General features: G+C 36.6%; 4 protein-coding genes across 8 annotated transcripts; 1 reads left to right on the plus strand and 3 right to left on the minus strand.

Annotated features, from left to right (window-relative positions):
• Positions 1 to 11,812: 11,812 nt before the first annotated feature.
• Positions 11,813 to 13,588, plus strand: LOC104249526 (cytochrome P450 89A2-like). Its single transcript, XM_009805962.2, has one exon. It carries the CDS (start codon positions 11,840 to 11,842, stop codon positions 13,406 to 13,408), a length of 1,569 nt encoding a protein of 522 aa, XP_009804264.1. The 5' UTR covers positions 11,813 to 11,839; the 3' UTR covers positions 13,409 to 13,588.
• Positions 13,589 to 15,783: 2,195 nt separating this feature from the next.
• LOC104249527 (ABC transporter B family member 6) lies at positions 15,784 to 27,454 on the minus strand. Of its 2 annotated transcripts, XR_716780.2 has the most exons (12): positions 26,851 to 27,454; positions 22,333 to 22,387; positions 22,071 to 22,246; positions 21,789 to 21,989; positions 20,849 to 21,108; positions 20,452 to 20,762; positions 20,140 to 20,360; positions 19,711 to 20,051; positions 18,716 to 19,509; positions 18,079 to 18,320; positions 16,385 to 17,689; positions 15,784 to 16,291 (listed from the first exon to the last, which is right to left on the minus strand). XR_716780.2 is itself a non-coding variant. In XM_009805963.2 (11 exons), exons 1-11 carry the CDS (start codon positions 27,223 to 27,225, stop codon positions 16,460 to 16,462), a joined length of 4,206 nt encoding a protein of 1,401 aa, XP_009804265.1. In that variant the 5' UTR covers positions 27,226 to 27,454; the 3' UTR covers positions 16,318 to 16,459. The 2 variants fall into 2 exon arrangements, 1 of the variants encoding a protein (XP_009804265.1); XM_009805963.2 differs by lacking the exon at positions 15,784 to 16,291 and having other exon boundaries at positions 16,318 to 17,689.
• Positions 27,455 to 31,756: 4,302 nt separating this feature from the next.
• LOC104249528 (beta-glucuronosyltransferase GlcAT14B-like) lies at positions 31,757 to 36,439 on the minus strand. Of its 2 annotated transcripts, none has more exons than XM_070171554.1 (4): positions 35,862 to 36,439; positions 33,826 to 33,901; positions 33,621 to 33,736; positions 31,757 to 32,674 (listed from the first exon to the last, which is right to left on the minus strand). In XM_070171554.1, the coding sequence occupies exons 1-4, from the start codon at positions 36,340 to 36,342 to the stop codon at positions 32,454 to 32,456; spliced, it is 894 nt and encodes a 297-aa protein (XP_070027655.1). In that variant the 5' UTR covers positions 36,343 to 36,439; the 3' UTR covers positions 31,757 to 32,453. The 2 variants fall into 2 exon arrangements, with proteins under 2 accessions (XP_070027655.1, XP_009804267.1); XM_009805965.2 differs by having other exon boundaries at positions 31,757 to 32,699; positions 35,862 to 36,433.
• A 989-nt stretch (positions 36,440 to 37,428) lies between these two features.
• LOC104249529 (histidine biosynthesis bifunctional protein hisIE, chloroplastic) lies at positions 37,429 to 41,836 on the minus strand. Of its 3 annotated transcripts, none has more exons than XR_716781.2 (7): positions 41,739 to 41,831; positions 41,284 to 41,464; positions 40,293 to 40,538; positions 40,104 to 40,199; positions 39,825 to 39,976; positions 39,411 to 39,688; positions 37,429 to 37,812 (listed from the first exon to the last, which is right to left on the minus strand). XR_716781.2 is itself a non-coding variant. In XM_009805966.2 (7 exons), the coding sequence occupies exons 2-6, from the start codon at positions 41,431 to 41,433 to the stop codon at positions 39,490 to 39,492; spliced, it is 843 nt and encodes a 280-aa protein (XP_009804268.1). In that variant the 5' UTR covers positions 41,434 to 41,464; positions 41,739 to 41,836; the 3' UTR covers positions 37,429 to 37,812; positions 39,482 to 39,489. The 3 variants fall into 3 exon arrangements, 2 of the variants coding, with proteins under 2 accessions (XP_009804268.1, XP_009804270.1); XM_009805966.2 differs by having other exon boundaries at positions 39,482 to 39,688; positions 41,739 to 41,836; XM_009805968.2 differs by lacking the exon at positions 41,739 to 41,831 and adding an exon at positions 41,672 to 41,732 and having other exon boundaries at positions 39,482 to 39,688.
• Positions 41,837 to 60,948: the final 19,112 nt, after the last annotated feature.

The raw sequence follows: 60,948 nt of genomic DNA on the forward strand, positions 1-60,948 counted from the left end.
AATCCCCACAGAGTTTCTCCTTTTGTACAATCTCCCACAAAGTCTCCCCAATATACAAAAAAAAAATGGAATCTCCCCAGCACATCCCAGCGAGTCCTTTTGTAAAACTTCCCCAGCAAGCTTACCCCAACAAATCCTAGAAATCCCGCTTTGAAATAAATCCCCAGCATGCCCCATTGTACAAAATTCCACACAAAGAATCCACTTTGTAAATATTCCCCACAGAGCTTCCTTTGTGTACAAATTCCCAAAAAATACCTCCAATAAAATCCCCGTTGAGGACCTCCAAGCAAAACGGGACACAAAAAAAAAGAGCCTTACGAAGCAAGTCATCACAGAATCCGGAAATACCAGCCTGAGCAGTCTAAAGGTTTCGCCACTCGAATCAAATCATCGGCGGGACTTCGCAACAGAAATAGAGACGCAACAAAGCAATTGGGAAAGATCAAGGTCACCGAACCGACCGTCATTTCCGAACTAACAATTGTTCTTTGTCTGAAAAGTTGAAACAGGTATAATCCAAGACAACCATGCAAGAAGCAGGTGTCGCCCAAAGAAGAAGGTACACGGGTACAAGAAACGTTTTTGGCAATAAAGAATTCACTCAAAAGGTAAGTTCCCGCAAAACTCCCTTTTATCTTCTATTAAAACAAGAAAACTCAAAAATAGATCATGTAGTATTCTCGAACTTTATCCCCAGCCGATCAGCATTAGGGTTTTAAACCCTAAACTGAACTTTTTCCTTTCAGCCAGCATTAGAGTTTTAAACTCTAAACTGAGCTTTTTCATGCAATCAGCATTAGGGTTTTAAACCCTAAACTGAATTTTCCTTTTAGTCAGCATTAGGGTTTTAAACCCTAAACTGAACTTTTTCCTTTCAGCCAGCATTAGAGTTTTAAACTCTAAACTGAGCTTTTTCATGCAATCAGCATTAGGGTTTTAAACCCTAAACTGAGCTTTTCCATGCAATCAGCATTAGGGTTTTAAACCCTAAACTGAATTTTTCCTTTAGTCAGCATTAGGGTTTTAAACCCTAAACTGAACTTTTTCCTTTCAGCCAGCATTAGAGTTTTAAACTCTAAACTGAGTTTTTCCATGCAATCAGCATTAGGGTTTTAAACCCTAAACTGAATTTTCCTTTTAATCAGCATTAGGGTTTTAAACCCTAAACTGAATTTTCCCTTTAGTCAGCATTAGGGTTTTAAACCCTAAACTGAACTTTTTCCTTTCAGCCAGCATTAGAGTTTTAAACTCTAAACTGAGCTTTTCCATGCAATCAGCATTAGGGTTTTAAACCCTAAACTGAATTTTCCTTTTAGTCAACATTAGGGTTTTAAACCCTAAACTGAACTTTTTCCTTTCAGCCAGCATTAGAGTTTTAAACTCTAAACTGAGCTTTTCCATGCAATCAGCATTAGGGTTTTAAACCCTAAACTGAATTTTCCTTTTAATCAGCATTAGGGTTTTAAACCCTAAACTGAATTTTCCTTTTAGTCAGCATTAGGGTTTTAAACCCTAAACTGAACTTTTTCCTTTCAGCCAGCATTAGAGTTTTAAACTCTAAACTGAGCTTTTTCATGCAATCAGCATTAGGGTTTTAAACCCTAAACTGAATTTTCCTTTTAGTCAGCATTAGGGTTTTAAACCCTAAACTGAACTTTTTCCTTTCAGCCAGCATTAGAGTTTTAAACTCTAAACTGAGCTTTTTCATGCAATCAGCATTAGGGTTTTAAACCCTAAACTGAATTTTCCCTTTAGTCAGCATTAGGGTTTTAAACCCTAAACTGAACTTTTTCCTTTCAGCCAGCATTAGAGTTTTAAACTCTAAACTGAGCTTTTCCATGCAATCAGCATTAGGGTTTTAAACCCTAAACTGAATTTTCCTTTTAATCAGCATTAGGGTTTTAAACCCTAAACTGAATTTTCCCTTTAGTCAGCATTAGGGTTTTAAACCCTAAACTGAACTTTTTCCTTTCAGCCAGCATTAGAGTTTTAAACTCTAAACTGAGCTTTTCCATGCAATCAGCATTAGGGTTTTAAACCCTAAACTGAATTTTCCTTTTAATCAGCATTAGGGTTTTAAACCCTAAACTGAATTTTCCCTTTAGTCAGCATTAGGGTTTTAAATCCTAAACTGAACTTTTTCCTTTCAGCCATCATTAGAGTTTTAAACCCTAAACTGAACTTTTTCCTTTCAGCCAGCATTAGAGTTTTAAACTCTAAACTGAGCTTTTTCATGCAATCAGCATTAGGGTTTTAAACCCTAAACTGAATTTTCCCTTTAGTCAGCATTAGGGTTTTAAACCCTAAACTGAACTTTTTCCTTTCAGCCAGCATTAGAGTTTTAAACTCTAAACTGAGCTTTTCCATGCAATCAGCATTAGGGTTTTAAACCCTAAACTGAATTTTCCTTTTAATCAGCATTAGGGTTTTAAACCCTAAACTGAATTTTCCTTTTAGTCAGCATTAGGGTTTTAAACCCTAAACTGAACTTTTTCCTTTCAGCCAGCATTAGAGTTTTTAAACTCTAAACTGAGCTTTTTCATGCAATCAGCATTAGGGTTTTAAACCCTAAACTGAATTTTCCCTTTAGTCAGCATTAGGGTTTTAAACCCTAAACTGAACTTTTTCCTTTCAGCCAGCATTAGAGTTTTAAACTCTAAACTGAGCTTTTCCATGCAATCAGCATTAGGGTTTTAAACCCTAAACTGAATTTTCCTTTTAATCAGCATTAGGGTTTTAAACCCTAAACTGAATTTTCCTTTTAGTCAGCATTAGGGTTTTAAACCCTAAACTGAACTTTTTCCTTTCAGCCAGCATTAGAGTTTTAAACTCTAAACTGAGTTTTTCCATGCAATCAGCATTAGGGTTTTAAACCCTAAACTGAATTTTCCTTTTAATCAGCATTAGGGTTTTAAACCCTAAACTGAATTTTCCCTTTAGTCAGCATTAGGGTTTTAAACCCTAAACTGAACTTTTTCCTTTCAGCCAGCATTAGAGTTTTAAACTCTAAACTGAGCTTTTCCATGCAATCAGCATTAGGGTTTTAAACCCTAAACTGAATTTTCCTTTTAATCAGCATTAGGGTTTTAAACCCTAAACTGAATTTTCCCTTTAGTCAGCATTAGGGTTTTAAACCCTAAACTGAACTTTTTCCTTTCAGCCAGCATTAGAGTTTTAAACTCTAAACTGAGCTTTTCCATGCAATCAGCATTAGGGTTTTAAACCCTAAACTGAATTTTCCTTTTAATCAGCATTAGGGTTTTAAACCCTAAACTGAATTTTCCCTTTAGTCAGCATTAGGGTCTTAAACCCTAAACTGAACTTTTTCCTTTCAGCCAGCATTAGGGTTTTAAACCCTAAACCGAGCTTTTTCATGCAATCAGCATTAGGGTTTTAAACCCTAAACTGAACTTTTCCCCAGTTGGTCAGCATTAGGGTTTTAAACCCTAAACTGAACCTTTCCCCAGCTAGTCGGTATTAGGGCTCCAACCCTGAACTGAACATGCATATCCTCTTTCATCAATTTTATGAACTTCCTGGCGAATAATTAACGAAATTTTCCTAGTGAAACTGGGGCAGAAAATTTTGTTCGTTTGTTTTCTCCCGCAGGTCTAACCTCGACCCACATGGATCGAAATGACCCCGCGAGTTGAGTCCTAGCTGGGAATCAACGAAGAAAAAGAAGAAAAAGGGATGTCCCAAGATTCGGAGTAAATGGAAGGCGGATTGACTCCAGCATTTGATTAAGGTCTTGAACCCTGCCAATCGCGTCTCACTCAGTATCCCAGAGATTAAACAGGTCACCACAACTCGCAAGCATCAAGATTCAGATCGGAGTCTACAAGCAGAATCAGCCAAGACCCAAGATCGAGTCGTAAAAGAATCATAGATAGGAATCTTGTAACTAGCAGTTGACATACATATAAGTAGTTAGCTCAGTTTCCATTTTCCGTTTGGTTGTAATAAGGCGGTCAGTGACGCAGCAGTAACAACAGCAACAGCAGTAGCAGCAAGCATTGCAGTCCCATGGTAGTCCCAGCTACCAAAACTTCTCAAACTACATTGACCTGATTCCTGTTTAGCCCAGGATATGTAGGAAATCTTTGAAGCAAGATTCGGTCAGATCTTTCAAAAACATGCTTCATACGGAGTGGTCCATAGGCAAAAATCGCTCATATACGCTCACTTTATCTTTGCACGAAAACTCTTCGTGTTTCCGAACAAAGAGGGGCAGCTGTGAGCACGTGATTTTTGTTTTTGCGCGACAGTCGCTCCAAAAGAATAAAAATTGGTCCTGCTGTACAATTTTTGGATTTTTTGTGCGGCACTTTGTTGATTTATTTGTGACTTTGGCCCATTTTTATTTATTTACTTTATTAAAACAAAATTCAAAAAAAATGTGTACGTGTCATGCATAATCTGAACCGTAACATGGTTTAAATAGAAAGGCATAAACAGGCATCTTTGTCCGTGATTTTGTTTAGTTTGATTTTACTTGTTTTGAAATATTTTAGTGTGTGTGCGAATAATTGTATTGAGTGTGTATTTAATTTTGATTTTTTTTGCTTAGTTTTGTTTTTAAAATAAATAAGGAAAAAGAAATAAAAAATAAAAAAAAATAAAAAAAGAAAAGGTCCCTTTCTTCTTCCGGACTTGGGCCAATTTTAACAAAATTGGCCCAAACAAACAGCCCAAAACCCAGGCCTGCCCGGTCCAGACCACCTGATACCCAGGACGTCCAAACGACGACGTTTTAGTCCAGTGTGATCTGGGCCGTTGATCTCAGATTGATCAACGGCCAAGATCAATTCCCCGTAACCCCACCAACAAACCCGACCCGTTTACACCCGGACCGAACCCAAACCCTCAACACTTGAAACGACACCGTTTCACTTAAGACCATCAGATCCAAACCGTAGATCTAGATTGATCTAACGGTTGAGATCAACCCACCCACTAACTATATAAGCCCAGATCCTTACCCTGCCCCCCCATCCGACACCCCAGCCTCCGTCTTCAACCTCATCCTCATCAAACCCTAGAGCCGCCCCCGTATCCCCCACCATGAAAACCGGCGGCATGAACGCCGGTGACCTTCCCCTTAACACCCTAGAACCCCCTTGCCATCCTGAACATGGATCTGTTAACCATGTAGTTCGAATCATCCCCTAGGTCCTCGAATCTTCATTTGAAGATTCGAGTCAAAACTCGGTTTACACCAACCAACCCCAGCTTCACACCAGACACTCCCAGACCCCCTCGTGACCAAACCATACTTGGTTTGGTCCGAATCTAACCAGGGAAGCATGAATCCCGGATCTGAGTTTTGGAACTTTGTAGTTCCTCGTCACTAGTTCATACCCGTTCAAGCCAAAGGAATTAAGGTCTAAGGGACCTTAATCGAAGTGTTTCTCTGAGAAACACTTCGATTAAAGTCCGTTCAGCCTTAAGAAAGTCTGTCCAAGTCCGAGTCAAGGTTTCTGATTTTTTTTCAAGATTTGAGGTGAGTCTGCTTTCTTCCCTTTATTTGTTTTGGCCCATGTGAGTGATTAAATGTCTGTTCATGTTTTGTTTCAATTTGTGCCTTTGAATTTTTACCAACTTCTGTTTGTCCACCTTGCCTGAACCACTATGTTTGTTTGAACCCCTCCTATTCTGATAAGACATGTGTATTGGTTGTATTCCAAATTTGTACTGACTAGTTGACTCCTCGAGGGCATTTCTGTTTAGTCAGTATAATTCGAACCATGTATCAATACTGTTTAAATGTCTGATTTTTGGCTACGATTGTGTATGTTAATGCTAATATAGTCGAGTCGACATGTGTCGTCAATTAGTTTCAGTTATCCGAGCAATAACAAGTCGACCTACTTCTGCTAAGCATTGTTTGGATCAATTAAGAACTCAGTTTGTTTACTTATAGTTGTCAATTTGAATCAGTAATGTAAAAGGAATGTTTTGTTTAAAGTTCTGAAATGGAGGGCATGTGCACTTAGCACAGCATGTGCATTGGTGCACCTCATGTGCCTTGTGCACAGCCTGTTTTCCTGCATAAAAGGGCTTTCAATTTTAAAATGGTTTGACAGCATATGCTGTCAGATATATTCTACTGCCCATACTTGCTTTTAGTTAATAAAATGGAAAAGTTGAATCTGCCAGGGAATGTGAATGGGGTCTAATACTTAATTAGCTAAAGTTGGGATGGAAAATGGGAGGCACATGGGAGGGGTATTGGTGATAATCTATCAGGCTGTAAAAGGGGTAATATGAAGGCTTATAAAAGGGAGGACATACAGAGATAAAAGGGGATCAGAAAAAAATACAGCAAGAAGGGGAAACACACTGTGAGGAGTTTTGAAAGAGAGAGCTTGAAAGACATACAAAGAGATACTAAGAGGGAACATCAGAGAGTTCAAATTTTTTGGAAACAGAAAACTGGAAAAGAATTTTTGTCTGATAACTCAGACAGACAAAACCAGAAGTTGCTTCCTTTCCTTTTGTTTCTGACTTCACTAAATCTGGACCTGTTCTGTGCAAACACTGATTTCTCACAACTGAGTCTGCTTGTTTGTTGTTTGTTCTACTCGAAAGTTTGGTTTAGTTGGGGTTGATCTCACTCCAATTGTTTTGTGAGTTGTGGTTGCTACTCTTCTGTTTCTTGGTGCTGTTGCTATACTGCCCTGCTGCTACTGTTAGTGTTGTTACTGCTGATGCATTTGTTCATTGTTACTCTACTGATTGCCCTCTTCTTCAATTGCAAATATTCCCAGGTACACAACCTTTGAACCATGTATTGTTGAAAGTTTGAAGTTGAAGCAGAAATAAAGAAATGAACATCAGTTTATGTTATAGCATTGGTGTAAAAAGATAGTTCGAATGTTAGTTGGGCCTGTATTTTTACTGCAAACTGCAAATATTCTGTATAAACTAGCATACATTCTGTTTAAGATGAACTGTTAGATAGCATGGCTCAACAGTAATGACAGTATGACATAGACAGCATGTTTGATTTAGTATACATTCAGTTCAGTATAACACTTGTTTGGTTTAGTTATGACTGTATAACATAGAGTCATGGTAAGCACTTGTATGTATTTTGCCTAGACCACTGAATTGACAAATCTATGGTACTAGGTCCGGGATAAATGTATCCCAAACAAACCCTCATGCAGTCACATTAAGAGTTTGGCTATGAAGGCCAGCTTTCCTGTCAGATTATGTGCTCCAATATAAGTTCGATATCGGGTTTCGGTATAGATTCTTTGTTTCGAAATAATGTGATGATTGTTGAGAGAAACTAATAGTCATTTTGAGTTCATTTAGTAGTAATTTTCCTAATAAACAGCCGATTTCGTTTATCAATTTCAAATAGGTTAGAGTGTTAAAATGGAACTTGGTGGTCGTTAAACATAACTCAATATATGTTGTTAGTTTGTTGCAATCTCACTTAGCAAATTATTAAGCGTATTCACTCGATGAAGACAAAGCATGAGGTAACCCTCACCTTATGAACAATCAATCAGGTAATCAAACAAGTTTAGGTTCGGCAAACATAATAAGGATTCAGTCTGTATTTGTTCAAACAAGCAAAGTTCGGCATCGTCCTTCTCTTTAAAGATAAACGTAGTAGAAATGTAGCCACTGTAGGGTACCCTTCTAAAATAATGAGACGAGCCTCGCCGAATAAAAATGCAAATTGCGGGGCCCTCAATAATTGATCATGATAAATACTTAGAATTTGGGACGGACTGTTTAGTGAATTCCACTGCCTTCCCCAAAGATAATAACGCGTTTAGATTCTTTAGGCGCGACTTTAAGTAAATTATATTCTTAAAAATCGGGTGCACATTGATGTGACCCAAATCCAAGTCTCAACGGAGTCAAAATGTGTTAACAACTACGGGTGCATTGATTGTGACGTGGTTCGAGATGCATTTTCACGACGTTGTAATTCTATAAAATAAATGATAATAATAAAAGCGGTTTAAACTTAATAAAAGCACATAAGTCACAACCTGTATTTAAATCAGATATTTAGCCATTATAACAATTTAAGCGACCGTGCTAGAACCACGGGATTCGAGGGTGCCTAACACCTTCCCTCGGGTCAACAGAATTCCTTACTTAGAATTTCTGGTTCGCAGACTTCATTTGGAAAAGTCGAAAATTTCCTCGATTTGGGATTCAAGATAAACCGGTGACTTGGGACACCAAAAGCCAAACCTTTCCCAAGTGGCGACTCTGAATTAAATAAATAATCCCATTTCGAATATTGTCACTTAAATTGGAAAAACTCCACCCGCGCATTTAACCCTTCGGGGCCGGGCGCGCAAAAAGGAGGTGTGACAATGTTATGTACCTCTAAAATCTAATGTTTTACCTATATAAGCAGTGTAATTTTCCGACAAAGGGTGGTCAGTTGACCACCCTAACCCAAGTGTGCCTTCGCCCCTGTCTAACAGGATGCAAGGTAAGATTGCGTACAATAGGCCCTTATGATCCGGTCCTTCCCCGAATTTTGCGCATAGCAAAAATTTAGTGCATCGGGCTACTTTTTTTTTTCTTAATGGTAAAATCCCAATTATTGGGAAGATGAAGGGACCGGGTGGAAGTTTTTTGTTTTTATGGAACAAAATATTAAAGAGAAATATGAGGAAGAATGAGATATAGAAAGTGAAAATAATGACGAACCAACTTTCCATTAAGTAATGTGCCTTGCTCAGATTGTCTTCAATATTCTGCACTACAATTATGTACATGCAGTCAGATGCAAGAAGAGAGAGAGAGAGATGTGTTCCTTAGTGTGGGAAATGGGGATGAAAGGACGATAATTAATAGCTTGAACAATGGTTGGGTACAGTGATGAGTAATCTTTTATTATTAACCAATAATTGTAGCGCTTTAGTGAAATATTTCGGTGTTATTCCTTATTAGTCGGGTGAGTATGGAGTCCCTTTTGTTAGGGAGCGTTTTAGTGAAATGTTTCGGTGCTATTCCTTATTAGTCGGGCGAGTATGGAATCCCTTTTGTTAGGGAGCGTTTTAGTGAAATGTTTTGGTGTTATTCCTTATTAGTCGGGTGAGTATGGAGTCTCCTTTGTTGGGGAGCGCTTTAGTAAAATGTTTCGGTGCTATTCCTTATTAGTCGGGGCGAATATGGAATCTCCTTTGTTGGGAAGCGCTTTAGTGAAATGTTTCGGTGCTATTCCTTATTAGTCCGGCGAGTATGGAATCTCTTTTGTTGGGGAGCGCTTTAGTGAAATGTTCCGGTGTTATTCCTTATTAGTCGGGCGAGCATGAAGTCTCTTTTTTTGGAGGATGCTTTACCCTCAATGGAAGAATTTCCGATGAGATTACATTTAATCGGGGCTCAATGTGAGTACGAACATGAAGTGAAAAACAAAAATAATTAATAGCTTGAAGAAACGACCATCAAGGGGTGTGGTAATGAGATGTCTTTTTCAAGTTGGAAGAGTGCTACCTCTTTAAATGAATATATATCCTACATAAGACACGCAAATATGAATTAATCAAGTTAGTCGATTTATTAAGAAAAAAAACCTTGAAGTTAGGAAGAGTAGATTTTGTGTGAATACCCAGTGAGTAGTGACCAAATGTATCACATGACACTCCTTAGAAATATTTATTCTGAATAATATGTTGAGGTATCTAGGGTGAAATTCAAAAATAGCTAAATTTACAAGTGATAACCGAAAAATAGCCACAATTTTAAAAGTAATCGAAATTTAGCCACTTTTTATGTAAAGATAAATCTGAAAGAAAATACTGTTCAAAATCTGAAAAATATTCCAGCTAGGGGTGTACATAGGTCGAGTTGGTTTCAATTTTACAATTATCAAACCAAACCAATTGTGTCGGATTATTAAATCTAAAGACCAAACCAATAAAACTTGAGTTTTTCAATCTCGGGTTTTCGGGTTTTTTTCCCGATAAAATCTTCGTAGAACAAAATATATAACTTGTGCTCAAAATATTTCTTTAATTCTAGTAAGATACAACTATATAAAGTATTTTTCAAGTAAATAATATAAAATATGAGATGTTTCATGGCATTATCCTAAAATATTCAACAATAAAGACAATAAAATTATGTGACATAAATATTGCTAATTAAAAATCCATAATAAAAATAATCATAATCTAAAAGTACTAAGTCATGCTAAAGTAAGTAGACTAATATGGGAGTATTAATTACATAACTAAACGCTAAAGAAAAGATAAAAATAGGTTATGCATTTTTATCTAAATTATTGCAAAATAAAAAATAGATATTTAATACATTCCCGTTCGTAGTATTGACTATTGAATTGAATGTCTTTTGTTAGCATTAGTATTGATTTGATTTTGGTTTGGGCTTTTGCTAGCGTTATTTAATTTACTAATATTAATGGCTATAAAACTTATTGGCGAGGAGCGCGACCGGCGCTCAACCGAGTAAACCCAATTGAGCAAACCTGCTAGATTTCATTCTACCCAAAGTCATCCTTGAATAAAGAGGAGATATACTCCATTATTTCAAACTTTGAAAATAATTAATTAACAACTTCGTTCACAATATTGAAGATATTACAAGTTTTATACCTTATTTCCAAACATCAAAATTTCCAATTTAAACCCAATACCTGACACTACCCAAAACCTGTCTACGGAGCCTCTAAATACAACTGAAGAATAATATGAAAATGCCGGCAACAAGGCTCCGGCTATACCTTACACAAATACCAAAATAAGACTCCGGGAAGAAAAGCGGCATGAGCCACGCAGGGCCCCGAGAGGAAAGGGGCTCACCAATACAGCTGAATTGTCGAAAGTTCTAAGTCCAACCTTAAAATAATACCTTAAAAGATAAATTTATGAAATTTTTTAAGAAATATTTATAAATTACATCACAATAAATATATTTATATATTAAATATATCTAAAATTTCTACATATATAATGTCGGGTTGGTTTGGTTTCGGTTTGACTTTCTTTAGTTAAAACCAAACCAAACCAAACCAATTATGGTCGGGTTTTTTTCTCCAACATCAAACCAAATCAAAGCAAACCGTAGTCGGGTTTTTTTTCTCGGTTTGACTCGGATTATCGGGTTGGTGCGGTTTGTCGGTTTCCTTTGTACACCCCTAATTCCAGCCTAATATACTGGAGTTCCAGTCAAGCATAATACGCTGGAGTTCAGGCACAGGTGCACCGATCTCCAGTATATTATGTTGAAACTTTCCGTGTTGCAGCAAAATAGTGGTTATTTTTCAATAACTTTGCAAACGCTGGCTATTTTTCAATTATCGGTCCAAAAACTAGCTAGTCCGTGCTATTTTTACGGTATCTTGTTGTACTTTAATCACTAACTGAAAGTGCAATTAAAAAAAGAGATAATGACAGCTGTAGTCTTGGATCGATTGAAATACTGTCACACTTCATTTAATCGCACTCCATGCTGAATCGTTTCACTTTCTTTATACTTTAATAGTGAAATAATTTACAAGGAATTCAGGCATCGTATAAGGGACTGGATTTCGTAACATGCTCTTTATCTTTTGATCTCCCCCATACCTTCGTATCAAAGCAGGGAATGATTGACTTTCGGATTAAAATAATAGCGTATAATAGCATAATCCTTCCCATTTCTTCTTTTATAATCTTATCTACATGACATGCATGCTTACCTATAAGTGCGGAGAAGATACTCAAGGGACCAAACGAAAGGGCACTGAAAGGTCTTCAATTAAAACTTGGCTCTGCCACTGCAACTATATATAGATGTTGCAAATCAAAATGTAGGTAGAATCAACATAGAAAGGGCACAACTAGACTAAATGGATAGCTGGTTGGTCATTATCATCACTCTATGTATCTCTTTCTGCCTCATATTTCTCTTTAATATTTTCTTCTCCAATTCCAAAAGCAAGAAGAAACTCCCACCTGGACCCTTTACTTTTCCAATAATTGGAAGCTTACCATTGCTGAGAAATAAAACCTTAGCTGATATTGAACTTATGCTTCAGAAATTAAAGTCAAAATATGGTCCTATAATTACCCTCAGAATAGGTACTTCGTTTTCCATATTCATTAGCAGTCATTCTTTAGCCTACCAAGCTTTAATTCAACAAGGTGCTCTTTGCTCCGACCGTCCAATTGCTTTACCGACTAATCATGTTTTAAGCAGCCATGACCGAACCATAAACACCGCCTCATGTGGCCCCACGTGGCGGCTCCTCCGTCGAAACCTCAGATTGGAAATGCTCCATCCCTCTCTTGTTAAGTCCCAGTCCAAAACCCGAGCTTGGGCGCTAAGTGTCCTCATTCATAGGCTACTTGAAAAATCTAATTGTGCTGCGGAAGTGATGGTACTTGATCATATTAAGCATGCCATCTATTCTCTTCTTGTTTTCATGTCCTTCGGGGACAAGCTGGACGAGGCTCAAATCAAGCAGATCACAGATTTACAACATCGAGCACTTTTAGCTACGATCCAATTTAAAATACTTAACATTTTTCCAAGAATTGGAAAAATAATTTTTAGAAATCGTTGGAAAGAGCTAACTGCATTACGAAAAGAGGTAGATAGCATGCTCATACCTCTAATACAAGCTCGAGTAAAATACATAGAAGAAAAAGCTAAGGATGGAGTTCATAAAAAAGAAGAGCAGAAGGTAGCTTATGTGGATACATTGCTAAATTTAGAATTGCCAGAGGAAAAGAGGAAGCTCACTTATGAAGAGATGGTCAGTCTCTGCGGTGAGTTCCTTGGTGCAGCCAGCGATACAATGTCCACCTCCTTGCAATGGATTATGGCCTATTTGGTCAAGTACCCTTCCATTCAAGAAAAGCTATATAAAGAAATATGTAAAATTGTAGGAGCACTAGAATCAACGGGAGAAAATAACAATAAGTTGATAAAAGAGGAGAATTTACAGAAAATGTCATATTTAAAAGCAGTGATATTAGAAGGTCTTAGGAGGCACCCGCCATCTCACTTTTTGCTGCCACATAGGGTGGGAGAGGAAATGGAACTGAGCGGCTACGTCATACCAAAGAATTCTATAATCTATTTCATGGTCAGAGAAATGGGTTTAGACCCAAAGGTGTGGGAAGATCCAATGAAATTTAAGCCGGAGAGATTCTTGAATACTGATAGAAATGGCGAACCGCTTGATATTACAAGAAGTAGAGAGATCAAGATGATGCCATTCGGTGTGGGGAGGAGAATATGTCCGGGCTATGATTTTGCTCTGCTCCACTTGGAGTACTTTGTGGCTAATCTAATTTGGCATTTCGAATGGAAGCCTGTGGAGGGACACGACGTTGATTTAACTGAGGAGTTAGATTTCACCTTTACCATGAAGAATCCACTACGAGCTTGCATTAGTCCCAGGCTGAACTGATTGTTTGCTATATAAGTAATTATATATGTTTATCTTTTCTTTTGAAACTTGATTGGCAACATTATAACAAAGTCAGTAATAGTTGAATGTCTTGTTGTATCACCTATGTATATTTTCCTATAAATCACACTGTACCAAAGTCATATATATTGACTTTAACTATATAGAAATTCCTATCTGTCATTTTGTGGCTAGCAGTGTAAAAAATCCCTATTAATTTTGTGCAAAAGTAGTTCAGAATTGACAATATCTGTTATTTGAGTAAGCATCATGCTGATACAAGGAGAATTTAGTTTTTATAAATTTCATGCCATTCCGGAAAAACAGAACAATTAACCAAATCAAAGCAAAGATAGCCATTTTGTCATTGAACCACAAGTTGCAGTATAGTTATTTCATTGTTCAATCCAAAGATTTGCACTTATCTAGGACAGATGCGAGCTCTCAGTGGATTCTTCATCGTAACAGTGAAATCTAATTTTTCATTTAGATCGACGTCGTCTCCATCCAGAAGTTTCCATTCGAAATGCCAACTCAAATTAGCTACAAATTACTGCACATATTCTCCTCCCAACACCAAATGGCATCATCAAACTACTCTTCACTATCTCCATCCACCAAAAATCTCTTTGGCTTAAATTTCATTGGATTATTGGGTCTAAACCCATTTCTCCCACCAAGAAATTAATTGTAGTATTTTTGGGTATTTTATAGCCGTTAAATTCAACTTCTTCCGTCACTCTATGTGGCAAAAGAAATTGGACTTAGCTCTTTCCATAGATTTCTAAATATTATTTTGCCTAATCTTGGGAAAATCTCAAGTATTTTGAATCGACGATAACCAATAAGTGTTCGATGTTGTACATGTTTAATTTCTCTAATTTGACCCTCATCAATTTTTACCCCGAAGCACATCAGGACAACAAGACAGAAGATGGCATACCTAAAATGAACAAGTAACATAAATTCAGTGGCAGAATCAGAATGAGCTAGAAGGAGCATTTGAATGAGGATATCTGTAGAAATATAATAAAATTAAGTAATTAAAATTATATTTTCTCTAGCTAACAAATTTATAACCTCTTATATAAGATCGAGAGGGGTCACAAGATTAAGTAACATGGTATAATAGCAGGGTTCAAATCTTATCGCCATCCTAACTAATTAAAATTGTGTTAGCTCTCTGTAACACCATAAACTTTTAGATGATATGATCGCACAATTAAACAATTACCTAGTACCCAGGGCCGGTTGTTGGAATCGACGAAGAAGCTGCCATGTGGAGCCATAGTCCATTGCTTGCAGTTCAATAATGGCTGCTAATGAATATTAAAGAGAAATATGAGATACAGAAAGTGAAAATAATGAACAACCAACTTTCCATTATTAGAGTAAGTAATGTGCGTTGCTCAAATGTCTTCAATAGTCTGCACCATATATATTGTACGACTATTATGTACATGGAGAGAAAAATATTTGTTGGGTATTGTGGGAATGGAAAAAGTAAGACTAGGATGTACATGGAGGGGATTGGATTTCCTAACATGCTCTTTATCGTTTTACTTTAAGTTTAATTTACATACAAAAATAGTATAAATAATTTTATACTATCAATGTGATTTTATCGAGTATAAAATACATATTTTCTGTGAGAACTAGTTATTTGTAATTAGCCTTTCTAGTGATTTAAATAGTGTAAAAAAGGCAGCATGGTGCACAAAGATCTCGCATTCACACAGGGTTCGAAAAAGAGTTGCACCCCAAGAAGTATGATATAAACAACCCACCCTAATGCAAGCATTAGTGACCAATTTCCCGACTTGAACCACCATTGAATAGAATTTGAACTCTCTGCTTTGGATTTCTTATACAAACTTACTGTGTAATCTTTCCACCATCTGTATGGTTTTACCAAATATGAGAACACAAATCGCTTACATCATTTATGTAGTTGCCAATCTGAGCTTGCTATCAACAATTACCTGTTTATTCGTCTTTTAAATAACTTGCTATCTAGAAGTTAAACCCTTTATCAAGTGTAACAAGTTCACCAACCTTACTAACAAAAATTACATGCAACCCTGATAATATAAAAATTACATGCAACGTCAGTATATAAAAGTTAAAACTCATTCACTTTTCCTCTCAGTGATTTTCTTTAACACCTCATGCAACAATAACAACAAACCCAATAAAATCCTACAAGTGAAATATGAGGAGGGTAATGTATACGCAGATCTTATCCTTGCCTTGTGAAGGTAGAAAGGTTGTTTCAGATAAACCCTCGACAAAAGGAAGCAATAAAACAAACAATAAAATCAGCAAGGCAAGATGATAAGATAATCAAAGACAAAAGAAACTCTCAAACACCTATGTGCATCAACAGTAACTAATCCAGCCATATACTCCGAAGTACTTGAGAACCAAATTGGTAAGCATTTATACAGGCAGAAAATGAAGCAGAAATCATAAATCATCTCTACTCTATATATACAAAATGTTACATTATATTCCTTTGCATTTCTTTCCCGGCTTTCTATAGCTTCCATGTAAGAAAAATATACAGCAGAAAAGAGGGTAGTTTCGATAGGGAAAAATGAAGACTACAGCACACAGAACACAACCCCAAAAGAAAAGAATACAGAAGATTGATGTAACCTCCACCTGATCAAAGCTATGGCTACTCATTCCACTCTATAATTAACAAATCAATATACCAACATCGGGAGACGGAGCATAATCCTGATCTACCGAACCCTGCCTCCAAAAAGAATATGGTTCTAGTCCTGACATCCTACCCTCCTGGGCTAAGAAAATGCTACAAACGCCCATCGTCAATACCAATTTGAATAATGCATCAGTCTAATTACCTCCGAAATTTCACTGCACAAAGGTGATAATGGCAAACAACGTTATTAGAAATCCTCGTCATTCTTTCTTGGTTTGATCTTTCCAAGTTGAAGCAGAGCATCTTACACAAGGATTTGGAGATTGGACTCTGCTACTACTCCCAGCTTCATGGAAGATGGATAGTATCTTCAGTCGCATCATTTAAACAAGTCTATGCTGTCGCAATCCCTTCCCAAAGTGAGGTTGCATCAGGCGGACATACAAACCATTTTTTGCCATCAACGTATCATGGGTACCTTCCTCAACAATCTTCCCTCCATTAAGTACAACTATGTTGTCAACATGCCTCATCATGGCAGCTCGGTGGGCAATTAAAATGGTTGTCTTGTTCCCCATGATCAGAGTATCAAGAGCCTCCTGTATCACTCGACTAGACTCAGATTCAATGGAGGAGCTGGCTTCATCCAACAATAGAATAGGTGCATTCTTCAAAACAACACGAGCTATTGCAATTCTTTGCTTCTGTCCAGGAGTCAGATCTACCCCCCTCATCCCAACATGTGTGTCATAACCATGAGGCAAACTGCTTATGAAATGATGAGCATTTGCTATTCTAGCTGCTTCTTTCATCTCAGCTTCACTAGCATTGTGCCTTGCGTAGATTATATTTTCCCTAATGGTGGTTGAGAAGATAATTGGTTCCTGCTGAACAAGACCTAAATGGTTCCTCAACCATCTCAAGTTGTATGACTTTAAATCGCGGCCATCAAGTAAAACCTGACCAGCTACAGGGTCATAAAACCTCTCTATCAGAGATATAATCGTGCTCTTTCCCGAGCCAGAAACACCTACCACGGCTACAGTTTGCCCTCCGTTGACTTTGAGAGTGAAATTGCTCAATACCAGGACTTCTGGACGAGATGGATATGAGAAGTCAACGTTTTTCAACTCAATGCTTCCGTAGACATTTGGAGGTTTTAAGGCTGAATTGTCATCTGGATCAATCTTTGGTGCTCTATCGATTATCTCGAACACTGATTTCAGAGATTTTCTTCTTTTGAGAATATATGGAGCCAAGCCAAAAGGCTCAACAAGTGCGAAAGTTGCAAAGGAGAACACCATGTACTCCTTGAGTGCTGTAGTTACATTCACGTGGTTATTCTTTACCGAGAGTGCAGTATACCATAATAGAAGAGCATTGCAACCAAAAAGAAGAAACTGCGAAAAGCCAAAACCAAAACCAATTGCCACACCATGGAGGAAGCTTTTCTTAAATATCTTCTGCAGTTGAAACCTGTAGAGCTCCATTACCTTATTACCAGCACAGAATGCTACAACTGTATAGATATTTCTAACTGCATCCTCGAGGACTAACGATGCCTTCCTATGCATCTCCTGAATACCCTTTGACAACCCAGCAAGCCACAATTTCTGCATATTAAGTTCAGATCCATATGAGAGGCCGGATAAGCAAGGACTATGAGTATTGATTAGTGCTTAAACACTAGAACACGAAAAGATGATAAATCGAAAAATTGAATGCCATTAACTAGATTCTGCTTTTTCAACTAGCTTTTTGCAGGATCGGAATTTTATAATACCATTTTTATTGTTTTTATGGAGATAGGAAAGAAGATGACAAAGGGACAGTCTGGTTTCTCCAAAATAGATTAGTCGCATCCCTCGCGAGTAGTGTCACAGATCCAGGGAAGTCAATCAGGATGTTTTAAGATAAGATTGCTATAAAAATATGAAATATGATGTTTTCTGCTTTGTACGAGTAAGTGACTAAGTTGTGACACTCTACATCCGAAACAAACCTGCGCAACAGCAGACACAGTAAGAACAGGAAGAGTAGCTAATGCCACAAGTGCCAACCGCCACTGAAGTAGCATCCCAATAAGAACAGCCACAATAACAGCTGCAGTATCTTGTATGAATATGGACAGCCGATTGCTGAAAGCAGCACGGACAAATGTAGCATCATTTGCCAAGCGCATAGATAGATTATCAGCACTATTCTCCTCCTCATCAAACCACCCAACTTCATTGCGAAGCATTGCTGTTGAAGAATGAGAACAGCAGAAAAAAGCATCAGCATTCATGAGACCACTAATTATGATCACTATCAGAACATGTACTTGCACTTAATTTTTATCAAGTAATAAAACTTATAGAACATGTATTTAAGTGGCAAAGGGTGGTGGATTTGTGTCTTAGGTCACAGGTTCAAGCCCCCACACCATGCAAAGCAAAGCCTGGTATTTAAGTGGAGAAGGGTAGAGGGGCGGGCCCATTATCCACAGAGTTTCGAAGGCTGCGATTGGTCCAAAGGATCGGCCCCAGATGGATTTCTCGGTCATCAAAAAAAAAAATTATAGAACATGTATTTACACTGTGCAAAAGAAACAAAACAGACTAGGAAAGGAACAGTTACTAATTGAAATCACTCCTTACCAGAAAACATCATTCTACGAACTCGCTCAGTCATTTTCTCTCCCATTATACCAAAATAGAAGTGCTGCAGAAAATTGGCAAAAACAGTCACTACACCCATACAGGCTATGATGAGGCACCACCTGTCAACATCTCGACGCAAGTGATGCCTTTCGTCTGTTCTGTAATACGCTGTTACAATCAGTGAAATGACGTAGGCCAGAAGGGGATTAAAGGAACCAAATATTGCAGCACCCGTGCTCCCTAGTAGAGCATAAAGCCATTCTGCAAGGCTAAGCTCAACAAGTCTCCAGAAGGATGGCGGTTCTCGACTCTCTGTATCCTTTGCTTCTTTGGATGTAATAGGAAAGTCATCAAATTCACTGTTTGGACGACTAAAGGTTTGTGAGTGAGAACGCTCATTTTTGGGATCAGATGTCAACAGTGGTGACACAGGTGATTCGGGATCAGAATTGTTGGACATTTTCCTATTTGCAGATTGAACATCAATCTTAGGAAGCTCGGGCAGTCTCATTTCAAAGCTATCCTGCCTTCTTATTGATGGTTCTTTGTCAGCAGAATCCAAGGCCATACCATTCTCAACCATTTGCTCCGGTGGCGGGCTACGGTTGTGGGGAGATTCTTGAGAGCTAAATGTAACATCTGCTGCCCAAAAAGCATGGGCACCAGAAACCCTTTGAAGAGATGGTGATTTCATCATCTTGGGTGAAGAAGGTTCTTGGAAGCTATGACTAGCTGAAGAATCTTTTTCAACTTGGAACACTGCAGTCTCCTTGTGGTTTCTCATTGGCATCCTGAATGATAGTAGCAAAGGCATGTAAGTAAGTATGTGCAATAATCTAAAACCAGAAAACAAACTACCAAGAAATATTATTGAGGAAAAAAAGGGGGGCTTGTATATTATCAAAAGAACCTTCAATGCAATGCCCTATAGGCATAACAAACATTTATAACAAAATAATCATCTAACTGCTCAGTCGACTCATGTATTGCACCTGCGAGGGAGTTTTGCTGCTTCTTCGCATTTAAGGAGCTCCGCATAGAGGCCACCTAATGCTATCAGTTCATCATGCGTTCCCATTTCTACTAATTGGCCTTCCTCCATCACGGCAATGTAATCAGCATTCCTGATAAGACTAAGTCGCCTTGCTATTATTATAGTTGATCTGCCCAACATGAGGAGATCCAGCGCTCCTTGAACAGATCTTTCAGCTTCAAAATCAAGTCCACCAGTTACCTCATCAAGAAGAAGGATAGAAGGATTTGAAAGAACAGCCCTAGCAACAGAGAGTTTAATTTTTTGCTCTTCTGTCAAAGCTAGACCAGCCCTGCCCACCTAAAAGAATTATGAAGCAGGACAAAAAAATATCATCAGAAGGCCAAAAAGTTGAACATATGAAAATACAGTGACAACTGAGAAATACCTGGGTTTCATAGCCTCTCTCCAGTGAGCTAATAAACGTATGAGCATGTGCTATTTTAGCAGCTTCTTCAATTTGATCTAAAGAAGCATCTCGTCCATAAGCAATGTTATCTCTGATGCTTAGACTTAGCAAGGCAGGTTCCTGGGTGACTAAGCCGATTCGGCTTCTGAGCCAATCCAGCTTCAGATTTTTAATATTTTCCCCATCTAACAGAACTTCGCCTGCAAGTAATTATCAGTAAAGATCATCGAAATTTTTGGCCTGCCTCAAGGAATTGCAACTTGCAGAAAAGAACTTAAATGGTAATATTACCTAATGTAGGATCGTAAAATCGCTCCATAAGTGGTATAATACTACTTTTTCCGGAACCATTTCTGCCAACAAGGGCTACAGTCTTTTTAGCAGGTACAGTGAGATAAAATCCACTCAAGATAGGAATTTCAGGGCGAGAGAGGTAGCTGAAATATACATTTCGGAATTCAATGTTTCCTTGTACAGAAGCAAGGGTGCTTCCTTCATTATTAGCAATGGAGGACGAACGGCTTATCATCTCAAAAAGCCTATAAGCTGCAATTCTCCCTTGCTCAAAAGAGTAGAAGTTTGTCGCTGCTTGATTCAGCCCACTGTATGAATAGAAGCATTGGTGAATTGCATAACTTTAGTACAACAAATGAGGGAGGAGGGTAAGATGTGTGAAAGAGATACTCACAGGCCACTTAAAATTACAGCAAAAAGAGCTGTAATAATTTCACCGCCATGAGCTTTTCCATGTGTGACCAGGAATCTTCCAACCCATAGTTGCAAGGCACAGGAACAAATAGCAAGCCCGTATGTGAAGCCAAGTCCAAGTCCTTGCACAAGACTTATTAATATACCATACCTCAGTGTAGCTTGTAGCGAGGTTGCATATGAATACTTGGCCAAAGTTTCATTTGTGAATGCATACAGTGTCCTAATATACGAAACTGCCTGCATTGCGCGAAAGGAAAGTTGAAGGAAACTCTCCATAGACAATTAAATTCACAAATGTAGTATTTTGTAGAATTCAAAAGAAAGCAAATTTTGGAAGGAAAAATGTAAAATTGTATTGAGAATATCTGCACATTGTGTATCCATACTAGAAAAAATAACTTCCTAGGGACACGTGTCTTGTTCTGACTGGAATCAGCTCAACAAACTATACAACTACATGAAATACACACGCACATCCATCACGTGACCGAAGCTTCTGGAGTGAGTGGGTGAAGACAACTGTTCTCCACTGTGCATCTAACGGCTCAGATTCATCCGTGCCTAAGCCACAGAAAGGCCGAGATGCACCATGTGTGTGATGCACGAATCGAGACGTGCCCTCAATTGAGCTCAACAAACAGCTCATTACAGACCTTAAACTAGTAAAACTCCAACGAGCATATTTCTACATCCCATCTTGATGATATGGTATCTCTATACTCAATCACTAAAGCCTCATAATATTTATCTTTGAGGTAACTAAATATTAAACAAAACTAAAGAAGAATTAATAGTAAAACCAAACTTTGGAAAGACCAACAACTACATCCATTTCCAACTCAATCACCATTTTATTTTTGGTTTTATTCCATTGAGACCCTATTTAATAAAAAAGGCTCCTTTGGAGAAAACGAAACCTGTTCAGCTATACTTGCTGCTTCAGCATATGCATCCTGAATGTTCTCTGCAAGTCTATGAAGAAATATGTTTGAGATTCCTCCAGCTGCAACAATGAAAGGGCCAGTAGCTAAAGTTATGAGCGCAATTTGCCAGCAGTTGACAAATCCAATAACCAGACCACTGAAAAAAGTAGCCATGTTATGAATATAGTTCCCAACCTGTCATAGCACAGTTAAGATAAGGATGAGGAGAAGTCATTGTCGAAGCAAAGCAAAAAAAGTAAAAGAAAGCTGACGTACCTTTTCACTAAGAGCGGATTGGATGAGTAGCACATCACTCAAAACTTGGCTAACAATGTCCCCATTGTTTCCATAGGTATCAAAGAAACTCATATCTTGATTCAGTAACACTTGAACATATCTTGATCTGATCACTGCAGTCTGCCGTTCCCCAGTAAGAATCCAACATGATACCTCTATCACATAGATTAATTAGAACAAATGATGGACACAAGAGAAACTTTAGATAGACAATAATATATCTAGAGAAATTTTAGCTTACCAATCCAACCAGCAACAAAAACACCTCCAGCAATATAAAGGATAGTCAAGGCAAGCTGTGAAAAATATGACCTTTGTTAGATAACTTGAACTGTTAAAAACTATTTGGTTAAACATTGCAAACAAGTATAACAAAGACCGAGAAAAAAAATTAAAGTAACTATCATCGTCCAGTGTGGCTTGCAAATACGACAAATTTTCACTCTCTCTTCTACCATCCATTTTTGGGGGCTTTTGGGTAGAAGAGTATTAGAGACACTTGTCTCTCCATCTTCTTTCTCATTTTCCATTTGATGGTCGGGTACCAAAAACCAAGGAACCAAGCCCTATATGACAAGTCAGCGAGAACCAACTACACCAAAGAAACATACCAGTTTTGCAACACTAGGACTAACATTTCAGGACCTTTAAAAATTTTGGGCAACAAATTCTGTTAAATTACATGCAATAGAAACTAATGGACAGAATTGGTTCAAAGAAAAATCTCGAAAAGATTGCCTTGGAACTTGTGGACACGCATTGATTGCTAAAACATTAAAACGTAAACCATTAATGCAAAACATCATCATATTAGTCAATCTTTAAAACTGTTGATGTTTTCCTTATATTGTTGGTCCCTCTCCTAAATTATTTGTCACTATTATTACTACATGGATAATCGAATTGTCTTTTCTTAGAGAACAGTTTATTCACACTAATTTTACCTATTTTTAACAACAAAAATAGTGATATCTAGCACTTTTTATAGTTTCCAAATATGTAAATTTTAAAAAAATCAAAAAACTTGAGCAATTCATATAAAAAATCAGATCCTTTTTAGTAAGTCAAAAAAAAAATTGATTAATAAACACCAAGTTAAGGTCAAAGAATATGTACAAGATGTGTATGTTACTTTGCTCAAGAATTAGATGATTTGACCCTTGTACTTCGAACCATGCCGTTCTTTTGGACAGAGAGCATCTCCCTAGTCGATGTGGTTAAAATCCACGGTGTGTTATTTGGTTTTACATAGTTCAGTGAAAGCAACACTTCACAGACCACAAGGTCCAACCTCTCTCCAAAAATATCTAGTTCACCAAAAACAGTACCTCTCCCTTTACCAAACTTCTCGTTTCCCAAGCTTGTGCACTTATAGGACATAGATTCAGATGTCACTTTTTTTGGATAAGTCAGAGATATAGATGTCACTTGCAAAGGCACCATTTATTTTCCAGAACTGATAGTACCTTCATGAACATCCTTGCATAAAGATGTATAAATACTATAGTGACAGAAGAAACATTTAATACACAAGCAGAAAGCACATAAATGGATTCTGGATAATTGGTGATTGCAATTGGCAAATAAAGAACGGTCAACTCATTTGGCCAGTGAGTCATCCTAACTAGGGTTTCCAGACGTGATTGAATCATTAAAGAAAAAGGATGTAAGACCTCTCATTTCATGTCAATCAGATGATCGTGGTCCACATTATAGATAATGAGGAGATCATTCTGTGGATAGGTGACAGGAAGCTCACAGAAGTTATACCTCTTTTCTGAGTTTTCTCAGCTTGAAACAGGTCATACGGATTAATAGATTAAGTACTTACTTTCTGTTTATCGACACATTTATTTTACTCCTGATAAATCCTTGCCTAATCAGACCTCTATCATAAATGATTCATTTCGTACTTAGTCTGACGGTATGTGTTTCCCTACACAAACGATTCCAGCTCGGCCACCACCTGATTCATTTTAAAAACTTCTTTCGCACAAACTAATACAAATGAAATCAAAACAACCAAAAAAGTTTTAATGTGATTAATTCAGAACAAACATAAAAGCATCTTCGTCAATGCACATCAATAAATACAGCACAGGAAAATTTAGAAGCCTAGAGAAAAGAACGGCATCCCATTTGCTGTACCAATGGCGCTTTTAAATTCACCTAACTGGACAGCGGAAGAAGACAAGTATAAGACAATCAGGGCTTTCGGCCAGCAATGATAGAAACCGTTCATCCTGTTTAATGCTTGTGGAACAGATATCAGGTTGTATGTTTCTGCTTTAGTCCTAATGCTATTCGTTGCCTCCACACAGCAAAGGTGCGCATAAAATGTTCCCTCTGGACTAAATAGATTATTCTAGTTGAGCCACAAACATTGAGCGCAAATAGTTTTTACACCTGCTTGGTGTGCTATTAGTGAAATATATTTCTTAATTCCTATAAACAAAATGGTTAAGGAATTAATTGCATTTATATCAATAGAGACCAATTTAGATTCCTCTCAAGTCAGTTAATAGCATTTTGAGAATTATTCGTACATCAGGGAAAAGTGTCAGACCAAGGAAGATGCCCCAGAATATTTCTTAAATGAGATGCGTATATAAGTAACATGAGATAAATCTTTATATCCTAATATACAATACCATCTTGTCCTTCTTCTGACGGATAGCATTTCATTCTTTTATCGGGGATTCCCATTTTATGTCCCAACTGATATCCACATGATTTCTACGATAAGCGTAATTATTCTACACAGCTTTGATAGGGCACATCTGTTAATGAAATGACATTTAATGTTTGTTATCATGTCAAATCCGAACAATTACTATAGACCTTGGCGAAGCAGGCATAGACTACATCTATTTTAAATTAATTTATTTTTTTGGTGATAAGTGCAGTCAATAGATTGCCTTCCTGGAGATAGGGGTAAGGTCTACATACACACTACCCTCTCCAGACCCCACTTGTGGGATTACACTGGGTTTGTTGTTGTTGTTGTTAGTGCAGTCAATAGACTGCATACACACTACCCTCTCCAGACCCCACTTGTGGGATTACACTGGGTTTGTTGTTGTTGTTGTTAGTGCAGTCAATAGACTGACTTCTTTACTGGCGACTATAAAAGCTGTCACGCACCAGATCAATCACGAACCCAATATGGTAACCTTTTCTAATATCTCTTCTGCATGGTCCTATTAGATCATTCAATACACCCACATGATTCAATTTTAACTCGCTAAGACATCCTTCTATCTCAATGTTTGTACAACAACAACAACAACAACAACCCAGTATAATCCCACTTAGTGGGGTCTGGGGAGGGTAGTGTGTACCCAGACCTTACCCCTACCCTAGGGTAGAGAGACTGTTTCCAAATAGACCCCCGGCATCCTTCCCTCCAAGAACTTCCCACCTTGCTCTTGGGGAGACTCGAACTCACAACCTCTCGGTTGGAAGTGGGGGTTGCTTACCATCAGAGCAACCCAGTATCTCAATGTTTGTACTTGTATTATAATCATTTACTACCACAACTTGTGATACGATCCCATATAGCATGTAGCCGATTGCGTAAGATCCCGTAACTAAAGAGTTTCATGACCTTCAATAGTTGGTTAGAAGGTGTGTTGAGAGCCATTTGACGATTCATGCCAAGAATACTATGTTTTGAGGCATGGGAATTGCTAGGAACAAATTGAGGAGAACATTACTGAAGAATACAGGTCAGTGCATTGTGCTGGATTAAGAAATGAGATAGCACCACACCAAAGCATGGATTTCAAAGTCATCTGGATAAATCATCTCAGCGTTGTTTCCCAAAGGATGATTCCATTTCTTAATATATCATACTTTCCATGTTATTTTCCTTGTAGAATATGGACTTTCCTATCATTGTTTTTATTATCTCCTTTCCTTGTTTAGTTATTTCCTTTCTTGATTAGAATAGGGATTGTCTTATTCCAACCTTATGTAATAGCTACAAATACTTGGTAGACTCGTTTCCAAAGTAGATTTTGCATATTGTGATTACATCTCAATGATTAATTATTGATGGCTGCTTAACGCACTGACAACAATGGGGGAAGCAAATGCAATTGCTAGTCCACGCCTAATCCTATAAAACGACATAGACGCAACAGTATTCTATTCAATTATTAACATTGATTTTGTACCAGAAACCCTCTATAACTCTGAGAAAAAAGATTCCTGTCTTATCCAGAAAAGCAAATCTTTCATCGCTTTCACTAAACAACAATCACAAATCAGTAATAGCCCACTTGATTGTCAACATACAAGCAAACTTTACTAAAAGTACAACAGACTAAGAGATTTCTACGGCTGCAACTGCAACTATTCAATGCCCATTTGCTTTCATTTTGAACGCCTTTCATTTCCATACTCCGTAAATGTGAGTTTTACTAACACTAGCTGACACATAAATCTCAAAACAGAATAAAAAAGAGCGATAGTCAGTGCACAATTCAGCTCTAGGTACCTCATGAAATCTATCCAATAAAGATTTGTTGAGAAAAGGGGCTGACGTAGGCTTCATCATATAGGTTCAGCAGAACCCAGTAACTTAACAAAATTGACTAAAATAAGTACAAAAATTAATTTTAGAACCCAGTTACTACTTACTAGCACTTGAGATCATTGTACTAGAATCCAGAACCCATAAAGTTCAAATCCCAGATCCCCTCTGATTACAGATAAGAAAAATAGCTTTTGTTATACAAAATTCAGCAGTAGGTACCTCAGTGAACCGGTGGAATAGCTCATCAGCCGGTTCAGAACGGTGACTGAGCAACTGAATAATTTTGGCAAAGTAATGCAAATAAACCACCAAAGCAGTGCCGTGTGCAGCAGCGGCAACTGATCCAACAACCATAAGCACCCAATCGAGTCGGTCGGCACAGGCGAAGAGCATCGAAAACGGAGCCGCTGTAGGCGGCGGCTCCATTTCCTCCGTCTCCGCATCCATTTCCTCCTCCAACTCAACCTGCATAGCATCGCCTCCGGTGTCCGCGTACGGAGAAGGAGATTCCGGCGGTTCCGATACTTCCGATACCGGCGTTAACGGTTGTATGTGTGGTGGGGACCACCCGAATAATCCTCTCGATACCATCATGTTCAGCTACCCCGTACAGCCTGTACGTCAACAAAACCCCTAACTCTAAAAACCCTAAATCAGCATTGAATTTAGGGTTTTCAAATCAGATCTAAAAAATTTGAAAATTCAACTCGAAATTGGACAGTTATGGTAGAGATATTTTTGGTATATTGAATCCGGTTTGACTTAGTCAAAGAAGGCGGAGAAAGAGTTGACTGGGAACAGAAAATTCGAGTTTTTGTGTTTTGTTGATTGGTGGAGCTGTAACGTTATTTTTTTTGTTTATGAGGGGCGATGAAAACGACGACGTTGAAAGGAGACAACGGTCGTCGGAGTTTTCAGAGTTTTAACGTGGAAGAAAAAGTGGCGTCTGCGTGCTATTTTCTAGTTTTAAATGTCGGAATTTGGGTAAATGAGTTATTAAACGTGAGCTGTAAATGTGTGATACACTTTTTCTTCATAATTAAAAAGTGCTTATTTTAAAGAATTGAGGGGTTTGGCCAAATATATTTTTTAGATAACAGAAATTGTTTTTCAAAAGTTAAAAAGTTGTTTTGCCCAAAAATACTTTGAAACTTTGGTCAAACACAAATTCTTTCTCCAAAATTTTGCAAAAGCATGTCAAATTTATTAGCCACACAAGAATAACATTTCTCCAAATAAGTAAATTTAGAAGTTTGGTCAAACGTGTTATTAATCTGGCTCATAAAAGTATTTTTTTAATTATTTAATTTTATAATATTTTATTTCATGCACAAGACTTGTTGAAACATGAAAAATAAATGTGAAATTCTTACCAATACTTTTATATGTGTTTGTGTTAGTGCCAAGATTGCTTTATAAACCTTCTAAATATTTTACTCTATTTCGACTCATTATATTTATACCAGAATGCTAGTAATTGATTTGTTATTTTTTATAGTAAATTATGGTTCTTCTAAACTTTAAGATTATCTGAATTTCACTTATTCATATTTGAATTAGATTGTTAAATATTTTTTTAAGATCTTTATTTTGGGAATAACTTGATGTTTCCGATATTTCTAGCAGGCATAAACGTCATCGAACAAAAGAGAGGTATTGCTTATTATAAAAACTTTGTTAAGTCTTTCTTGGATGAATAATTGATGCTTAACAAATTACACTTGAATCACAAAATCGCGATTTTTAATCTTAATCACCTTGTAGTCATTATTATTCAATTAAACCCCTTTTCACTTATTAGCTATGTAGAAAAGAAAGTTAATAAATCCCTTTTCTTTGTGGTGATGGCCGATGGGGGCGGGGGCAAATGAACGTGCAAAGTGGAATGCGTATACATGATTGCTTTTGGTTTTGGGTTTGGGGTGGGGGTGGGGTGGGGATGAGGCTAAGACGGATCTAGGATCTAAATTCTTCGGGTTCAACATTTAAGGTTTTTAGCACTGAATTCATTATATTTTTAAATTTATAGGTTCATATCTATTATTTTTGTAATTTTAATAATTTTTTACATATTAATTTTTACTCCGCATCAAAAGTTATGGAAACAATTGAACCCGTAGTATCAATGCTACATTCACCCTGATGGGTGAGTGGGTGGGGGTGGGGGTGGGGGTGGGGGTTTCATGTGCTTTGTTGTGTCCAGCGCAAATGCAAAATTGATTCCCATGGCTCTCCCGTCAAAGTAATGAATGCCCTATCTGTTTGTTTATTTAATAATTATACTAGTAGATAAAATTTTATGACTTTATTATTATAGCAAATAAAGCTTAATTAATTTAATACTGTAAAAGTAGTTTCATGACTTATTAATTGTTAAAGTAAATAAAATTTAACTACTTTTAACGTAACAATGATAGTTGTATTACTTTGATGTTCAAAAAAATCTAATAATCGTACATGAAATTAATTCGGCGAACCAATTTTTTAATCTCTTATCATCTAATGTTTAGTTAAATGTCCAAATTACCTTTCAATGGATGAAAGTATCCAGATTGAAAGGGATGTTTTTCTTTTTAATTACGTAAATTGGATAAAAAGAATCCATCTCCCAAATAGATATAATAAATAAATAAATAAATAAATAAATAAATAAATAAAGGGGTGGGGTGGGATGGCTGGGAAAAACTTGAAGCCGCCTAAACAGGCAGATCACACTTATTTGAAACTTTATACAGATATATATATGCTTTATTCCAAATGAACAAAGGACTGCACGACAAAATTGTTAAACGTCTTACCATTTTTTGCCAATTTGATCAATTACTCAAACAAAGAACTGCAAGTACTCCTAATTCTATCACTAATCATAACGAGTTTAGAATAATCAAAAAAATTACGATTCTATCTGTTTGTCCATAATTTTAAAAAAAATCTTTTTTAAAAAAATGTATTTGTCCATAAAATTCTATAAATTTTTGCAAATTTTTGAAAATGAGTTCTTCAAAACCAAAAAAAATTCAAATTTAATTCCCCGCTAACAAAACTGTAATATTTTTTCATGAGAGAATTTTAAATTCCAAACATTATTTTTTAACTTAACTCTAAAACCAATTTTTTTCAAAAATTATAATTTTTATGTCCAAGCGCTTACTTAATTTTCCTCTTTTTCTTTATATATATTCTTATTTTCATGGAGCCAAGGGAATCATAAACGGAGAGTTGTTTGTATTGTCCAAACATTAGGCCAACGAACATGAGAAAACTGGTGTTGGATTCACTCAAGAAATGTAGTATTCACTTTAACTTGGCAACTAGATGACAAGAGGGGTTGCTCTGATGGTAAGCAACCCCCACTTCCAACCGAGAGGTTGTGAGTTTGAGTCTCCCCAAGAGCAAGGTGAGAAGTTCTTGGAGGGAAGGATGCCGGGGGTCTATTTGGAAACAACCTCTCTACCTAGGGTAGGGGTAAGGTCTGTGTACACACTACCCTCCCCACTGAGTGGGATTATACTGGTTTGTTGTTGTTGTTGTGTTACTTTAACTTGACAACTAGCTTAAATTGTTATGCTATTAATTAGAGATATCAAATCGACGGAGGGCCTTTCGGAAATAGACACTCTACCGTCATATAGTAGGGGTAAGGTCTGCGCATACTTTATCCTCCCCAGATCCCACTTGTGGAAGTGCTACTTGTTGTTGTTGTAAATCGAGGGAATAAAACAGATTGAGTCAATGGCGAATTATGATTGGGTGAAATTTAAAAATAGCCAGATTTATAATTGGTAATTGAAAAATAACCATAGTTTCAAAAGTAATTGAAATTTAGCCAAAAACACTATTAAAAATCCGAAAATATTCTAGCATAATATGCTGGAGTTCGACTTTTTTACATATGAGCTTTAAGCATAATATGTTGGAATTTTATAATGTGTTGGAGTTCCATCACAATATGCTGGAAGTTTATATGCAAGAGCTCCATAATCCCGCTTATTATGCTAGAACTTTCCGTGTTTCAATGACTTCGCAAACGCTGGCTATTTTTCTATTACCAGTCCGAAAAATGCCTAGTCCGTGCTATTTTGACACTATGATTCAATCTACCTAAATTTCACTTTGGAATGGACAGTACGCTAGCATTTGGCCATAGATTCCCAAATTTGTTTTGAAAAATCTGATTTTGGTGAAGTTTGGTTTGAAGATGAAAATGTGTTTGGGCATCAGCTTTTAAAACATATTTCTCAAATTTATTTTGGAAAAATATGAAACATGACTTATACCCACAAGTTCTAAAAACTATCACAAATACTCAACAATACCATTATCAATAACATTCATTATATTATCGCAAGCCATAGTCCTGAACATAAATAAATTTGGTACAAAATTATCATTTTTATAATGAACTACATGATACACTATCAGATGATCGAGAAAAAAACCAAGATTATTACAAAATAATAAATGGTGGGCTCTTCTATAGAATACAAAAGTTTGGGGCAATTTTTTAAAAAATGTAATAATAATATTTTGGCCCAAAATCAGCTATTGAGCTGGTTTTGGGATTTGAAATTTTGCCAAAATATAGCAAAATCTACGGCCAAACATGTGTTTGCCAAATAAAACCTAAATTTATTTTACGGGTCCTACAAGTCCGCAAGTGTTACTAGTATTTTCCCTTTAAGACATGAGGAAACACACATGAATAAACATCAGTTGATATCTTATCAAAATAATAAGCAAATAACGTAAATGAAGATTGATGCAAATTTGGTTTTTCCCTTTAAAACAACAAGAAAAACAGATGAGTAACATCAGTTGATGTCTTATCAAAATAACCAACAAATAATGTTAATTATGAGTGATGCAAGTTTGGTTTATTTCTGTCAATCTTGCAATAATTTTTGGGGCAAGTGCAAAAATAGTCATTCTCAGATATGCTATTTAGAGATTAGTCAGTATTTATTTTGTCCTGAAATTTTAAACTAAACATCTTAATTTTAGGACACTTCAGGGCACTTTTATCCTGAAAATTTGAATTAAAGAACTAAAATTCAATACACACTGGTTAATTCCTAAATAACAACCTTTTAGAATGACTCCCTGGTGTCATTTCTACATAGGTGCATAATATTTAACTTTAAAAGTAATCTTAGCACTTGAATATAAGAATCGTTCAATTTGTGGCACTCCACACACTTTTGGGTACATGCACCACACTAGCATACATTTCATAAAATAACGGGCTTGTGTGCCCCTGGACTATTTCACCGAGTACAACTATAATACAGATACATTTTGTCGTTTTTGATCAACCCACAAAATTTTAGGCGATTCGGAGCCCGTCGTCCCAATTCATAAAGATGACGTGGACATTAGCACATGAAAAATCACCTAGTTTTTGAACCATACCAACATACAGAAGCACTGATTTGTGATTTCCAACATTGCCATTCTGTGGCAATGTTCTATATGTTACAACTTGACAAAATTACAGAATCCTCTAATGCAGGTAGAGGAAAAGAAAAGGAAGAGCGAGTTAAGCAGGAGCAACAAGTGTCATTGATGATGACATCTGCTCGACCCGATTGACATGTCTGATATCGATTTCAGGATGAGCTTTTCGAGTCCTTTTGCAGCTGGTCCTGGTCTTAGGACACTGGGATCGCCCCATTCACCGCAAGGATCACTGAACCAATTTGAGCTACCTAAACACCAACCTCCAGGTGAGACCATACCCCGACCACGATTAAGAATGTGTGCATCAATCATGTCCAATAAGGGAGAATCTGCTGATATGTTTCCAACGAATGCGACCTCCCTTCTTAGTATTCTATCGGAATTTGAAGCTCTGAAGTTTGAAGGATTAGTGTTGTCTGAGTTAATGAATCGCAAGTTGGAGTTGATGACAGCGTCTGAAAACTCCTTAGTATTGCATGCAAGAGTCTGAAAATATCCTTTATGAGAAGATCTAGTGTTCGAGAAGTATAGCAGGAGCAATCTTGGCAAATTTTCCCATCCCTGGATCGTGTACTCAACAAACTTCCTGTTCAGAATTACATGTTGAGAACCTGACGAATCAAGCAGGCTTTGGTCAACAAAATGGCATTCAATAAAAGTGTTATTCTTGAAGGGAACATCTCTGAGGATCCATAAACGACTTCAGAAGCGCTCAAAGAAATTATCAGAAAATATTTTAGCCTGACTGAAGAAGTGAAAAATGAAAGAAGCAATTAAGAGTTAAGACCAGACAAACATGTAAAGAGGCACCAATAGATACTTGTGGAGTACAACGGGCAACAAAAGCCTAGGATTTTGAATGCAACACAGTTGTTTAGCAAAACAGAAAGTTTCAGAACTGATTTTCCTCAATAGGCAATTAAAATAATGCTCACTGCAAAAAAGAACTTCAAGAAGACATATGCTCGGTAGATGCTACCATAAAAATGCACCACTCCCTCTATCCCAATTTGTTTGATGCATTTCCAACATCGAGAGTCAAACCGTGAATTTGGACATGGAATCCTTAAGTTTTTTGAATTAAAATTTATATATTTGGAAACTATTCAAAAGTACTATAAGTCACAATAATTAAGAATTCAAAATATTTAAAAGGCATACGAAAAAATCATGGTTAAAGAAAAACTCATTTGACTCTCGAAATTCGAAATGCATCAAAGAAATTGGAACAGAGGGGAGTATGAATCTTTTTCAAGACTAACCTTGAAATTTACTTAACTAGCTTAAACTCCAAAAGCAGTTATATTTAATACAGCTAGAGCTCACACATGAACACGAAGTTGTCTTTATCCAGATGAGGTATCTCAGCTCCAAGGCACATTGCCGACAAAAACGTCGAGATAATCTCTTAAAACAAATGAATTTCCCATATTGAAAAGAAGATTAATGATTAGCATCGCAGATTGGCAATCTCAGCTTCAGCATCATTGGAGAAGGACAAGAAACCGAAAATGATCTGGCAAGAAACTTACCCATAAAAAATCTAAAAGCACTAGGAAGTTCCCGTTTTTTGTCACCTACAAACATCTTTCCTTTCAAGAGAATGTAGAGGCGAGAGTCAACGATAACTTCCACAGCCCTTTGATGTCTGAAAACAAAACCCGAACATTAGCATCTTTATATAATTGCAAAACAGCAAATAAGTGTGAAGGACTTCGAAAGTATAATATTACTTACTCATCCGGGCTGGTATTCTTACTATATTCTATGAAATTCAAATTCCTTGGAACAAAAGACAGGATGTGGAGAAAATCTGCAGGAAATGTAACATTTAATGCATCAGCTCTATTACAGATGAAAAAATCGACAATTATTTTCAGGGTGTGTAGACATCATATCGGTATTACTGATGAACTCGAGACAGTTTTGAGGTAAATAATGAAGTTAAAAACACTATGAGACACCTCAGTTTAAGTTTAGTAAGAATTTTGGGAAAGGCAAACAAAAGAACGAGAACACTGGCATGAGATAATGGCAGGCTTCTGAGAGATAACATCAAAGGCACGAGTTCCATTCCACATCCCATGGGCCATGAGAAGGGGTGAAACCAGAATAACATGCACTTTATAATTTTTTTTCTTCATTTTCTGTGAATATTGTCAGGAGTTAAAACAAGGTTGAGGAACTAGACTTTGATTAATCTGTCATGAAATGACAAGGAAGTGTTAATGACCTTTAAAGGGTACTTACTGATGAATATATTGGCCTTTATGTAACCAATGAAACTTAAACGGAGTAATGACTCCACAAAGAAGAGATTAGTGACATTATGACACTTGAGACATCTTGGCCTAGCGATGAGACCATTAGAAGACTCTTTGATTCTTACGGATCAGTACCCTACTCTTTCTTATTGTTGCACGTAGACATAACTGTCATTCGTCACTACCTCCAGGCTTTAGTATGGAACATGTCTAATTTGGATTTTGGGCCCAAGCTTGTCTAATTTGGATTTTGGGCCCAAGCTTGAGTCTTTTTTTATAAAGGCCCAAGCTTGAGTCATAATTGTGCTAGTGCTAGAAAATTAACTCTAACTCTTCCATCTTCAAATATGGAAAGTGCTACAATATATGGGAGCAAATTATTAGTCTTTAGAGGAATCAGTGCAAGATAGAAATGGATTATACCTTAAAAGGGATATACCTTTTGCATTTAGAATGAGTAAAGAGGATTTGTATAGCTGAATCCGGACCCAACTAATTTGGAATTGAGGCTTGGATGATCTAATGATCTACTCTTTGTAATGCAATAAATGCAGCTTAACCTCAGCTCGATCTCACAAGATTAACCGTCAATTTTTGGAAACTCTAAAAATGCTCATTAAGTTTGCTAACCCATGCTCGGCCTAATCAAACCTACAATAAGTGACTGAATTAAACTTTAACAGGTTCTAATCAGCTTGATTTTTCTTTTGACGGTGGTGTCTGCCACCAGCTTGCACACAGGTTGACTGTTCCACTGGGTACCTGCTATCTCCAAATTCTGCCACCCAGGCTTGCTTGTTTGCCTCCACTGGGATTTGAACTGAGATCTCATGGTTCCCCCCCACCCACCCCACCCACACACACACACACTCACACTTCATAGGCCACACCCTTGGGTGCTTCTAATTAGCTCAATTATCTCAAAATCTAATAGCTGAAATGCCTTTCCCCACCCCTACCTTTCTGCACTTTTGAAACAAATGCTAAAATCTCATCAACTGTAAGTTGAGAATGGTTCCTATGTGGATTCAGCAAAACCCACTACTCTCAGCTCGAAATAGAAGTTTTTGAATGTATACTAATACTTCCTCTATTACACTTTGTTTGGCACTATTTCTTAATTAGTTCTTTCCAAAAAGGAGGGGCTCATCCAAGATTTAAGCTTTATGAATTTAATAGTAATTTTAAAGTTATGGGTTCATTTCAGCTATTTATTGCAATTGTAGTAAACTTTTACATATAAATTTATACTCCTCGGTGAAAGTAGTGAGTTGAGATGAAACCCTTTTCCTAAGCTACATCTGCCCCCGCCCAAAAAAAAAACATATCCAATATTTCCTTCCTTTTATAGTCACTTTTATAGTCACACAAATGTTATTCATAAGTGTTGTTCTTTTTAGTATTAAACTAAATTTTGTGTCAAGTCAAACTACCACAAGCAAAGATAATAGACAGCACCCACTCTTTCAAACTTGTACACAATCAAATAAAAGCAAAAAATTTACTCACCATCTTGAGGAATAAGGGGATAATCAGAAGCATCAAGATTAACAAACCAATCCCAATCATTCTTCCACCTCAACAAAGCAGCAGCACCGTGAAGCACTAAACCCAAAGGACTCGACCCCTCTTGATTCACAGCATCAGCTTTTTCAATAACATTCACATTCTCAGCTGCAACAAACACATCAACAGAACCCACTTTTAAAGCAAGTTCCAATCTTTGTTTGTTAGAAGCAAATTGGTCAAGATGAAGTAAATAGTAGTTTCTTGGATGGTATACTGCTTGAAGTAACCTAAAGATTCTTGGGCCATCATTTTTAGTTCCAGTAATGAAGTAAGCTATTTTTGGTGGTGGTGAAAAGGGGTTTGAGAAAGTAGGAAAAGGGGTTTGGGCGTGGTGGTGAAAGTGGTGAAGTGGAAGGAAGAGACAAATGAGGGAAATTGGGACAAGAGAGAAAAGGAGGATTTGTTTGAGAAAGAGAGACATAATAGAATAAGGATTTTTGTGGGATTTGGACTGTGGATTGAAAGGTTGTTTCTTGGTTTTTAGGAAGTCATTTTCATATGATAGTTTTGGATTTGCGTTTGGTTTTGTGTGTGTGTGTGTGGGGGGGGGGGGGGGTTAAACTCATAGTGGAAAGGTCCACAGAGTTTGATGGTTCAAAGTTAGGTGTGACATTATTTCATTTGAGCTTTGTTTTTGTTGAACAAAGATCTTACTCAGACACTATCTTTGCGTTGTTCTGTATAGAAACAGTACTGTAGATATCTTGTACATAAAATTGTGCATGATATTAATTATGGTTATTGATGTCTCAACTTGTGAATAGTACATTATATTCCAGTGATTTCATTCAGCCATTCAACACTAAGTGTAAGTATATTTTGTTGTTTTTGTTGCCTTCCAAACATAGATAAGTTGAGTGACTCAACTTCTTGTCGAACAAATTACGGTGATGTTTATTTGAAATTTTAAAAAAAAAAAATATAATTGCAAACTTGTTTTTGAGTTTCTTCAAAGTGCTTGTTTGAGCTGATTGTGCTAAAGAAGTTCAATTCTTTTAAAGACTTCCAAACAAGTACTAGGACTTTTTGGAACGGGTGAACTACACCTGGATAGATGGGTGGGACTGAGGGCTCGTGGTACCTACTGCCCAACCTTCCACCTCTGCTTTGAGAACCGTGTGGATGGAGAGTGGGCAGAAGAGAAGGAGGTCCTCATACGGAGTCGCACACTTACTTGAGCAGTGTAGGTGACTGGGAATGGGTCGAATAAACTCCCTTGGGGCCGTAAAAATAACTGACGAAGCTTTACTTAGATAAGGCTCAATTTGAACCAGAAATGAAAGTGATTTTTCAGGTTGCATAATATGAAAGATGAACCAAGGCACTACATGACCAATGATAAAAGATGGAAGAGAAATCCAGAGTCTAAGATGCTTCAGCAGAGAGATTACATATCTTCACTCCATCAGAAGCTTCAAGCTTACAGTGGAGCTGCCATTGATATTGGAATCCATATTTCGATTTTCTCAGCATTTCTACAACAGGTTTCGTCGTCTGGACATGTCTCTGAGTCTACTTTAACTTGCTATCTATCATATGCAGAAATGCCTTCAAGGCAAAATGAACAGAGTTGAACAATAGTCAAACCATTCTTCTCAGATACATTTAGAAAAATAACAACACTAATGAAAAAAAAGAGAGAAATTAACACTGGATGACCCCAATTCCTGTCTGTGCCGATTACTGGAATGTTGTTCATATATGTTACCATAGTTTAGCACAACATCGTTAATAAGGTATATATTACATAGGAGACTTCAAAGATCTCCCTTCAAATCATATCATGGATCTCCCTTTACGACATTAGAACTAGAGTAAGCCTCTCTCCTTTGTAGAAAACATAACTAAGAACCTTTGTGGACTGTAATGAGGCCTTCAACAACTGTATGCCCTGCAAGGACATGTTGAAAAACGAGTTATTATCGTTGAATAAGAATGAAGAGAAAGAAAAAGCTGCACCAGATCAGGGTAACATTTCAATGCTAGTTAGGAACTACAACAGAAATGCCAGCAAATCAAGGAAGGTTTGTTATTCGACACAGGATAGGAAAGTGATGATGAAACAAATAAAAGTAAAGAAGATAATGACAAGTTTAAGGTAGCTTTGTGCTTTTAGATGTGCTGGAGGCATTGCCTTTTTGAAAGAAAAGCAGATATAACACTTTAATGTATGAAAAAATTGGCCCAAACAGGAGAAGACGTATAAGCCCACAAAAAAAGTCAGAGTCCAAAATAGGAACTGAAAAACTGAACCAAACCAAAACCTACCAAATCAGTAATCAGCTAGCCTATTCAAAACAAATACTGAACCAAAATAGTTCAAATGAACCAAACCAACCCAACCGAATACACTCTCCTACAAGTTATGTGGTCAATGTAGGAAAAATAATCGGACCAGGGAAATACAAATATGAGGGCAGATCCTCTAATATGAAACACGGGTGAGATGCAGAACTGTGGCTTTTACAGAAACAAAAGAACATTGACGCATTGTAGGCCCCTCTTATAAAGGAAAGGAAGAAGGTAGATCAAGGTTGGCAAAGGAAACCATGGAACTGATTTCAATAATCCTCTGCTCAACTCTCGGAGTAACTGAGGATGGATAGAGAAGTTGAAAGAATAAAACGCCAGGAAAGGAAACCATTTTAAAGTGTAATAAAAAGGAAGAAAGGACTTTCAGTAAATCAGGAAAAAACAAATGATATTATTATCACTGTCAAGAAGGTTGTAATTGTGTAAGAGAGCTAATAAGCGATAAAGATTGGGTAAAAAGGGAATGAAGGATAGTTTTGTAGGCATAACAAATTAAAAAAAAATGGAACCTAATTAGCTAAGAAGGTAAATTAACTGTACCCAACCAAAGTCTCCGGTTATAGAAGTGGGACATTGGTATCATTTCCGCCAAAGGCGGAAGATAAACACTGAATTTCTATTTTGACGGAATACATCGACAACCCCTTAAACTTGACAGCATATTTCATTTAGACACTCGAACCAAGGCTTGTTCCAGTTGAGCACCTGAACACATGATAAAGTGTTCCTATTAAACACTTTAGGGGCTCAATCCTTTGAAAAGCTTCTGCATGTGTTCTAAAACGCCCATTACGTGGATAAGTTAACCACTTAATATATGCCACCTCCTTTAATTATACATATCATATATAAACTTTTGTTATAACAAACAAAACAAAACCCTAAAAAAGAACCCAATTAATTAAAAATAATACCCGCTCGTTAAACAAAAGACATGCTCCGCTAAAAAAGAAATCAAGAGCCATTTTCTCAAAATCACCCCAAAAAAGAAAACCAAGTGTCTAATAGGAACACTTTATCGTGTTTTCAGATGCTCAATTGGATCAGGCCTTAGTTCGAGTGTCTAAATGAAATATGCCGACAAGTTTGAGAGGCTGTCAGATGTATTCTGCCTTCTACTTTTACACTAGAGAATCTCACATGATGTTAAAGCCAGATGAACCTATTTAGACATACCTCATAAAGGTTAATTCATTTGTACTGAGGCAAATTCAATCAGGTCATAGAGGATGAAGTATTGGCAATACCATTTGTCCTAGGATTTCCGACTATTCTTTTCTTCAATGCCCGACTTTGAAAACCTTTGTCTAAGGACCTGCAGAACTTCCTCGATTTTTACTCCTCTAAGAGAAAGCAAAACCATGGCATGATACAAGACATCTGCCATCTCTGAGGCAGTCCGTCCTTTATCCTCATTTTCTTCCAGAGTTCGGCATAACTCGTCAGCCTCCTCCCTGCAAGAAATGAAGAAAATTGTAATAACCATCAAGCCCAATTTAATACCACAAATATACATGCTATAAGGGAGTAGGAAAAGCTATTTTTCTGAAGATCAGTCAATGATAAGATCAAGTATGTCAAGCAAGATACCGGATTTTGGAGCAAAGCAGCTTGTCATCAAGCAGCAATCGCTTTGTCCATGAGGGTTTTCCACTTGAAGAACTAGATGTTTCTGCTTTCCTTTCATTGATTGTAGATTCTAATGCGTATAAAGTCGTCATAGCCAGCTCATTTTTCTCAACCTAGCACAACTAATACATCTTAGGCAGGTGGAAATAGACCATCGGTAGAAGAAGCTGAACTATTTTGAGTATAATTCATGAGATGATGAAAATATTTAAAACAGAGAAGTCACAGAATGCGATGAACCTCAGGATTTTTCAGGATTCCATCAACTGATGTGTAATAACATGTCTCTGACCCCGTGTGGCATGTTGGGCCATCAGGCTTCCCAAGATATATTATCTGGTAGGAAGTTTTGTTTATTCTTTCAGTAAAAAGGCAAATGCAATCAAAAGCATTCTAATTTAATTATCAAAAGGAATTCTAGAAACTTACAGAATCACGATCACAATCAAGAAAGACATCAAAAACATTGATAAAATTATTGGAGGTCTCTCCTTTTGTCCATAAAGATGAACGTGACCGGCTATAAAATGTTGCTTTACGTGATGAGATGGTTGTTGACAGAGCTTCTCTGTTGGCAAACCCTTGCATTAAGACCGCTCCTGTATCAACATTTTGGGCAATTGCAACTGCCAGGCCTTTGTCGTCCCATTTGACATTATCTAGTAAGAAATCAACCTGAAGTACTGTTATCAGACAAGAGACAACAAGCAGCAAGGGGAAGGCGATATGATATGTTCATCCTTCCAGGAGAATAAACAGAAGACATTTCAACTAGCCTTTTGCAGGGAAGGTCTTGCATAATTCAAAGAGCTAGACACTGTACGTCACCAGAAGTACAGCATACACCATCAGTGGCAAAGTGCAACAGAGAAAAACAACACACTTCAAGAGAGATCAAAGTGACAGATGAGAAGCTCATCATTTTTTCTACTTTGCTAGCTTTTCTTTTCCAGGCATGTCGATATGTGCACATTGTAGCACCTAACTATGTCGATATGTGTTCTAAAGAAGAATATTGTTGTCTAATGTTTCTAGCTAAATTATGATGTGCAACTAGCATCCGAATGCTGCTCAATAATGAAGAATTATTGGGCCTCGCCGAACACTTGAAGAGAGAACAGATTGATAGACGAGGAACTCAACTATTATTTTTATAATCCTGGCCTTTGTTTCCCAGACATGTAACATATATCCACCACAATGGACACAATACGCACCTTATTATGTCTTACCTACAAATTAACTACAAAATCATTCATAGACAAGCTATACATAGATAATGGTAAACCAAAAAACAAAACTTGTGGCTTCTGTATCTACTGAACATCAAAATAGAACTAGTGCAAATATTGCTTCCTGAAAAAACGCAAAAAAAAAATGAACTTTAACCAACAATATTAACACGTTGTTGCAGGCATACCTTTGCTTCAAGACTGATATCTTCATGTGATTTTTTCATACATGCCACTACATTATATCGTTTGAAGGTCTGAGTGCTGCTTGAATGAATAAGATTGCTTCTAGGGAAAACTTTCAGGGGCCGAAAGCAAGGAGAGTAAGAAATTGTCATCTTAGGATCTGATTACACTCGGAAATCAAGCCTGAAAACAGTATCACATGATTTGTAACAATTAACAACTTCACATGAAGGTATATATCATTTTAACACAAAATTACATGGAGTCATTTACTCCAAAATTTGAGGAGAACAGCAAGTCAAGCCAATTAGGCCCAAGTTTCGAGCAACACATTTTTACCAATACAACATTATTCAGAAAATACAGAGAGCTAAAGCATTTACACTTTACCATGAGATACTTAAAGCGCAGATAAACACAAAAAGATAAAACTTTTAAGAGAAAATTTTGAAGTTACCCTTTGAATAGCCTTCAAAACTAACACAAATTGCAAGGGCGGCTCTAGGGTAAGGCAGGCGAAACCCTTGCCTTAGGCCCCCAAATGTTTAAGGCCCCAAAAATATATAATTATAAACTATATATTAGTTAATAAAAAGTTTCAACATTTTATATTTTTTAAAATTTGGTAAAGATAGGTTTGAATGAGTTATTCCCTCGGGTCCACTTTATTTATTTTTTGATGTTATTTTTACACATATTAAGAAACTAGTCTCATAATACGCTACCTTATCTAATTGTTGAGTATTAATTGTTATTAATTGTGACACTTTAACGACGGACGTATTAATTGTCATTAATTGTGACGATAATTTAATGTTTAATTCTAACTCGGGCTTGACAAAACAATTATATATAGATTTATTCAAGTCTCCAAGTTTGGAATGAAATTAAAGAAAATAAAATATTTTATTTTAGTTGCAATTACAATTTTATCCAACATATATGATACTTATGAAAGACAAAAAAAAAATAACATTTCACTAAAAATATTTATACTTTTAATATAATATAGAAGTTACATAATGTACTGAAACATATTTTGAAATACCCTAGGCCAAAGGTTGAGAGATTGGATTAAAATAATTCCAGCACTGAAAAAGATGTATAATAATTCTATCAAAAAATGATTTTAGAATAATTCTACTCTAATATATTTGGTCCTATGTAATTGTCTACTCGATCATAGACATTTGCACTTCTGTGGGTCCACTACGTTTTCTTATCCAATCTCCCTATTATTTTCAATTCATGTTTCATGGTTCCTAACTCTTTAGGTAATAATAATATACATGCAGTATAATTAATCTTCTTCGACTCCGGAAATTTTTTATAAAAGGTTAGTCGTTTTTTGTAAAAAATTTGTAAAGGTAAAATCTTAATTGATTTGAATTCCTAAATATTAGAATTTCTTACATAGTTTAGATAAGGAAAGCTTTATTAAACAAAATTTTAGTTCACTTTAAATTCCTAAATCTTAAGAAAATAATTAAATGGCTCATTTGTCTAGTGTAAATTCTATTTTTGAATGGTAAAAAGGCAAACAATATTTCGCTAAGAGCCTTCGTATTTTTAATATAGTACTAGCTTCATCTTTTAACATTAACTTACAATGAAATTGATTGTATTGACATTTACTAACTCTTCACATGTTTTTCATTTTATTTTATATTTGATATAATGCCATTTTGGGATTTGGGATTTGATGATTAGCAACTCCCAAAATCGAAGCAATACGCAGAACTCATTGCAAACTTTGTGAGCATCCAAGATTATTTCAAATTTTCAGCAAGAAATCTCAATTTGTCATGTAATTTCAATTTAAAAACGTCAACGAACTATAAAATGGAGCCAAAAAATTTCAACATTTCCTCTCCAGTTCTATTCTACAAAAATAATTAACATGAATTGTAGGAGATGAAATGATCATCAGATTTTATTATAAGTAGTAAGTGGATTACTAGAGAAGTGAAACGTCAATCTGAGATGGATAAATTCAATTGCATTGGAAAATAAATATAACACATACTCCAACACTATTTACTTCAAGGAAAATTTTGAAGAAAAAAAATTCACTCTTAAAATCTAGAAAAATTAAATATTTTGGATCACAAAAAAGGATCAAAAAATAAGATAAAGTGGACGGAGGGAGTAATATGATACATCTTTTCTCTCATTAAATTAAACAATATATTTACCTTTTTATCAAATTTACTTTTCTTCTATGTATAATTTCTTTGTCGTGTTTCTCACGATTTTACTTTCTAATTTTAATTCAGATTCTCTAAATTAGCTACTTTTTTTAGGCAAATTCATAGGTCAAAAAACAAGTTCTTTTGTGTCTCTTTTTTTTAACTAAAAAATTTTCAAGGCAAGTGTCTCATGTTAAAAAAAAAAAACTCGATGAGTAATACGCTCACTCCTTTATCATTTTCACTTAATACCATATTTTTGTATAGAGCATAACTTAATATCATGTTGGCCATATCCTACACATCATGTGTATGCGTTGTGCTCTCATATTAGGCCTTTTTAAAATCTTATTATTCAATGGATTTTATGAAAAAAAGTTCAAGGGTCTTTTGATATATTTAAATTTTAGCCACCAAGTTTATTGAGACCATTGTCGCACGTACATATTGTTCAACCAACTTCGTTCGCATTTGTTAGCTAAATGACATTCGGTGTCTTTAGTGTTCTTGTCATTGTTATCTTATCTTAATTGAAAATCTATAAAATTTAATTGAGAATGTCAAGAATGGATGGGTGGCTCACGAGAGAGGCTATTAAAACCTTGATTTAGACCCTCGATATTTTGAGGGCCAAAAAATTTTAATAGTGAATTTTATAATTTTATTTTAGCTTAGATAATATTAAAGTTTGCATAAATTAAAAAGTATAAAAATTTTGTAAAAAGGAAAGAAAAAGAGATTGTCTATTATTTAACAATAAAGTACTTTAGAACCTTGAATTAAACTACTTATATTTCCATATTGTAAATATAATTTTTTACAACAATATCAAAGGAATTAAATTGTAAATATATGCCTACTATTTTATTTATTCAAATTATTGTTTACTGATATAAATAATATTACTATTATGTAAAGTTAAAGGTTTGATATCATTTAAGAATATTATATTATAACAACAAGCATGAAAAAATAGTAATAATATTTTTTTTCATATGTATGTGTGCATACATATATGAATTCTAGCATAAAAAAGCATAAGGTAATTTATTAAAATTTGGCTTTAGATCACTAATTTTATTGAGCCGCCTTGCTCTTTACTATGTGGGGAATCAACCAGTTTTTCTCTTTAACTATAACTTTCCCATACATTTTCAAATATATTTAGCTACAACAGAATTTGTGACTTATACTTTTATTTAGTTTGTAATATGTTATATTATCTTTAAAAAACATACGGGATCAAATAATGGAAAATTAGACAATTTGACCCTCGTGCTACGAAATCTATAACTTTTCGAGACAAAGGAGTTAACTATCAAGTTGTAACATAACTTGAACCTAATATTTCAAATTAAATGACATCAAATGCATTGAATGAGATGGTTAGAGACTTGAATTGAATCGTATAGATAAATAGAATAATTTAGTGCATAAATTGAAATTTATGGCTTATCACCTCCAAAATCCAAAAATAATCACATGATGAAAGGATCTTACAACGCAACTTTGATGGAGCGGAAAAGGAGATTCCGATGAGCTCGCCGGAGAAAGAGATGGAATGGGAGCTTGAGAGAGTGATGTCGATTTAATTGGCGGCCAGGAATAATCGCTTACGGTCTCAAACTTTTTCCTAAAAGCAAAACTATATTTTGGTACCTATATTTTGTGACAATAATCAAAATGGTCCTTAATGCATTAGGATTGATATATTTTGTCCTTCATGTATATACAACTTAACAGTTATAGTCCTTAATGTATGGAGAAAGCCAAAGACAATATAAACCATTTTGGTCATTTTTTCCTACTCCTTTTTTTTTTAACGAAATACTCCATAGGATATATTTATAATACTAGTATCTATGAACGTGTGTTGCACGTTAATATTGACACGTGATAATTTAAACATTATTGATATGAAGGACAATAAAACTTAATTAATGTGAAATATTTTACGTATAATAAAACAACAATCATCTAAATGTCGAAAATAATATTATATTAGCATAATACATGAATTTAAAATAAAAGGACATCATCAAAACTTACACAAAAGATCAATTTTGTCATATTAGTTAGATAATTATATATTATAGTTTTAAAATATTTAATGTGATGGTATCTTAACGAACACTTCTTTGTGGACAATATATTTTTTGTGTATGTTTCCTCCTAATCGTTGGTTGCTCTGCCTTACCCAGAACTCTTGTTGTCGATCTTGATATCCCTCTTGTAAGTGCAACATACAGTTGTTCTTGCAAAAAAAAATATTTCGGTAAATATAGTCCAATTTTTAGGATATTTGTCCTTGTGCTTTATTTATTATATTTGTAAAATATAAACATACTAAAAATTATTTTCACATAAATTTAAAAGGATATTCCTTAGTTTCGAAAGACGAAAGTTGAATTCAGGAATAAGAATATACTTAGAAGCACATTAACCATTATCATAATTTTTGCATGTATGACGTTATTGTCAAAACTTCTATATACCATTTGTGTGCTATTGCACAAGTTATTCGGTGTATCTAAGTTTTTCAGTAGCATGACGAACATATTTTTCTTCAAAATTAACCTATATACAATAGAAGATCAATTTTAATTTAATCTATTATATATACGATGAAACAAATATACGTAAGTAATAAGAAACTTGACAACAACATGTATGGTAGAAGGATATTTGGTGTTAAAGTATTTAAGTATTCTTCTTGGTAGTAATTATTGGTATCATTTTCTGCTGAGTCAAAAACTGAAATTTTGTTTTACTATAACATTTTGCAATAAACTTTTTATTTAGTTGATCAACAAATTCATTTCTGTTAGCTAAGATGTCTTTTTAATTATATCATGCGATTTGTATAAATTGCGTTTTAATCTAATCATAGAAATATTTCTCTTATTAAATGCACTAATATTACCATTGGGATTTATAACCAAGTGTTCAGTAAGAACCAAATTATCTTTTATTTGATGCTCTTCTTCATTTCCAACACGAAGCAAGAAGACACGAAATACTGGATTTGTTCTTACTTTATATTCCTTGTCAGTTGAATCTTTTTCGTTTGATGCCATAAGTATAACTTTGGCAATCAAGATTTTACAATCCCTGCTTTTATCGATTTTGGAACTACTAGTAGTACTTGACAGAAATCACCTCCCAAACCATTAATTTTTCACCAAACGGCTCATTAATATCCAAAATCTATCTAAAACTTCGGACTATTATTTCGATCGTTTGAATCTTAGCCATTAGTGCTTCATCCCATATTATCAATTTTGTTTTACTTATAAATTTAGCACCATTGCTCTGCTTTGATATATTTGTGATGGTTATTTAAGTTTTTGAAGAGGTATATCAAATCTAAAGTGGGTGGCCTCATAATAAAAGGGTTGTTGGTACACCACTTGCTATTATTGCTAACATTATGTAATCATCCGGACGGTCGTTTCATGAGTTATCGCTCTGTTTCCTCCATTTTTACTTCTTATTGTCTTGTTCAGTTGTATTATGTGTTATCGGGTTGGTTGGTTCGGGTTCAGAGAGGTTTTGATAATGTTTGAGACACTTAGTCTCTTTTAAGTAAGCTTAAGTTGGAAAAGTCAACTGGATATTGACTTATATGAAAAAGGGCTCGGATATGAATTTTGATGGTTCGACTAGCTTCAGGAAGTGATTTGGGACTTAGGAGCGTGATTGGAATATGTTTTGGAGGTCCAGAATAGATTTAGGATTGAATTGGCAAAATTGGAATTTTGACATTTTTCGGTTGGTAGGTGAGATTTTGATATAGGGATTAGAATGGAATTCCGTAAGTTGGAGTAGGTCCATTGTGTCATTCGTGACGTGTGCGCAAAATTTCAGGTCATTCGGACGAGGTTTGATAGACCCTTTGATCGAAAGTGGAATTTGGAAGTTTTTGGAATTCTTAGGCTTGAATCCGATGTTAATTTGATGTTTTGATGTTGTTTTGAGTGATCTGAAGGTTGGAACAAGTTTGAATAAGGTTATGGGATATGTTGACATGTTTGGTTAAGGTCCTAAGGGCCTCAGGTGAGTTTCGGGTGGTTGAACGGATCATTTCAAATTGAAAAAGTTGCACAAATATCTCCTTTTGGTGTTGCAGACAGTTGTTCTTTGCGTTCGCGAGTGGACCCTCGTGTTCGCGAAGGGGTTAGGGGTGTGAGGCAGATTTTTGGCCTTCGTGTTCGCGATGGATGTCCCGCGTTCGCGAAGGGTTGGGCTCAGTACTCATCGCGTTCGCGATGGTTATGCCGCGTTCGCATAGAGTAAAGGTAAGCACCTGGGGTCCTGGAGGATTGTGCTTCGCGTTCGCGAGAGAGTCGTCGCGTTCGCGATGCTTTGATGAGCTGAAGCTTCGCGTTCATGTTAGGTGTGTCACTTTCGCGATGAAGGAAAAAATGGTCAACGTAAGTTTGTCCTTCGCGAACGCGAGGCGTTGACCGCGTTCGTGAAGAAGGATCTTGAATAACTGGGCAGAATGTTTAAAAGACCATTTCCGTGATTTTGGGTCTAAGTTTCACCATTGCTGAGCGATTTTGGAGCTTTTTGAGGAGGATTGAAGAGGTAATCAAGGGGAAACACTTGGAGTTAAGATTTATGGACTTAATACTCGATCCTAATGTGATTTCTACCTAATTAAACATGGAATTTGTGGAATCTAAAGCCTAAAATTGGAAGTTAGGTGACTTGATATGAGGTCGAGAGCCTATTTGATTATGCCACGAGATGACTTGTTATTGCGCTTGGGCTGTAAGGAGCCCCTCCAGAAGTCTGTACACCCCCCGTGAGCGCGTGTTGTTTCATTTTATTGCCCGAGGGGATGATACGAGTGATTGTGAGATAGCCCGAGGGGCTGTTCTGTTGGTATTTATCCATGTTCCTATCCTTTTCTCCCTGTTTTCATCACTCGTTTGAACTACTAAAAGATGCTTTAAAGAGGTTTTCACTGAACTAAGGTGTTTTTACGAGCTTTTATTGTTTTATTGCATTGTACTAGTTTTATACTATTTTATTGTAGTATTTTGCTGTGTTTTACGTGTTTTCTTATCGCTCGGCTGCCTTTACTTTTATTACTTACTGAGTTGGCGTACTCATATTACTCCCTGCACTCTGTGTGCAGATTCAGGAGTCTCGGGTCACGCTAGCGAGTGCTTATTTGCTCTCCAGTAGGCTGTTCGGAGTTGACTAGGTAGTTGCGCGGCGTTCGCAGCCTAGTGCTTCTCCTTCCCATCTTTATTTCACTTTGTACTGGCCTTGTATTAGACTATGTTGTATTTTCATACTCTTAGACGGATATTAGATGCTCATGACTGGTGACACCCCGATGTCGGGCTGTGTTTATTTTCGCATTATTTTATTCTACTCTACATTTTGGTATTTATAGCTTATTTATGACTTTAAATGATTTATTATAACTGTTTAGCTAGATTGGGGGTTTGCGTTGGCGGGCCTTGTTTCATGATAGGCGCCATCACTATCGGGTTCGGTTTAGGGTCGTGACACAGTGTCATGCCTATTGATATGATATTTGCACGTAATGCATGACATAGAAATATTATTTCGATTCCGTCGGAGGCATCTACAAAGAACAATCCCGATATACCAGAGTTCATTCTTTATAATATAGTCTTGAAAGATTGTTCTTGTTTAGGGTATAGCTTTGGTTGTGCTTCCTGAGACACTTATATAGCATTTTGATTCTTAATAATATACTAACCTTTTTACTTTGTGTTATAACGCTCTTTTCATGGAATAAAATTATGTACCGTAAGATTTTTTTTAACTTGAATAAGAATTTTACTTGTATGATGAACTTAAAAAATAATTGAATTAAATTCTCTTGCTAAATAATTAATTAAAAGATTTAATTATTTGGTTTTAACATAAAAAAATAATTTATTTTATGTTGATTCGGATCTTAATATTAGTTTATCACTTATTTTGAATATTTAATCTTAATTATGATTTTATCCACCATAAATTTTATTTTTAAAGAGTAAAAGATTGATATGACATTTCACTTTTAGATCTTTATGTTTGTAGAATCATTAGGGTACTGACTCTTACCAACCATTTTTTTCCTCTTTCTTATACATTTATATTCTTAAATATTTTTTTACTTGTTATTTAATAATTGGATATTTTTCAATAGTACACAAAACATTGATACAAAAATATTATTTGAGTAGGAAAATAGTTCAAATATATTATCGTGGGATATTTTTTTCTCAATTTCAACTCTTTATGCAGTCCAATTAATATTACTTTTATTTTTTCTACGTATTGGACATTATGGAGCGGTAATGTATTGCCAATACGGAGGACTCTTATGAAATTGATTTTATTAAACCTTCCTACATATTTTTAATAAGAATTTAATAGACAAATTTTTATTAATTTTAAAATCTTAAATATTACATAGAAGGTATTGCGGTCCAAAAAAATAGGTCATTGCAGTTATGTCTTTTCCTTGTGAGTTCTTCGGTTTAATATCTTAGGGCTATTTTGATATATTAATATTGTATTTATGCTTTTATAATATTATGGGCTCTCATTTTCTAATAGATTTGGAAAGTATAACACATTCTCAAATTAAATTAGTAATAGGATATTATAATACGTTTTTAAATTAAATTAGTAATAGAAATTTTTAAGAAGTATATCCTAAAAGTAATAGGATTATATGACTAAAGATATTTATTTATTCAATTTTATATGAATTAGACAGCCGGAAAGTAATTATATTAATAGGATTCCTAAAGATAATCATATAGGTTTCTTAACGTGTAGTATTATGTCTTAAAACTAATATGGTTATAAGTTTAATATCTAGAACTCCAGTTATGTCCTTTTATAATGAATTAGTATGCTTAATATTATAAGATTATTTTTGTAAACCGACATTGTATTCATGCTTTTATAATAATATAGATATATATAGATAGAACTAAGACATAAGTCCGAGATTATTACACACCATAGTAGTTGTTACACCCCATATTTTTGTACGTGAGAGTACGTCGTAAGTCAATTAATGTAAGCTCAAAAATAAGGTTATATTTGGAAGTATATAAAGTAAGTTAATTATGTTACCTTGAAAGTTACAATTATTCAAGATTATGAATAACGAGTACCAAGAGGATTGGAAAGCATAGAAGCTAAACCAATTGAAAAAAAAAGTTTTGTCGAAAGTCGACAAGTTTGGAATGTTATAATATGTACTTTGGGGTGAGACTAGGATTCTTAACATGATAAGGAGGTTATGCTATGAGTTATTTTATTCGTATGACAGTTGTGTGCTACTTTTTGAAGTCAAGCAAGTTGTGGAACAAAAGTTGGCAAAGGTCATCACAAGTTACATTCATATATGTGTTGAAACTTAGGTCAAATGTAGCGGAGTTTTCTCCCAATATACTTAAATTACTGAATGATAACATATCAAATTTAAGATCTACGAGTCTATTTTATAACGCATTAAACCATTCGTCAATACGACATCGGAGTAGAGATATATTTGCAGTTTTGCGAAATTGCACAGACTGCATAAGTGATAAGTAGGTGTGTCACTGAAGCTTTTTAAGTAATACATTTCGTGTGTTATATGTGGGATATATTATATACCAAGTTAAAGGTCTTAGAATGTAGCTCTTAACCGTTCATTTATACGACATCCGAATAAAAATATATAAGCGTCGGAAGATGGTCCAATGCTAGGGTGCCAAACTAGCACCTCTTTGACTTTTCAAAAATGTATATATATATATATATATATATATATATATATATATATATATATATATATATATATATATGCCTTATGTAGTCTCTTCCTTCACTTTTCCACATATCACGACCAGAATAATACCTCTAAACTTACCCTTAAGCTTTCTATAAGGGATTCAAACAAGATTAACATCTCGGATATGAAATCAAGAAGCAATACGATCCCTACTTTGTAAGTATCTGTCACGACCCTAAACCCAGACTCGGTCGTGATGACGCCTCTCATGAAGACAAGGCCAGCCGACGCACTCCTAATTCATTTTAAGCAATTAAAATAATACCAATTAAGTCTTTAACATAATAATAATCCCAAAAGGAGGTGAAACAGTACAATTGCATAATAGACATAACCCGACATCGGGGTGTCACAAGTCATGAGCATCTACTATCCAAATAAAAACACGAAAAGTCTACACAGTCTATTATAGAACTAAAATAGAGTAAATAAGATAGGGGAGAAACACTGGGTTGCAGACGCCGAGCAGCTACCTAGTGAATCTCCGAATCCGCCGGAGCTCGAAGAAGTCAACACTCGCTAGCGGGACCCGAAATGCCTGAATCTGCACATAGGGTGCATGAGTGAGTACTCCAACTCAGTGAATAATAATAATAAATGAAGACTAAGTGATAAGAAATCACATAAAAGCACATCAACATGCGATAAAGAAGCAGTATAAACCAGTAAAAATAATGAAACAGTGAAAACATGTAAACACACTTAGTTCAGAAGAAGTTTCTTTAAAAACACCTTTTTATAAGTTAAAAAATTAAATGCAAAGTAGCTAGAACAAATAAACACATAAAAATCCGCCCATCGGGCACAATGTCAACAGAATCCGCCCCTCGGGAAATATCATGGAACAACACCAGCCCCTCGGGCTATATCTCATATCACAATGGGTACCCCGCGCTCACTCGGGGTGTACAGACTCCGAGAGGGGCCCTTTACGGCCAAGAGCAATATCAAGTCATCTCGTGGCATAATCAGTAGGCCCTCGACCTCATATCAACAAGCTACCTCGTGGCGTACAATATCAGGCCCTCAGACTCATAATCATAAATTAGTGTATCCTCACAACACAGGCCTTCGGCCTTATTCAGTCAGAATCTCATAAGCCATTTGGGCAACAATATCACGTGATACTTAGCCCATATTATCATTTAAAATATCATTTAATGTGTTAAAACAAAGTAAACATGGCTAAGTTATGCAAATAATAGAATATAACATGACTAAGTACAAGTATAAAGTCAAAACAGTGAGGAAATATCAGAAAAAATCTACTAAGGGTTCAAATAGTTGGCACGAGGCCCAAATATGGCCTTCAACCCAAAACATGATGATAGCAAACAGTTTTCAGTCAAATACGCGGCAAAATAGTCATTCGGGATGGACTAAGTCACAATCCCCAACGGTGCATGATCTCACGCTCGTCATCTAGCATGTGCGTCACCTCAATATAGCACAACGTTGTGCAATCCGGGGTTTCATACCCTCAGGATAATATTTACAATCATTACTCACCTCTATCCGGTCCAAATCTCTAGCTCGTGATGCCTTTTCCTCTCAAATCGACCTCTAGATGCTCCACATCTAACCAAAATCAGTGCAAAACCATCAAAATATGCTAAGGAAACAAAGCCCACTCGAAAGAAATCAAATTACAACATAAATTCCGAAATTGGCCAAACCCGACCCCCGAGCCCACATCTCAGAATTTGATAAAATTTACATCAATATACTCCCTATCACTCCCCGAGTTCATTCATATCAAAAACATCAAAATCTAACCATAAACGACCCCTCAAATCCCAAATTCTAGGTTTCCAATTACAAGCCCTAGTTTTTCAAGATTATTCTTAAATTCCATGATTAATTAGGTAGAATTTACATTAGAATCGAGTATTAAGTTCATAAATCTTACCTCCACGTGTTTCCCCTTGAATCCCTCTTCAATCATCTTTTAAAAGCTCCAAAATCACTCAAAAATGGTGGAAGTTAACCCCAAAATCGCGGACAAATGGCTATTTAAACATTCTGCCCAGACATCCAATCCTTCTTCGCGAACGCGGTCAAAGCCTCGCGTTCGCGAAGCACAAACTGACTTTGACCAAATTTCCTTCATTGTGATCGCGACTCCCAGCTCGCGAACACGAAGAACAAATCCACCTGAACCCAGTTGCTCAACTTTCCTCTACGCGAACGCGTCTAATACCTCGTGAACGCGATGCACAAGACCCCAACCCTCCGTAAATATGGATCCTCCCTTGTGAATGCGAAGGCTAAATCCTCAGCCTCACCTGCCTACCCTTGGCGAACGCGAGGGCCTACTCGCGAACGCGAAGGTCAATTTTCTGCAACACTTCAGTAGATTTTCTGCAATTTTTCACAACTTGAAATGGTCTGATTGACCACCCGAAACTCACCCGAGGCCCCCGGGACCTCAACCAAACATGCCAACATATCCCATAACACCATTCAAACTTGTTCCAATCTTAGGAATGCTCAAAACAACATCAAAACACCTAATTTGCATCGGATCCAAGCCTAAGAAGTCCAAAATCTTCCAAATTACGCTTTTGATCAAAAGGTCTACCAAACTACATCAGAATGACCTGAAATTTTTCACATACATCCCAAATGACTCAATGGAACTACTAAAACTCCCGGAATTCCATTCCGACCACTATATCAAAATCTCACCTATCAACCGGAAAACGCCAAAATTCCAATTTCGCCAATTCAAGCCTAAATCTATTCCGGACCTCTAAAACATATTCTGATCATGCTCCTAAGTCCAAAATCACCTCCCGAAGCTATCCGAACCATCGGAACTCACATCCGAGCCCTTTAACATATAAGTCAACATCCGATTGACTTTTTCAACTTAAGCTTCCTCAAAAGAGACTAAGTGTCTTAAACCTTCTCAAAACCTCTCCGAACCTGAACTAACCAACCCGATCATATATAGAACTGTTAAACAAAGCAATAAGAAGTAGAAATGGGGGAAATAGAGCGGGAACTCATGAGACGACTGGCCAGGTCGTTACAGTATCGCTATACCACCTCTATTTTCCTTTGTTGTTTGAGTTTTGGAAGGTACTTCATAGTTAAGAAAACATCTAATTTTTGTATTTAAGTGTTTAAATATCAAGGAAGGTTGATAAGTTGGTTTCCTAATTGTTAGAACTCACAGGACGGTGATCAAAAGCCATGAGTTTGATTTATTCCACTTTTAGTCGACTGTTTTGTAGCCCACTCTTGTTGACATATTGTGCTACTGATTTATGGAGTATGGAAGGATAAAAGGGCATGGATAAATTCCACATATGGTAGGGTAGTAGGTCAATCGCTCGTCGTTGCAGTTTCAGGCTAATTGATAACTTGTTGATTGGGTATGTTATGGTATATTTGTGGTTTTTGTTGTATTAAAGGTCCCGAATTGTAATTAGGTTGGTTTTGAGTTGCTGATTGTATTATGGTTGTATCTCGTCTATAGTGGGCTTGAGGGAGCAGTAAAACCAGGGGAAATGCTGTATGTTTTATTTTAGAATTGAGTTATCGTTTGAGATACGTGATATACTAGCACCATCTAATTTGTACATGTATTTCTTTGTTATAGGGTTGGAACGCTAATTGTTATAAGCTTGTTTTTGAGTTGCATTGATGACTTGAGGTATGTTAAGGCTATCCCTTCTTTCTTTTTGGCATGATCCATATGATACAATGAAACAAGCAAGCACATAACTTTCATAAATGATTCTATTCTTAGAAGTACTAGGGTTGCCTATGTTCTTGATTCCCCATATGTCCTACAATCATCGTCTTTTCATGGGTCTCATGACATTCCGAGAGATCTTATTGGCTTACTTCATTATGCATTGCATTCATTTATACATATATATTGACTCATGACCAGATGACATTATATACGCATATAGTATATGTTATATGGGGTATGGGAAAGGTTATGGCGTTATATACATATCACCACCTGATCATCTGGTATACGATAATGATTTCACCCACAGAGGCCAAGATGATATGATGGGATGCCCTCAGAGGCTTGATGATGTTATGTACGCATACACTTATGCATGATATAACATATTCATGCTTTACATACTCGGTGCTTTATTTGTACTGGCATCCCTTTTTCCTGGAGATGCTACGTTTCATGCCCGCAAGTCCTGATAGATAGGTTGACAGTCCTCCTAGTAGGCTATCAGCTCAGCGGAAGGTGTTGTTGCACTCTACTTGCTCCGGAGTTGCCTGTTTGGTCAGTATGATTTGGATATGTATTGACTAGAATGGTGGGGCCTTATCCTGAACTCTATGACGTTTATGTACTCTTAAAGGCTTGTAGATAGATGTCATATATATGGATACTTGTATGGCCTTGTCATCCTATGTTTTGAGTGTACAAGTGATCATGTCGGCCTCATAGGCCTGTATGCCACGTGTATATGTTTCCGTATCATGTTGGGTTGCCCTATGTCTAGTATTCCCTTATATTTTATTATGGTTATTTCATGATGGTCCTTTTGGCCTATTTACCCATGATGGTGGGATAAGAAAGATATGTTATGTTGGTACTCGGTTAAGTAAAGCACCGGATGCCCATCGTGGCCCTCCGATTTGGGTTGTGAAAAAAGTGGTATCAAAGCAGTTCTGTCTTAGGAAGTCTACAAGTCGCGTCTAGTAGAGTCTTATTTATGGGTGTGTTGTGCACCACTTATAAGTAGGAGGCTACTGGGCATTTAGGACTGTCACTCTTTTTTTACTCTAGATCATGTGGTAGAGCTCAGTTGTAAGAATTCAAACTCCTAAATTCTACTTTATTCGTAATACAATGATACCTACATCCATAAAGACAGTTGGCAAGAGATTGAATGTGGCTATAGAATAGCTTAGTCAGAGGAACTCGATTTTGCATCATGTTTATGATGAGTAAATGTGAGGTCTTCAGTAGATCATGTGTGTACTAAGACGTGTAAGATTCTTGATAAGGAGCCCTAAGGCATGAAGATCTATCCACCCATATGGTAAAAAGCAGCAAGAGAATCAGAAGGAAGATACAAGTTGCAACAAGTAAAAGAAGCAAGGTGAAGAAGGGTACGAGGTTCCCAGTTAGTGAAGATTATCAGTTTTTTACAATTATGGCAAAGAAATATAAGTATTCTGAGTTACCTTCAACAATAACAGAGATCTATATAATTGGCCATACTCATCTCAGTTATGCCCTATGGGAGTTAACAGATATAGTTTAAGAGAAGAATGTGATAGCAAGATCCAGCTGGGTTAGAGTAACACAAAATGGTGGATGGATTATTATCATTAGCTAACATTTCCGAATGATAGTTCAACCTTAGTAATAGATCTCCTTGTGAGACACCTAGATTATGTACTCTAGAATTGTACAATTAAATATGAATACTAGAATGTTCAAAAAATTCAAAAGATTGACATTGGAATCCTAGAAGGGATAAATATTTACCTTTATATGGCTCCCGTCCCTAATAAAGAGAGAATGTTAGGCGACCCGAAGAGCCAGCATGAAGTAAGGGGGCTAAAAGTGAAAGAATATTTTGTTGAATTTTTCAGAATAAGGTGATGGACAGAAATATTAGTAGGAGAATAAGAAAAGAGTAAATAAAGCATCATGAGTAAGATGTGATATATTGGTGATAATGGTAAATCAAAATGTGACACGATGACAAAGTATATAGTCAAGTGAAGGAAAAGACAAGAGATGACATGCCTTGAGACAATAAAAGAGTATAAGCTAAAGGTCATATTGTCACGACCTAAATCTACCATATCGTGATGGCACCTATCGTGAAACTATGCAAGCCGACTCTTTTACCAAAACAACTCGATATTTTAATTTAATGATTTCTTTAAGCTATTCAATTAATAAAACTTCATATGATAAGTTAACAAAGTGCGGAATGAAAAGCCCGACATCGGGGTGTCATTGGTCATGAGCATCTACTAAAAACTGTCCGAGAATGCTAAGACTAATACAGTCTGGAAATCAACTAATAATATCTATAGGAAGATAGGAGGGAAAAGAGCAAGGCTGCAATCTCCATGCAGCTACCTTGCCAACTCCAACAGATCCGCGACGAATGAAAATCAACGCTCGCTAGCATGTCCAGCAACCCTGGATCTGCACATAGGGTGCAAAGAGTAATGTGAGTATGCCAACTCAATAAGTAATAAAAGTAAATAAAGACTGAGTAGTAGGAAACACATAAAGTCCACATCATGAAATTTCAGTAAGTACAACATGCTTTCAAATCAGTAAGTGAGTCAAATCATCTCGTTTAAAAGCTCAGTTTCAATAAAACCATTTAAAATATCTTTCAACAATTTTTCCAACGTAATGATGAAATAGTGAGTATAAATGAAGAAAACACAAATAGCCTATTGGGAAAACATCACTCGTGAATAGCCCCTCGGGCAACAAGAATCATAAATAGCCCATCCGGCATAACATGAATCGAGAATAGCCCCTCAGGCAAAACATCATATCACTCACTCAGGGTACCCGCGCTCACTGGGGGTGTGCAGACTCCGGAGGGGCTCCTACAACCCAAGCACTATAACAAGCCACCTCGTGGCATAAGTTAATCAGGCCCTCGAACTCTCATAATCACAAGTCAGTAACAACATGCTGCGGTGCGTAGACTAATCCCATAATATCCTCACAAAATAGGCCCTCGGCCTCACTCAGTCATAAAACTCCCAAGCCACTCGGGCTATCAGTAAAAATCAGGGGGGTGCTCAACCCAAAATAACATTTTGTATGCATTAAAACAGTGTAGTAAAGACTGAGCTATGAAATCAGTAAGCATAACATGACTGAATATAGATTTTCAATTAGAACAATGAGATGATAATAAGAAAAGGCCCCTAAGGGTCCAAACAGTTTTGGCACGAGGCCCAAATATGGCATTCAACCCAATTTATAAATATTCTTTCTAATACACATAAGTATCATATAGTTTTCAGTCAAATACGCAACTTAATAGTTGCTATGGGACGGACCAAGTCACAATCCCCAACGGTACACGCCCACACGCCCGTCACCTGGCATGTACGTCACCTCAAAGTAGTAAAATGATGTGCAATCCGATATTTCATACCCTCAGGACTAGATTTACAATCATTACTTACCTCAAACCGGTCAAATCCCTACTCCGTGATGCCCTTGCCTCTGGAATCGGCCTCCAAACGTCCCAAATCTAACCAAAAACAATACAATGCAATCAATATAGGTCAAGGAACCAATTCCACATGAAAAGCTATCAATTTAGGCCAAAATCCCGAAATTCACCCAAACCCGGCTCCCGGGCCCACGAAATCCAACAAAAATAACAAAACTAGAAAGCCCTTCCACTCACAAGTCTATACATACCAAATTCATCAAAATACGACATCAAATGGTCTATCAAATCCCCAAATCAAACTCTCCAATTTCCAACCCCTCAATTTCATCCTTAATTTCTACTAATTACACGCTTAAACCACAAAAATTACCAAAATCACGAGTATTGAGTTCAAGTAGCTTACCTCCACGAAACCCCCCTTGATTCCCTCTTCAAAACTCCCCAAAATCTTCAAAATCCGGATAAAAATGGTGAAGAATGGCCAAACAATTCGCGAAGGGTTCCTTATATACCTTCTGCCCAGGCATCTCGCACATGCGGCCCAAAATCTTGCATCTGCGCGATCGCACCTGCGGTCCAAACGCCGCACCTACGGTTTTCACTTAACCGCCCAAAACCGCTTTTGCGGTCCTTTCCCCGCGCATGCGGTCTCCCACGTACGCTCCACCTTCCGTACCTGTGGTCCTGCCTCATCTTCTCAAATCCCACATCTGCGGTCCCCACTCCGTAAGTACGGTTATGACAGCTGAATGAAATCTTCAGCATTTCCATAAATCCCATCCTTCATCTCCCAACCACCCGAAATCAACGCGAGGCCCTAGGGACCTCTACAAAACATACCAACAAGTCACATATCAACATTCAAACTTATTCGAACCTTTGAAACACTCAAAACAACATCAAAACACCAAATCACCCTCGGATTCAAGCCTAAGAACTTCTAAACTTCCGAATTCTGCAAACGATGCCGAAACCTACCAAATCACCTCTAAATGACCTGAAATTCTGTACACACATTACAAATGACACTACGGACCTATTCCAACTTCCTGAATTCCATTCTGACCCCGATATCAAAATTTCCACTGCCCATTGAAAACGCCAAATTTCCAATTTCGTCAATTCAAGCCTAATTCTACCACGAACTTCCAAATCACATTACAGACGCGCTTCCAAGTCCAAAATCACCTAACAGATCTAACCAAACCATCAGAATTGACCTCTAAGATCATTTACACATAAGTCAACATCCGATTGACTTTTCCAACTTAAACTTCTAAATAAGAGACTAAGTGTCATTCCACACCGAAACCACTCCGGACATGAACCACCAACACACTACGATGAAATATAGCTGAGGAATACATAAAGAAGCAGAAATAGGGGGAAACGGGTCTATAACTCATGAAACAATCGGCGGGGTTGTTACATCATCACCCTCTTAAACAAACGTTCATCCTCGAACGAGTCTAGAAATATACCTGAAGCCTCAAACATGTGTGGATATCTTCTTTGAATCTCCCGCTCGGTCTCCCAAGTAGCCTCCTCAATGGGCCGAGCTCTCCAATGCACTTTCACTGAAGCTATATCCTTTGATCTCAGCTTTCAGACATGCCGCTCCAAAATAGCAACTAGCTCCACATCATAAGTCAAATCATTCTAACTGAACTGTGCTGAAATCCAAAACATGAGATTGCCGACATACTTCCAGAGCATAGAAACATAAAATACCGGATGCACACCCGACAAGCTAGGTGGCAAAGCATGCTCATAAGCCACCTCCCCAATCCTCTGAAGCACCTCAAAAGGCCCAATGAACCGAGGGCTCAACTTGCCCTTCTTCCTAAATCTCATAACACCCTTCATGGGCGAAACCTTCAATAGAACCTTCTCCCCAACTATATAAGACACATCACGAACCTTCCTGTCAGCATAGCTCTTTTATCTTGACTGAGCTGTACGAAGTCGTTCCTGAATCACTTTCACCTTGTCCAAAGCACCCTGTACCAAGTCTATACCCAAAAGCCTAGCCTCGCCCGCCTCAAACCAACCTACTAGAGATCTATACTGTCTCCCATATAAAGCCTCATATGGAGCCATTTGAATGCTCGACTGATAATTGTTGTTATATGCAAACTCCGCAAGTGGTAGAAACTGGTCCCATGAACCCCTAAAATTAATGATACAAGCGTGCAACATGTCCTCCAATATCTAAATAGCATGCTCGGACTATTCGTCCATCTGAGGGTGAAAAGTTGTGCTCAACTCAACCTGAGCACCCAACTCTTGCTGCACGATCCTCCAAAACTGTAATGTAAACTGAGTACTTCTATCTGAAATAATGCAAATTGGGACACCATGCAGGCGAACAATCTCTTGGATGTAAATCTCAGCTAACTGCTCTAAAGAATAGGTAGTATACACAGGAATGAAGTGCGCGAACTTGGTCAGCCGATCCACAATCTCCCAAATAGCATCGAACTTTCTCAAAGT

The sequence above is a fragment of the Nicotiana sylvestris genome, chromosome 4 (assembly GCF_000393655.2).
Source record: "Nicotiana sylvestris chromosome 4, ASM39365v2, whole genome shotgun sequence".
In the NCBI taxonomy this organism is placed as follows: domain Eukaryota; kingdom Viridiplantae; phylum Streptophyta; class Magnoliopsida; order Solanales; family Solanaceae; genus Nicotiana; species Nicotiana sylvestris.

Bases quoted from the DNA above. Each gene is read 5' to 3' on its own strand.
- LOC104249529 (XM_009805966.2), bottom strand. From the start codon at position 41,433: ATGACAATTTCTTACTCTCCTTGCTTTCGGCCCCTGAAAGTTTTCCCT. The intron at 40,539-41,283 runs GTATGCCTGCAA...ACAGTACTTCAG, and splicing joins ATATCAGTCTTGAAGCAAAG to GTTGATTTCTTACTAGATAA. The intron at 40,200-40,292 runs GTAAGTTTCTAG...ACTTCCTACCAG, and splicing joins TTGATTGTGATCGTGATTCT to ATAATATATCTTGGGAAGCC.
- LOC104249526 (XM_009805962.2), top strand. From the start codon at position 11,840: ATGGATAGCTGGTTGGTCATTATCATCACTCTATGTATCTCTTTCTGC.
- LOC104249527 (XM_009805963.2), bottom strand. From the start codon at position 27,225: ATGATGGTATCGAGAGGATTATTCGGGTGGTCCCCACCACACATACAA. The intron at 22,247-22,332 runs GTAAGCTAAAAT...TCTATGTGATAG, and splicing joins TTTTGTTGCTGGTTGGATTG to AGGTATCATGTTGGATTCTT. The intron at 19,510-19,710 runs GTGCAATACATG...ACTATCATTCAG, and splicing joins GCAGCAAAACTCCCTCGCAG to GATGCCAATGAGAAACCACA.
- LOC104249528 (XM_009805965.2), bottom strand. From the start codon at position 36,342: ATGTCTCTCTTTCTCAAACAAATCCTCCTTTTCTCTCTTGTCCCAATT. The intron at 33,737-33,825 runs GTAAGTAATATT...TTTTGTTTTCAG, and splicing joins AAGAATACCAGCCCGGATGA to ACATCAAAGGGCTGTGGAAG. The intron at 32,700-33,620 runs GTAAGTTTCTTG...TTGATTCGTCAG, and splicing joins TGCTTTTAGATTTTTTATGG to GTTCTCAACATGTAATTCTG.